Consider the following 72,089-nt stretch of genomic DNA (forward strand, 5'->3'; position numbering starts at 1 on the left):
TTGAAATATTTTTCATACAATCCAACTGCATTTTATTACCAGTACTCGGTTTCAAGGATTCAAATTCTTGAACCAATATATTGCTAACCAACGACAAATATAAGACAATGCAATATACAACATATACCTCACAAGTAATATTTGTCAAAAATAGTACTAAAACTTGTACTCATTTTTATACATAAGTTTAGTACAAACTTAACATAGAACCTGTACTTATTTTGAATAACTTTGTTACAAAAAATTTGAAATTAAGCTCAAGAAGTGCTATACTCAGCATATTTGTACACCCCTTGGGTTTCTTTTAAGAACAAAATAATTAAAGAAACGAATATAATATAAACTTGAATCTGCTTACATTATACTATTTACAGTGTCGTTCTAAACAACTCTTTCATTTTTTTGCCAATATCTATGTGAAAGAGCAACAAATTTCACTTAATCACTGCATTGTCTTTTTTTAAAGATATTTCTTGCTTGTACTTACTGTCAATCTAGTATAATAACTATATTACATGTAAGCTAAAAATATAGGTGGGATATCTGCAAAGGGTTGTTTCTCCCTGATAAGTAAATGCAAGTAAATCCCGCAGCAAACATCTAAAACAACTCCCATTTCTGCCCAAACCCAGCCAGTGTTCAAATTGCAAACGGACCCAGCCGATTTTTTTTATATTTTAGTAGCTTTTAGTAACTCTGCTAAAAAGATATTAGCAGGTAATTTATCTTTCTCACACAATCTCAGGAATTTAAAATAATTTATTTAATACATGCTCCAGGGTGAAAACATCATGAAAGGTTGTGTAAGATTTGTTTTGGCCCCTGGACATGTATAAAACATTACCAAACTATACGAAACTATACGCAACTTTAGTGTATACATGTTGAGGGGCCAAGTGGACTTACGGTCTTCTACATGAAAGAAGGATGATTTATTTACGGGCATTTTGATACCCATTAGTAATGTCGGTCAATATTAACAACACGGTAGTGCTTTTAAAGAAAAATACCCAAATTTAAAAGTTGCAGTTTACAGCGATCAATCAATGGTTATTACTCTAGCATTGTTATGATTGACACGTAACCCCCCCCCCATTTATATATCTTCGCGCTGACTTCAAGCCAATACAAATAGCTGCAGCTTTTAAATTCGGGTATTTTTCTTTAAAAACACTGCTGTATTGTTAATATTGAATGAAAATTTACAGTGACCCTGTGTGCCCCCTTCCGGTTGGTCTCCATAATTCCAGTGTTTTAAAAAACAGTGGAATTATGGAGACTTTTGGGCCTCGTTAAGGGCTGGGGTATGAACGTTTGGACAGTATTTATTTTGGGACATTAGAGCACATCAGACATATCGAATTGCATTCTGAATATGAAGAATGTCATTCCGATATCAAATAATTTTGATTTTTGAAATTCGCAATTTAATACACATTTTATGGCAAATCATTAAAATTGATATTTTGATATTTAACAGTACTTGAAGTAAATTTTATAAATCTGATGATTTATACTTAAAGTGTATGTAGGGGATGAAAAGCCGACGATCAATTGAAAATTTTGACCTTTCGTATTAAAGATATGGATTTTTTTTTTTTTTTTTCCAAAAAAAAAATTAGGTCTTTTTGGGAAAAAAATCCATATCTTCAATATGAAAGGTCAAAATTTTCAATTTACCGTCGGCTTTTCCTCCCTGCTACAAACACTTTAAGAATATATCATTAGATTTATATAATTTACTTCGAGGAATGTTATATATCAAAAATTTGAAAAATATCAAATTTTTATAATTTGTCATAAAATTTGTATTATATTGTGATTTAAAAATTATTTGATATCAGAAAAACATGCTTCGTATTCAGAATGCAATTCGATAGGTCTGAGGTGCTCTCATGTCCCACAAAAAATACTGTCGAAACGCCATAAACGCTCATTTTGGATCCCTTAAGTACTACTAAATTGTTTGACTAAAGTATGCATATTTAGAATGGAAAAGAAAAAAAACCTTTTAGAATCGAACTGTGACATCACTTGGAGAATATCATAAAAAAGTACGATTTTCAAAAATAAGATATGAAGTTCTAGGAACCGTCTTTTTAGTTTAAATTTTGACAAACTTTATGATTTTCTCTAAATATCTCGAAATTCCATGAACGTATGATCCCCTGAGTTGTGTAAAATGAAAGAGAAAAAAGCAAATATTATCATTTTATTTATTTATTTATTACGGTATAAAAATACGAGCTGTACTGGTTACCGAGTATTATACGGCAGGCGCACTTTTGAATTAAAGTTCCATGTAGTCAGCTTGTTGTTTAGTGATACTGATACTACATGCACTGTGCCACAGAGGACTGGCATATTCGAATACAGGACGCACGTACATTGTAGACCGAGGTCAGATCACTAGCAGAAGCTCTGAATCGCTTGAGAACATAGAACATTCTCTTTGAAGCCTTTGTAACCATGTAATTTTCATTTTGCAATGGGAGCTGCCTTTGGACTTCACACAAACTATTTCCCCAGGGTTAATTTGTCCACATATTTCCACCACAATGGGGCATCAATGGCAGAGTCATTTGCCACATCAGAAAAAAATTATCGGGCCAAAGTTGGTCCCTTGCAGAACACCACCCCATATGTGGAGGGATGTAGACCATGGTAGACGACTTATCTTGGATGAAAATATTTTCCCTACCGGGGGTGACACTCCTCGTAAGACCCGGGTCAATATTCATATTTTGTGTCCTTTTCATATCTCTAAATGCCACGAAGTTATAATCCGCGAATTGTATCAAAGGGGAAAAAAATATTATAAACATAGGCCTAATTTCCGCACTTGGGGTAACACTCATCATAAGACCTCGGTCAATATTTATATTTTGGGTCCTTTTCATATATCAAAATACCAAGAAGGTATGATCCCCTGAGTGGTGTCAAATGAGAGAGAAAGAGGTAAATAATATGCTAAAAATATTTAAGTCCGAAACATGTGAGAGTGGTATATCACAACTTACTGCTGAAGCCCCATGATTCAGCTATGGTGCGCAGGTGCGGTAACCGCTATAATTGTTTTTAAAGCTGTGAGCGCTAACGTGTTTGTATGTGTAGCTCATTGATTATCAAGTTGAATTGAAAAGAACAGAATAGAATATTTATATTCGTTCATAGTAGCAAAATTTAAGAGTTATGCCTACACTGTCAATGCCTATGTAAGGGTGGTTTCCAGTAACAGAGTCAGCGTTGTCACTATCCTCGTTATCCCACGTGAAGAATTCACTTGTGGCTTGCATTCCATGAACCTGCCAAGAAATAAAATAAAGTTCATATCAATCTTGAAAAAATAAAACAAGCACAAACAAAAAGCAAGCCAAAGGAAAGGAATAAAGAAACACAAGAAAAAAAATCGGCGTGCTGTTTACATTTGATCAATATGAGTTTGTTTTAAATAAAACCATGTGATTCGTGCTTGATAATTATTTTTCTAATATATAGGGCATAATGTCGTGATTGCTGGGGACTCCCTTTAATGATAACACATTCGGTCATTTCAAATATTGAGTTTTAGGTTTGGTTTTGGTCACGTGGTTTTCTATTATCCTGCCTAACCTCTTGAGTGACGTCATTATCGATATCTTTGTTTGTACCCTTTGTTAGAAACTTTGTTGCAAGGAGATTCGGTTTTCATTTCAGCTTGTTATATAATAGTGTGAAGAACATTTCAACACGTGGTTTAAAAAATCCAATCAGCATTGGCTATTCTCGCTGTGAAAAAGATATAGCCTATCGAAATATTTGCATTTGACATTACCAAAGGGGTGATTCAAGTGATATGAACAACGTCGATTCATGTCCTTATCGCATGTAGGAGGATCGATAGAAGGCTATATGATTATATAGGCTAGTGACTTTTATTGAAATAATTGAAAGAAATGAAGAAAGAGAGAGGGAGGAGGGGGGGGGCGAGAGGGAAGTGTGTGTGGGAGAGGTAAGGGAGGGAGAAAAGAAACAGATGGGAGAGAGAGCATTGGAAGTGGAAAGGGAATGATGATGGGGAGAGGAGAGCTCGAGAGTGGAGTAGAACAGGAGGTTATATATAGGTGGAGGAGAGGCCTAGGTACGAGGTATGGGTTGTGCTTACCGGGGACAATAAACTAATTCATAATCAAAGCATCTGCATCATCATGCATCATGCATCGTTTATGTTTCATACAAACAAACAAACAAGCAAACATTTTTATGACTCTTATATTTCCAGCACCCCTGCCACGCCAGTACTGTGAATATCGTCCGCGATGATTGATATCCGATTCATATTTCATTCAATATAAACACAACCAGATATGTGTCCGATATTTGCTTAACACAATCAATAAGCTATTATATACTTATGATCTTCTCTACACTAAAGTGCTTTTCCCAACGCAACAAAAATCGATCTTCCTCATTGGGTAAAAGCCAATCGCTGTCGCTCAGCTATGTAGTATAAATTTAGCATTAGATGAAAAGAGAAACCAAAACTTATAATTTGAAAAGAGGGATTGTTAACATTTTACCTGTTGACACTGACTGTTGTATTGGAAAAGCATAAAGTTGTTTTCCGTTGGCAGGTAAACAGGGTTATAAGTATACCCACTGGTTTGACAGCAAAAGTGAATCCGAGTATTGCTGTTGAAGTCGCCATCCGGTAGTACACCACTGGCACTATTCCCATTAATATCATCTTCGTCATCCCAATAAACTGTGCCTCCTGTCATGCCTGAAATAAATACGAAAAGACTCACTCTGTTTATTTATTTATTTTGCCAAAAGGTTTTTGTAAATGTTGACCTTTAACAGCATGGCAGAGGGGTACATCTTGGTGATTGATGAGTTACCCGTTACCAGGGAACGACACTAAATTCACGTTTTTATATTAGCAACGCAAACCTTTTTGATTCTGTTGTTTGCGATCTATAAAGTGAGGCAAGGTATCGAACGGTTGTGAGTAATTCACCTTACTTGGCCCTTGTATTTGAGGTCACCACATAAAGGTGCCGCAATTAAGAGAATTGTACCTGTTGAAGAGGTAAAAACACCCTCTAGCAAGGTCACAACCTTCGGAAATGGGTCAAAATATAATAACCCCATCATGGGAAATTGATTATTTTAGTACAGGCCCCATATTGCAAGGTATATATTTGTAAACGGCAAAATTAAAAATATTACAGAAAGTTGGAAATCATCATGTGGTTATTCTTTACCGGCAGGACAAATGCCTCCTTTTCGATAAATACAATACTGCCCAGCTGGCCAGCGCCGATCATCGATATCCGCTCTATCAATTGTCTTCATACAGAAATCCTGATCCATGCTACTCTCGGTGTGTGAACCACTCAAATGACAGGGAGTAGACCATGCATTGCTTGGACTTTTGTCTTCTGTGTCATGATATCGACGTCCTGTTTCCCATTGGCTTGGACATCCAGTAGTTGGCTTGAGTAGACCATATGTTCCCATTGGCCAGGTAATTGCTACATAAAGAGTTATTAATAAGACAAATAATTGCACGTTTTTTCACCAATTTATTACAAGAACCTGTAGGTTTCACACATGTTCTGACACATTACAATGATTACATTCGTGACATTATAGTCTACTTGAGGGAAATGAACTAAGTAAGAAAACAGCTTAACCAGTTATTATTAGCAGCAGTAGTAATGTATCGTTATAGTCGAGGGAAAAGGCCGTATGGCTGTGAATTTGTGTGTGTACTAATGTAATTGTTTTCCTTTAAGTAACAACCAGGGTTGTGTAAATTCAGAATTCGCCAGGAGCCACGAGCGCACACTAGAACATTTTAAATGGTTCAAATCAAGTTCTTCCTCAGGCTCTAGGGAGTAAAAAAGTCAATGTCATATATCTTTAGAATGCCTAATTAATGAGATATAATGTCAAAATGGGTCAAAGGGTAAAATAAACTTGTATATGCATGCGTAAATGCATGTATTAATCTGTGGTGTTCTGAAGCTCAGCTAATCGGAACAAATCGCAGTATACTTTAAATTGTACAATTAAAAGCTTACTATCTGAATTCGCATGTTGATGAATATTATACTCACGGCATAACTGTGCATTGCAACCCTCCGACTCACTCGAAGATCCACTGCAAGCACCACTGTCAGAACAAGTCCTTATTCTAGTTCTAGTTCCACCACCACATGATTGACTACAAGAGCTCCATGCCCTCCAAGTACTCCATTGTGCTGAAAAAGTTAATGAAAACTGTGATTGGTTACTGTGCAGTAACTTTGAAAGTAATGATGATAGGTACATAAAAGTATGCATTTTCAGAAAGAAAATGATACAAGAATCCAAATAGCACAGCAGATTTCTGAAATAAATGATCAGTTTTTGACAAAAGTGACAAATTTAATTTTCCGTGCCATTTTTTCGTCCACCATAACGACTTACTCTAAATATCAAAATCGATCAAAACTGCATTTATAAAGACACAACACTAAAAACGGCTTTCTGAATTTTTTGAATATCTTCTTTGTTTTGAAAATATGATTCAAAAATAATACTTAAAGTGCATGTATAATTAAAAGCTTACTATTGCAAGCTAATGAAATCGCATTTTGATGAATATTTTACTCACGGCATATTTGCTCATTGCAACCTTCCGGCTCACTCGAAGATCCACTGCAAGCACCACTGTCAGAACAAGTCCTTATTCTAGTTCTAGTTCCACCACCACATGAATGACTACACGAGCTCCATGCCATCCAAGTACTCCAGTGTGCTAAATAAAGTTAATGAAAACGGGAATGACATTATTAGACATCATTCTGTATAGTATCTTCAAAAGTAATGACGATAGGTACATAAAAGTATACATTTTCGGAAAGAGAGAAAATGAGAAAATGATGCAAGGAATCAATATAGCATGGCAGATTTCTGAAAGAAATGCCCAGTTTTTGAGAAGAGTGCCAAATTTGATTTTCCATGCCATTTTTTCGTGCACCATAACGACCTACCTTAAATTTCCAAATCGATGAAAATTGCATGCATAAAACACAACACTAAAAACGGTTTTCTCGATTTTTTGAATATTTTCTTTGTTTAAAATATATGGGTAAAAATAATACTTTGAAGTGTACAATTAAAGGCTTGCTATTGCAAGTTAAAGGCCCATTCAGTGATTTGCTCATCCAGACGATGGTTGTGTATATTTAATTTTGGTTTCAGTATGCTTTGTTATATAAGAATAATATTTTATATTCTGAATTTTTATATTTATTAAGGTCATATTCATTACAGCATCAATTGAGTTCAAATTTGTTTTGCCATGTATTATTGTTGTTGTTGTTCAATTGTGTTGGTGTGTGTTTTGTTCATGATTCGGCGACCCCCGAGATCTACACAGGCATCTCCATCTTTGGATGGAGATGGTTGTGTATAGTCTAATTGTTTTTTAGTGTGTTTTGTTATATGAGAATAATAGTGTTATTTATTATCATGTTTAAAACTGTTTAAAAACTGTAGCTTCATAATATTGTGGTTTTTAGTGCAATTTAAAGTGTGCAGTAGTCTCCCAGCTCAATAATGTATGTTTTCAATTTGTATGTGGGATGTATTTGATTAGAATAATGTGTAATTTAGTGTGGTTATAATATTACAATGGTGTCATATTTGTTTTTGCATTGATTATGTTCAAGGGGCATGGGAGACCCACGGATTGGCCCTTATGCTACATCGGTGTGTCGCTTATGCTTCTTACATAGGCATCCCCACCCATCCTTTAGATGGAGTTGGTTTGTTTTTGCTTGGGTTCAAATTTGTTTTGCCATGTATTATTGCTGTTGTGTATAGTTTTGTTGGTGTGTGGCATGCTCATGGATGTGTTTACATCGACGAGTCCCTTACACACTCTACACATGCATCTCCATCTTTGGATGGAGATGGCTGTATTATACCGTTTCATTTGGTTTTAGTATGCTTTTGTTATATGAGAATATAATGCCTTTTTTATCATGTAAAACTGTATTTTTATCTTGCTGTATATTTATTTATTGATGATGCCGGTGTGAGGTGCACCGACGATCCCCCTTGGGGATTTTGTCGGTGGGCCTCGCACTGGTGTTACTCTTGGCGTTTTTTCTAAAGTTGTTTGCTTGCAGCTGGTCTGCTATTTAATGCTTACTATTGTTTGTATAATTATTAAAATTCATTGTAAATTAAGTTGTAAAGCGCTATATAAATACTGTTTTATTATTATTATTATTATTATTATTATTATTATTATTATTATTATTATTATTATTATTATTATTATTATCAACATCAAAAATCACATTTTAGTACCTTTGTCATTGTCATAGATGTGCTAACATAGCGTGCAAGTGGTTCAGCCGAAAGCCATGTATTTTAAGATAAAATAAGGCTTTTACGTGAATCTGTAATTTATACACTGACATTATGTAAATTAATACATGTATTTGAATGGAGCGGTAACTTTGTCAATACTGTTGTTTTCTTCGTTTTTTGATCAATTTTTCATTTCGAAAATACTGTTATGTGCGCCCCAAAAATATTCCATAATATTCATTAAACGTTATGTATTTTGCCATCAAACATTAATTTTCACTTGTTTTGATATTTATCTCCATTGTTTGTGCATGGAATATTCTAGAAGATTAATGATTAAAGTGATCAAGAAATTCATATATCTAATAATGTGGAGAAAGTTCTAGCAACAATTAGATCATACTCTAATGGTCATGATTACTTGATTATGACAGTAGTAAAGTGCTGGCACTGTGCCAAAAATCAGTGTACAGTGTCTGATTGGTTTGTGTTGAGGTAATGTGCTATTTTTAGAACTATGTGTACAGAGTAATTGATCTGATTGGCTTGTGGTGATTTCATGCACTATTTTGGGAATTGAGGTAATGTAATATGCCATATATGGGATGATTAAATGCTGTAATTTATGCAGATTATTCTAGAATAGGTAGAATTTAGATAAAAGCCTGGAGGTTGAATGATCGAGGCAGCAGTCTTGAGGTGTAAGAGGAAACTCTGTGAAACTTATGTTAGCCAGTATTGGTACAAAGTTACCATTGAAGTCTTCAAACTTCGGTTCGCGGTTCTTGTGTGTGTGTGTGTGTGTTTGGAGAGAATTCTTTACGCCAAAGGCGGTAGTGAAAGCCAATAGTGCTTTATTGTTTGTCGACTCAAAGAAGTGACAGACTGAAGTATCTCCATCACCGAACTGTGATATTTTGCTGGACTAGCATAGAGTGTTATCTGTCTGTCAAGTGGAGCAGAAAGCTTGCTCAAGAGATCTCCGAGAGAGGAGCTTAAGGTCAACATAGAAGACCATTTGGAGAGCACTAGCAGAGTAGCTAGGGTAGTGGAAGTATAGTCATCAGGACTTTGGACTGAGATTGTGGTAGATAGGATCGCGGACATTGCCGGATCTTGGATCAAGAACTGAGACCATCAACAGAATCTCATCAGAAAGCCAGCCAATCAAGATCTACAGGCTTAGCTAAGTAACCATAGCATAAAGAAATCTTTATCATAATCTTACATAATTGTTGTAATATTGTATAAGGATTGATTGATAGCCATACTGCACTAATTAATAAATAATCATAAGTGTTTTAAGTAATAAACAGTGTGTTTGTGTGTTTGGTGTTGCGTGAACCCGAATCAGGTGATTTTGGCCTGGGTCATTTTGGTGACCATAACAATACCAAATACAGAATGTGCCTTTAATGAAATCGTACGTTGATGAATATTTTACTCACGGCATATTTGCTCATTGCAACCCTCCGGCTCACTCGAAGATCCACTGCAAGCACCATTGTCAGAACAAGTCCTTATTCTAGTTCTAGTTCCACCATCACATGATTGACTACAAGAGCTCCATGCCCTCCAAGTACTCCATTGTGCTAAATAAAGTTAATGAAAACAGAAAATGTTGTATCTATGCTTTGATGTTTTATGCGTAGATTTGTTTTCGTTGTTGTTTTCGGTAGCAAGGAATCCAAATAGCACGGTAGATTTCTGAAGGAAATGAGCAGTTTTTGAGAAAAGTGCCAAATTTGATTTTCCATTTTTCCTCCACCATAACGACTTAACTTAAATTTCAAAATTAATGAAAACTGCATGTCTAAAGAGAAAAAACTAGAAACAGTCTTCTCAAATTTTTTCATATTTGAAAAAATTATCGGTCAAAAAGAATCAGACTTTTTTTCCAATTTTGACCAAAATGTGGGGTATTAAAAACAATACCAGTTCCTAACATTGTGGGGGTAAAAATGAGCCTAATCAGCTAATCGGAACAAATCGCAGTATACTTTAAATTGTACAATTAAAAGCTTGTTATTGCAACATTAATGAAATCGCATGTTGATGAATATTATACTCACGGCATATTTGCATATTGCAACCCTCCGACTCGCTCGATGATCCTCTGCAAGCACTACTGTCAGAACAAGTCCTGGTTCTAGTTCTGGTTCCACCATCACATGATTGACTACACAAGCTCCATGCCTTCCAAATACTCCAGCGTGCTAAATAAAGTAACTGAAAACGTTTTATTTGTGCATTGATGTTTTTGCTTAAATTTTCTTTTGTTGTTGTTGTTGTTGTTGTTGTTGTTGTTGTTGTTGTTGTTGCTTTCGGTACCTGTCTCATTTTTTGACATTGTTGAGTAATGCTAGCACACTTGGTGGGCACGCAGAATTACTCTCAATGGGACATTTTAGACTTTGTTTTGTATTGTATCTCTAAAAGTAATGATGATATGTATATAAAAATATACATTTTAAAAATCGCATGGTCGTAGAATTTTTAGCCGAAAATTAATTTTGCCTATACTTTTGTACACACATGGCCAGAATTTCCTAATTTTGCGACATTATGTGTCGAATGTTTGTATTTATTTTGGTATCACTAAAGGAGACCCATAGCTATACACTAGTACCAAATATAACGGCATATGATAGAAAATTCAGGAAGAGGTTGCAACAACCGCACTCTTCGTAGTTTGTGTGCAGACCCTGGTTTGTGTTACAAAATGTGTCTTAGTAGAACGAGGGTTAAGCCATTCTTAATTCCCTACTAATATTTTTGCTACGATCATGACGATTGCGGGCACATCACTGATAGAACCTTTAAGTGGAACTCAACGGAAAACATACCAACTGTAAATTAAATCATTGTCTCATACAAAAAATATTTGCACTAGCCCAAATTTCGGCATTTTAATGCCGAAATTTGGGCTAGTGGCAGCAATGTTTGGAAGTGGCAGCAGTGGCAGCAGTGGCAGCTTGAAGAAATAAAATGAGTCATACCTATTAAATAGGACTAACAGCCTGTCTCACAAAATTGTGCAAGTAAAAAGCGCCCTCTCTGGCATTTAGAAAATACCGTTGTGACATAATGCTTACATCAACGTCACGGGTGTAGTCTTAGCTCGCAAATGCCGTTTGTTCTGTTCAATTTGCTTGTTTTAATCTCGAGATATGTTTAGTTAAAGACGAAAGGGTAAAATCACAATTGTGCCACTTTTTACTAGGAAGAGGGCTTTACATGTAACAGTGATAGCATCAAGTTTATCAAGAGTTCCTTCGTGAAATCAATTACATAATACAAAAATTTTTGACTGTTTTTACTGTTTTATCATGATGCAGAAAAGATTATTACCTTTTTCCACTTAAAAGAGATTAAAAGTTCAATAAATATTTCACATTCTGCTGTAAAACTTAAATACTTAAATGATTTTATCATGGTAAATACTTAATCCACTTAGCCACTTAAGGGATCTAAAATGAGCGTTTATTGCGTTTCGACAGTATGTTTTGTGCGACATGAGAGCACCTCAGACCTATCGAATTGCATTCTGAATACGAAGCATGTCTTTCTGATATCAAATAATTTTCATTTTTGAAAATCACAATATAATACAAATTTTATGACAAATTATAAAAATTTGATATTTTTCAAATTTTGATATATAACAGTCCTCGAAGTGAATTATATAAATCTAATGATATATTCTTAAAGTGTATGTAGCAGGGAGAAAAAACGGTCAATTGAACATTTTGACCTTTCATGTTGAAGATATGGATTTTTTTCCCAAAAAGACCTAATTTTGTTTGGTGTTTTGGGGAAAAATCCATATCTTCAATACGAAAGGTCAAAATTTTCAATTGATCGTCGGCTTTTCATCCCACCTACATACACTTTAAGTATAAATCATCAGATTTATAAAGTTCACTTCAAGTACTGTTAAATATCAAAAATATCAATTTTAATGATTTGCCATAAAATGTGTATTAAATTGCGAATTTCAAAAATCAAAATTATTTGATATCAGAATGACATTCTTCGTATTCAGAATGCAATTCGATATGTCTGATGTGCTCTAATGTCCCAAAATAAATACCGTCCAAACGTTCATACCCCAGCCCTTAAGGGTTGTGTATAGCTATATCAAGTGGGTAGGGGTAAAAGTAAGATTATTGCCATTTTGACCAAAACACGTACGCATTTATGATTTGCCAAACAGAAACTAACAGAATAACACCTAAAAGTATCATTTTTTGATCATTTTGCATAAATACGACTTTCCACGATTTACAAAATATTTGTACCGGGTGTGCCTGTTGTCAAGTCGATGACAGACACGCGTACCAACCTTGAATAATTATACTGAATTGTGATGTAACATTCCGTACAGAGGGTATTCAATACGGCGTGACAGAGCCATTATCATTCAAATAAAAGTCTGGCCTCCATAAGGTAACAATAAAACAGGTAATAGGTATGACTGGTCGTGAAATCGATCTTGAAACCTGACTCGATGTCATCTTAAGCTACAGGGTGTCACTTGCATTTATTATGGAGTGCAGAATTAACTATCCATTTGTTGCCGAAATCAGTAACATGTAATTGTGGACATAGCTAGTTCTTGCTCTGAGCCCTCGTAATACTGAAAACACATGAAAAGGTCACTTAATCCAATATCAAGAATTATACAGTGTTTTAAGCTCTACATCTGTGCCAAATTTGGTGTATCTCCTATGACAACTGTATGATGTCTACACATAATTGCAAAGTAGGCCTATGCGATAGTGATAAAGCAGCAATGTCTTGTGCTTATGAAGCCTTTGCGCTGTAAGTTACACACATGCAATTTTTACACGTGCAAAACATCCAGTTTTAAGAATATCAATATCACGCCAAAACGAATGACGTTTTTGCAATGAAAGTAACACAATAAGTAGGTGACATTTATGCCATTGTATTTCACGTACCGTACTCAAATTAAATACAATGTTGATTAATACGGTTTTCAAACATGGTGTAGATCATTCTGGAACACCCTGTATCTTAGAACCGTCCTTCAACACAGGTGACAGTATAAGTGTTATATTGTTCCGGTCCATTTACGACATAGCCTTCCTGATTTTAATACACGATGATACAATAAAACATGAGCTCGGTTTGAATGGTTGTGGAATCAAACTAGAGACCTGTTCCTTTGTCACATTAATAGCCCTAATAAATCAAGCAGAACGATTTCATTACAAATCCTTTCACAGAATTGACCGTGTTTCCAGCGCTGCAGCGTTGGTATTAACTTTGGGCTTCTTATGAATTGATTGTCAATACATTACAGGTATATACATTAAAACTCAAACGGGAGAAAGAATCGCGCATACGCACGTTAGAACATATTAAACATTGTTTTAAAATTGTATATTACAATTTATCTACATTAACATTGTATCCTAAATAACATGGACATTTGGGTGATATATTGATGTAGTTACGGGCCATATTTAGTGCCGATTTGTCCCAATTTGCTTTTGACTTGCCTGGCAACACATGGCTTGTCGTGTGAAGAAGCTTGAAGACAAAGTTGGAGACCCATAAGGAATTATATTTGTTCTCAAACGGAATCATGATAAAAATCGTAAGTAAAAGTAATTAAATAACATAGCGCTATTAGCTCGCCTATGAACCTTGGTATTCGTTAGTTAACCGGATAAATAACTTTGGCAAAACTGACAAATTTGTACCAAAATTGGCGTTAACTCGTTACTGTCGAAAATGCACAAAATATGGCTTCCGTGAATCTAAACAAATTGATATTTAAAAATTGATTAATTGTATTACCATAAATCGCACATGGACATGTAGGATGGTATCTCTAGAAGTCTTTTTGCCTAAAAAATTGGAATTTTGTTGAATTTAAAGTAACAAAATAACATGCGCCAGACAGTGGTCGACGAGAGTGTAAAATCAGGTAGTATTTTGTGTATTGACGAGCTTCGAACATGCCTTCGTTGCATTCCGAAGTCGCAAATATCTATCATAATTCTTATTTCAAGGTCCTGTAAATACCTCACCAAAAGATAGGGTCATCGTCCAACACGGACTGCTCGAAAAGAGTTCACCTATAAAAAACTGCGTGGGCTGTTATGCGTCGTTATATGTACAGGCATATTTGAAGAATTTCCTATCAACTAATAATATTAAGATTGCTAAAATATTAATCTAAAGACTTCAGTCTTTCATGTGCACCATAAATTTTGCACCTGAGATAGATATTGCTAGGCAAAATTTCACAGCAAACATGGCAGTTTTCTCCCATTTCGGAGATATTTGAGACAATACAGCTCGACCCCTTAAGACATGTTAAAAGACAAACAAATATTGCGCACTTATACATGTTATAGGTTAATTAACGCGTATTACTTGTTTGGAGAGATATTAGACAAAATAGTGCACACGTGCTGATGTTGATGCGTCTAATGCATGCGCCCCGAAAGGGGGAGTGCATTAGACGCATCAACATCAGCTATCATTGATTTACATGTACAGCTTTCTTCCCTAGTAAAACTGGCACAATTGTGATTTTACCCTTTCGTTGTTAACTAAACATATCTCGAAATTGGAACAAGCAAATTGAACAGAACAAACGGCATTTGAGAGTTAAGACTGCGCCCGTGACGTTGATGAAAGCATTATGTCACAATGGTATTTTCTAATTGCCAAAGAGGGCGCTTTTCACATTTGGTTTTTGAGACAGGCTGTATGTTTTATTTCTTAAAGACGCAGATCAGTGTACGATGATCCTCAATATACATGATAAAAGCAACAACAATTGCTTCTACATATCCTGAAAGTGGCTTTGTAGAGTGAGAGTGAGATACCTATAAGGAAATATGCAAACGAGCCACACCTGGTATACGGGCATATGTAAAGTTGCAGATCGCCATGTTTCCAGCTGAATCCATAGCTACCAGATTCACTGCTGTCAGGCCCTCTGTGAAGTTCGCAATCGTGTGTTGCCTCATGGACAACGGGATAGTTATCGTCTGTTGATCATGCCTCATATAGGATACAGTCACATCATTGGTGTCGGGGAAATTGTAAACAGCAGGACTCCCGAAAGTTACAGTACTGTCATAGCCGTGTGATTCCGAAGGACATGTTACAAATAGATCTATGGAGGAAATGAAGCAAAATTTAATAAGTAGACCACCAAAAGAAATATAACATGTCCAACCGTAACTATATTACCTGAGGTTCACTAGTGGAAAATTTAAAATGAGAATTATTTCAAAACGATGAGAATTGGACAAAAGTATGAGAATTAAAAATTTTCTCATTTATATAAAATTTTCTCATCCAAATGAATGAGAAATATTAATTACCGTGTCAACAACCTGTCACAAGTGGTTAATTTTCTCATTTAAAACAATGTGACAGGTGGTTGACACGTTAATTGGCATTTCTTATTCATTTGAATGAGAAAGTTTTATATAAATGAGAACATTTTAAATTCTCATACTTAGTGTCCAATTCTCATCGTTTTGAAAGAATTCTCATTGCAAATTGTCCACTAGTGGTTAGAGACTACAAAGCCTCAATTGTATATCATAATGAAATACCTGCATGTACTGTTTGTACTGTTTTTCTCATTCAAAAGTATAAATAATTTAATTTTGAAAGAGAAAAATGTATTTTGAACGTCCAATGTTAGGCGTATGATAATAATAATAATAATAATAATAGAGTGGTTGCGATTTCTTTTTTCACATTTCATTAATTGAAACTTCTTGGTGATATAAAGCTTTTAAAAGAAAAAGACACGCTGGCATTGCATACCTTTTTCACTCCACATGGTACGTTCTTGTTGGATCCCAAAGTACACAACAATCCCAATTATACTGCTGCTTATCATCATGAGCACAACAGCGGTACCCCAGCGCAGTTTCTTTGAAGAGCAAAAGATGTCGTGTAAATTTGCTCTACGAGCATCTGCCCCTGTATGCAATACAACGACAATTATGTAATTTAATATAATATTGGCTGAGGAGGGCGCCCTCAAAGTTGTCAAAATGCTGATTTTTATGATCGGAATCATAAGGCCCTTGACCCGATCGACCGTCTCATCCCCCGATTTACCTCACTGTTGATGACAATAATTTGATAATAGTTTTTCATTTCTATCCTGACATTTGCCGTTCGAAATCGATGTATTTCCCAAGAAAAAAACACACCGATTTGTGGTTACAACGCATGATTGAATACGGTGATATTCCTGCTACGTGCACGCTTTCTATGAGATGTAAGTAATACATAATACTGACATAAAATCACTGTTTCTTCTTAGGGGATGTATAGAGGGCTGGAACCTGGTTTGTATTCCAGAGGGAGTGTGCCTGTAAAACGTTCCATGTAAACTATGAATTTGTGAAATGGCTATCAATCGATCAATCAATCATGAATCATAGAATATTACTAATTACTTACTAATCTACCAAATAAATAAATAATTCTTAAACAAATAAATAAATATGCATAAATAAATAAATACATAATGCAGTATGCAGTTAGTATCTTAGTTACAAAATTCCAAACATTCTATTTTTATAATGTTCTGTAATGACACGCAAAGGGTCTGTGCTTTTAATATCCGCGCCTAATCAATAATGGGTTTTTCACTCCATTGTTAAACTACAGTGTTCCATGTAGGATTATACATTGACCAGGTGCTAATACATCTCAGTCGTAAACTGTGTGCTTTATAACAGATCACAATACCCAATCAGCCATACCACAAGGTTAGTCATTGGCCGGCTTGCTGAATTGCAGGGCATTATACAAAGAGATACCTCATGTAAGTGCCAATCACAGCACAAGTAACAGTTTGGTATACCCTTGGTATTTATCAAAGTAATTGTCAATAAACGTGGATGCAAGCTTTCATACGGGAAATATAAACACACTCGCTATAGTCGTGCTATAAATTTATGGGGTATTTTATGGGCCATTTTGAGGGTCATAGACTAAAATAACGCTTGCTCACCGCCTTTATTGGATTCAGAAGGTCCAAATTAGTATAGCTAGCTAGATTATCAACTTTTACTCCAAAATCCTTCAACAGTTTTATACAAGCACAATTTAAAAACAAATTCGTGATCAATTACATATCAAAATAATATGCTATAGGTGACCCCGGAGTGACGTCACAAGCCGTTGACCTCCGTTGACAACAAATCCGATTCAGAAGTCAAATGTGTAGTTTTCTGTGGTTTGTCCCTTTTCAAATCGGCCAAAATACTACCATTTCTATAACTTCTCGACATGGGGCCTCCAGCCAACAACAAAAATAAAGACTCTCCTCTACATGTTCATGTGTTCAGCTTCACATAAAATGCAATTTTCGCCAAGTATTTAACCTTTATTTTACCGAAATCGGCCCGAAATTTGCTCGATTCGAGGTCAAAACAAAATGTAAACAGACCGAATTAGCATCTGCTACAAGTCTTCAACTAGTCGCACTGCTCCACGGTCTATTGTGGGTTGAAAAGCGTAAGTGTAGGCACTGTAGCGTCATGTAAAATAAGTACCCGGATAGCCGGGGTCACCTATAGGCAACAGTTTTGCAATTGGTGCTAACAAAACGTTAAAACATTTGTGTTTCTGTTAATTTTGACATAAGTCCATAATTATCTTTATTTTCAAATACTACTGGATACAAGAAAGTTTTCTGGAGCCAATTACACTTTGCGCAATGACAGTAAAAGTGCACTTTTGACCTGCATAGGCACATTATTGTCGTTATTTTGCTTGTAGCGGTGGGACTCCATTCTTATAAAAGCTGATGACCTGCTTGTTATCATGATTATGCCGATTTTGTTTATTAACAACAGAACGTGATAAAGTGAATTCAAATATCATCCAATATTCCAAGAGCCCATAACGATAAATGAAAATTATACCTCTACCATTATTTTTGTTTTGTCCTCCAATAGCTGCAGGCTTAACTGGATGACTGCATCTGGTACCAACAGAAACACGCGAAATATCTTCATAAACATTATCTTCTTGATCATATTTCTCTGTTAAATCTAAGTAGTCCTCGCCATCTTTGCTGACATTCGTCACCATCTCATTCATATATATACCATCGCAAGCCATTGAGGTGTAAAAGTCTATAAAAAGGCACACGTCACAAAACCAAAAACAAATATAGTAGATGTGGTACATGGCGCTATCATGGGTTTGGGGTTTTCATTTGCTACATTAGTGGAACCAATGTTTTTTGGCATCCTAAACCTGAAATGATGCAAATTTGACTGGTTCCAATTTTTTCTACCCCCCCCCCCCCGCCCTCTGTCGTGCCTAAAATTTCAAAATATTTCCCCCATGTTGTTATGTATCTCAAATTGTTCCTCTTATCACAGGGAAAAAAAGTCTTGTTCATATGTTGAGGTCCGTACGCAGGCTGGGGTGTGCCGGGGTGGGGTGCGGTGCAGAGTATAAAAAAAGTCCCAAAATATCACAATTTGCGAGCGTAGCTAGGCCAAAAATCTGTTTTTACGCGTTTTTGGTGAAAAAAGGTCAAAATTTTGGGAAAAAAGTCCACTTTTCTCAAAATCGCCCCCCTCTTGTAAATGTCCACTTTTTCTCAGCACCCCCGAAACAAATCCTGCGTACGGGCCTGCATATGTTTCAAAATTTTAAAACGGTCCGATTTCATCGAAACTGGTCTCAAGTTACGCCCCTTAACATACATAATCTCAAAAATTATATTCAATTCACAATTTTGGTGCACTTTGTACAGTCATGTCCCCCCTTCAGAGTTAATGCAGCGAAGTCCAATAGAAATATGTACATGCATAACCTTAGACCCATGATTTCACCCGATTCCTTGGTCATACAATTCATACTGCAGTCACTGTTCGTTTTCCTATACACAATACACAGTGCTCTTTCCCATTGACGCGTGACCTCTACAAATAGCCCTACGTTAAAAGTATGGGGATATGACTAGTTAACGTCGCTGTGTGAAAAATAACCGGCCAATATTAAAAGTACTCTTCTAAAGTTCTAGAAAATATAGTTTTTAACATGTCCTAAATTTTAGCTAATTTAGATGTTTGGAAATATTCGTACTTTGGTGTTTTAGTTAATGTTATAAGTAATAGTACATTGCCTAGTTAACGTCGCAGTGTGAAAAATAACCGGCCAATATTAAAAGTACTCTTCTAAAATTCTAGACAATATAGTTTTGTAACATGTCCTAAATTTTTAGCCAATTTAGGTGTTTGGAGAGGGTCGCACTTTTGTGTTTTAGGAAGGATATGTAAACGACAGATAACACCAAAAATATGAAGAAATTATTTCCAAACCGTGTTAAGTCAACAATCATTATGTTGCTCATTTTCAAGAATGCTGGTTTACAAAAAGCAGGCTTTTGCCTCATTTCGTGAACAAAGGTACACATACCATTGTTTCCTTTCGTTTCCTTTATAATCGGTTACCCAACTGAAGCTATAATACCAGCTTTATTACGATATCGCACATGAAAACAGACACTTGTGCACAACCAGAGAAGATCCGATGTAATCAGTTGAGCTGTTTCAATGAGTGTTATCTTGGTTTAATAGCTTTTAATGGGGTTAAGTCCTGCAAAGGTCGAGATGAATTTTCTACTGTAGACATGACTGCATCATGTCAAAATTGATGGGTACCAATCATTTTGATACACCCTGTATGCATCATGTCTCAAACAAATCATTTTCATGAGATATTTTATATTTGAACTAATTTACTCTTATCTCCTGAACTAAGCACCCTAGTGCAATATGACAATTGACGTTGTTATTGCTAGCAATGAGGGGAACAATTTAAACCACGCAGAGTGATATTGAAATAAGGACACATATTACGAAGTCTCCATAACGTAGCCCATCCGGGGGCATATAGCGCGTTATTATCGCAATAATATTACTGGAGGGTGCTATTAGCGCTATTGTGCTATTCTTAAAATGACCTAGACCTTATAGCGTGCTATTAGCGCTATTGTGCTATTCTTCAATTGGGCACAGCACTAAATCCTTCCGTGTAACCTTGTATAGTTCCGGTTAAAACTAGCGCCTGAGCAAAATGTATCAGCCTCTCGTGGGTACTAAATTCAAGTGAATCGTGCTTGTTTTTATGGGAACAGCAGAGTAGGACCTCAACATTAAAAATCTGTTCATATTTTACGCTTCTACACTTGAAAAATGGATATTTTTTACATTTTAAGTGTATACAGCTAACAACTAATGGTCATTTTGCTTGAAAAGATTACAAGATCCAAATAGCTATGTATTGATGCCAAAATGAATAAATTATAATGAATAAACATCGAGTGATATTGAAATAAGGACACATATTACGAAGTCTCCATAACGTAGCCCATCCGGGGGCATATAGCGCGTTATTATCGCAATAATATTACTGGAGGGTGCTATTAGCGCTATTGTGCTATTCTTAAAATGACCTAGACCTTATAGCGTGCTATTAGCGCTATTGTGCTATTCTTCAATTGGGCACAGCACTAAATCCTTCCGTGTAACCTTGTATAGTTCCGGTTAAAACTAGCGCCTGAGCAAAATGTATCAGCCTCTCGTGGGTACTAAATTCAAGTGAATCGTGCTTGTTTTTATGGGAACAGCAGAGTAGGACCTCAACATTAAAAATCTGTTCATATTTTACGCTTCTACACTTGAAAAATGGATATTTTTACATTTTAAGTGTATACAGCTAACAACTAATGGTCATTTTGCTTGAAAAGATTACAAGATCCAAATAGCTATGTATTGATGCCAAAATGAATAAATTATAATGAATAAACATCGAGTTATGTTGGATTGTACGTCCCCTACCCCTTAATATTGTCATATTTTACACATTGGAAAATTAACATTTTTTCACACTTTATGTAGACCTGATGGTTTTTCTGTTAAAAATAATACTATAATGTTAAAACAATCAATTAGCTACATGTTGATACCAAAATGAATTCATTATTATGAGTAAAGGTTGAGTTATGGTGGTTTTTATTTCCCCTAACCCTTAATAATACCATATTTGACATGGTTATACATGAACAATTAACCTTTTCTCACATTTTATGTCTATCTACCTGATAAATTATGTTTGCTTTGCTTTAAAATAATATGAAAACATTTGAACAATCAATTAGCTACATATTAATTCCAAAATGAATTCATTATCATGAGTTGAAGTTGAGTTATGATGGTTTATATTTTCCCTACCCCTTAATATTGTTACACACGCTGCTACATGTGGAAAAGTAACTTTTTTTACATTTTCAGTCTATTTTCCTGACAAGCAGTGGTTGATCTCACCCCGCACATATAAATATTCAAAATATGACATGAATGGTAACTTACCAAACAAATTTTATTAATGGAACTTATAATGTATATATAGTTCAGCTGAGTGACATATTAAGACACGTAAAACACCCCAACCCCGAACCCTATACACACCCCACCCACCCCCACATACACCCCACCTACCCCAAACCTACACAACACAAACCAACATGCACGCAAACATGCACTTATGTAAATATTTGAACCAGAACATCAATGTTTGCCTAGATGTGCTTGATATTAAAAACAAAATTAAAAAATGGAGCTTAATCAATTTTGAAAATAGAAATTGGCACAATAGTAAAATTTGAAGCCAGTGCCACAAAAACACCACCCTATGCATTGTTGTGAAAAATCTGATTTTCCACTAGTGTATGGACTGGCCACTTCCAATCATGATCTAGGTTTGCTTTCAGATAATACTAGAAAGTTAGAACAATCAATTAGCTTCATATTCATACCAAAAATAAATCCATTATTATAAGTAAAAGTTGATTATAAGTGTGATTATACGTACGTAAATGACCTGTAAAAAAGTGTTACCACAATTTGAGACCACTACCTACCTAGCAGTGATCCACCTTGTATGTAGTGGGGGTGAACGAACTCCTTATTTAGGGCCCTGTGTGATCTTGCTCCTGGACTAGTCGGGCGCGCCACCGCTGTGCGCTCCCACAAAATAGGACCACCTCGGACCCCGATCGGATGGTACGAACATTTTTGCCAATAAACCGTTTTGAAAGGATCGCTCCTTGTCAATATATCTGAGAATACTGCACACGTATTTAGAAAAACTATAAGGTGACCGAGAATAGGTGTTTAGTGACCGAGAATAGGCGTTGTCGTCGACTTTGACCTTTTGACCTTGTATACAAGTTCAATAGAAGATGTCATGCAGGGTATGTTAAACGGGGTGTTGTGTGGAATGCACGTTCCCATATAGCTAACTTTTATAATCATTTACGCAAGAAATAGAGCGGGTTGTTTCTTAAGTGACGGAGAATAGGCGTATTTGCCCTACGTCATTTTAAAGAAAAGGTGAACAATGATGGCACTATGAATCTTAAATGGTGTTTTCATATTAACAAGGTTTGGACACCGGCATAATGGCGTTAAAACACCAGAAAAATTAGTAACAGATAGCTATGCAATTTTTAAAAAACTTTTTATCATGAAATGTTAGGAATAACTTTATTTGGCTAAATTGAATTTAAGATAGCGCCCTCAATTTGCACACAAAAATCTATGTTAAAGAGAGCTGGAAATGAATGTAAAAATGGTCGGTATTGTTCAGGTCTAGCATTTAACATTATATAATGTTTTCTTAGTAACTTCAATAAATGATCACATCAAACAACCGTGATATACGTGACCCGCCAGCACAAATGAGCCGTAAATTCCCTAAATTGTATTCTGAGTTACGGTGTAAAATGTGTACGAAGGTCATATTCATCGGTAACTTAAGCTGGCCCGACATCCGTCTCATTTTGATAGTCAAAAACTAATCAATAATCCTATTGTTGAAGTGGATAATAAGCTTCTACCATAGATGGCTATAGAACTTTTAATAGCTCTGGTCTTTGTTTGCTTTTGCTAAATCCTGTTCAAGTGGTGGGTTACCAGGCATTGTATTTTGTACAGGTATGTCATAGTGCACTTACGTCCACGGCAAATTCACCGTGACCTTTCCAGCCATAAACCCGCTTATTGAAGATTAAACCGATATATGCAGTACCAAACCATTATATAGTAATCTATTGTCCAATGCAAATTTATTACCACCTGATAATATTGATCCAATGAGCGACCGAATTGTCCGCTACGGACAACTAATCCAATCGATAATGACTCTGTTGACATGTACGAACGGAGCCCCGCTGACCGAGTTTTGGGATATTTTTCACTGGTTTGCACCTGTTTGCTGTCATTTACTCATCAAGGCGGAGTACCGTTATTATAAGGACTATGCCAATTATTTAAAGATTGGCATGTAGAGAATAAGCCATAATTGATTGACAGAAAGTACTAAATTTTGTAACTATGAAGGTTTTATGACGCCAATCTTCAAAATACGATCAAAAAATGGCTGCCCTGTGAAGTAAAATGTGCATTGGAATAACACGGTGAGTTTGGATAGATGGTAGGATTTCTTTTTAATAAAAAAATATGTTCCCCCGTTATTAAAGCTTGTACCGGGTTGAAGATTCAGATATTTGGAAAAGAATAAGTAATTGAAACAGAGAGAAAGTACTAAAATCATAGCTTTTATACTTTTGATATATGATACTAACTAGTTCATCCCCAATAGCTACGATACAGCGCTACCAGTAGGGTTCAATTGCCTATTGTGAGTGCCACTGTGTTGTGTGCATACATGTAGTTAACAATAACTGCATGATGCATAACCAACCATTAACAATGAGAGAACTTTCTTAAACCTCGTTGACTTGGGGATGATTTGAAATGACCAGAAAATCCAGATGGCCAGATGGCCAGTGTACGAGATCAATTAATGATGCTTACCCGCCGGCCTAATATAATCATGCAAACAAGGGAAGAGGCCTACGCATCATACACTGGAACATGGAAACATTCAAACAGTACAAACTAGCGCACGAGATCAAATTAATGACGCTTAATCGTTATTCTTAATATATCAATATACAGGGGAAAGGAGAATAACGCATCGCACACTAGCACAATTAAACATGAATTTACAAATGGAAACATAACATGCATAGACAGATATACCAGAGTAAAAACTCCGGACATACCTGTCTGTGCGGGGACTCGAACCCCAGACCTCTCGCTTGTCGGGCGAGCGCTCTACCACTGAGCTAAACAGACTGTCCCTGATAAACAGGACTCAAGTCTGGTACTTATGGATATGAGCAGTCATGCGGGGTAAACAGTACAAACAACACATTACATACCAGTGTACGAGATCAATTAATGATGCTTACCCGCCGGCCTAATATAATCATGCAAACAAGGGAAGAGGCCTACGCATCATACACTGGAACATGGAAACAATCAAACAGTACAAACTAGCGCACGATATCAAATTAATGATGCTTAATCGTATTCTTAATATATCAATATACAGGGGAAAGAAGAAAGGAAGAACGCTTCCTGCGTTTTATTCAAAATCTCGGATTTTGTCTAAACTACAGCACCTATTTTTGGAGGGTATGTTAGTTTAATAAAATAGATTATAATTATGTAAAAAAACTGAAAATATTGAGGGCGTTTTCCTCAGCAAATGTTATGATATGGCTTAAACTCTATTACAGACAACAGATAACGTTGCAGAGGATGTAATTGGATGAGAGAAGTCACAAATCAAAGACAGAGAACAGAACAGAAAGAGACGACATATGATGGAAGCCATCTGGATCACAATCGTCAGATCTCGTTTTATATTATAGTCCATATTAAAACAGCAGTCAAAACAATAATATAAAATTCCGACAGAATTTCCCTGTAATACTGGTTTAATTTAAATATGCTACCTTATTTGAAAATAAATCATATAACCTACTGTTTTTCTGTGCACGTCGAATAATACGATGTCGAAATAAAGCAGGTCAGGAAATGGCTCTATGGTTTCAAACACAGTACGATCCAGTATAATGCAATAATTTGATGTTGTCAGTATCTATCCTCCATTGACAATAAAAATAAATAGAAATTGTTTCTGTAAAAAAAAATAGTTTCAATTTCAGTATCAACTGATACAAGATATAAAAGGGAAACGGATATGACCTGAACTCTGACGCTAGTAAACCACACTAAACCATGCAGCACGAAGTAGACTACCCCGTAGTCCACTTGCCCATTGTGCATACTCTGGATATTGTATTTAAGCTTAAAACTCTGATTTAATTAAGGGATCCAAAATGAGCGTTTATTGCGTTTCGACAGTATTTTTTTGGGACATGAGAGCACCTCAGACCTATCGAATTGCATTCTGAATACGAAGCATGTCTTTCTGATATCAAGTAATTTTCAGTTTTTAAAAATCACAATATAATACAAATTTTATGACAAATTATAAAAATTTGATATTTTTCAAATTTTTGATATATAACAGTCCTCGAAGTAAATTATATAAATCTAATGATATATTCTTAAAGTGTATGTAGTAGGGAGGAAAAGCCGACGGTCAATTGAAAATTTTGACCTTTCATATTGAAGATATGGATTTTTTTCCCAAAAAGACCTTATTTTTTTTGGTGTTTTGGGAAAAAAATGCGATCATGAATTTTGAAGAAAAAAAAAGTTTCCACAGGCTTCGTTGGGATTCGAACCAGCGATTCGAAACTTCCTTCGATTACGCGCCTAGCGCTTTACCGTTCGGCCACGGTGGCAGTTGAGTGGAGGAGTGTAATGATAAATGATAAATCTCATAATGCCATCTTTAGCCTTTTGTTTACTAAAAAGACGCGTTTTGTAAAGATAGATTAGCCGTTTTATGCATAAAGAGCACGAACGTTTGGGAAAGGTTTCAAACAAATAATAAAGACACTGATGTGATGATGAAATTGCGTAAGTCGGGAAATATCTGCGTCGCAATGTTTTGTTTTGGTTTTAGGAATTTGACCTTAAAATTTACGACTTCATGACATTATCATTCGAAATCAACAAAAGATATTTCAACAGTATATGGCATCATTCTTTCTCTAGAATGTTTTATACATGTATGTGAAATAGCTTCAACAATGGTTCGCTGCATAATGGTAAAAAACAGCCTTGACCTAAAAAAGGGCGAGAGGTACCATATTTACGGATTCAGGCTAAATTTAAAATTGATATAAAACGTTTGTTTTTGATCGATTACAAAAATTAATTTTTGTCATATAAAGAAATTGAGTCTCGCGTCAATTACACTACAGTTTTTATTCTTAGGGCTCTTTGACTTCTTCAAATGATTTTTGTAATGATAGAGTGAATCCCCTGGCCCTCTATAATTACGCACAAAAGATCGAGTCCCCTTAATGGACTGAAAAACAAGTATGCTTGACAGTGTGTTTTTAGAGAGCAAAGTCCAGGGGGTAAAGTTCTGCTTACAATTCAAAGTCCATAGTCGAATTTTCGGGGTTCGCTATCAATAAACTGGTAGATTCCAAAATCAGAATTGTTCAGTATTAAAGTGAGCCATTATAATTATGCAAGATAATGTTGCATTCAATTACTTTTATTGTCACTAATCATCTGATATGTTTAACTCTTTATGACCATTTTACTATTGAATACTTTAATTTTAATAAACATCAGTATAATTTTGAGTTCAACGAAATGAGTTCATCATGACTAATAATAACATATTTTAATAAAATTCGACTATGGCATAGTCTAAGCAAAGCACGAAGCGACTGCAAGATCATATAGGCCTGTCCCACGTGATCCGATTGCGCAATAGTGCCAAACTACATTATACGTACAAATTACCGTTAGTCGGGCGACGGTCAGACGCGTGGCTTGCTACCCGTTCTGTTGGTTGGCACCCGAGGGTTCGGTGGGTCAAATCCCGGGCGGTGAAAAAAATTTTTCTCTTCATCTCCTTCCTTCCATCCTTCATTCTTTCCTTCCACTTGGGCGTTGCTTTGTGTTGCGAAGGCATTAATGGGACAAATACACCATCTTGGGGTTTAACCCCTTCCCCATTGAGTTGGTTTGTTAAATCAACCCCCTAAAAATGTCACCCCTACCCCCAAAATATATAAAATTGAAAATTGGATCAGAAAACACAAAATGTTTACCTTTATTTCGCGCTCGGGCAAAAATAGTGTAAAGTTTAAATTTGGCCTGAAAACTCACAACAATTCAGGCGCAATTATCACAGTAACACAGGACAATAAATAATGTTGTCTGCCGTGGGATCTTTTTTTGTCTTTGCTCCCACAGACAACTGACCTCAAAGTACGAATATTTCCAAACATCTAAATTAGCTAAAAATTTAGGACATGTTACAAAACTATATTTTCTAGAATTTTAGAAGAGTACTTTTAATATTGGCCGGTTATTTTTCACACAGCGACGTTAACTAGGCAAATCCCCATACTTCTAACATACGCTATTTGTAGAGGTCACGCGTCAATGGTAAGAGCACTGTGTATTGTGTATAGGAAAACGGACAGTAACTGCAGTATGGCAAGTGTAGTAATGCTATTTAGGAGTATGACTTCATTTTCGTGTTTAACCCTAACCCAATTTTTTGCTGGAAGGGAAGGAAGGAAGGAAGAAGATGAAGAGAATTTTCATTTTCTCGGATGCGTTATTGTGCTGTTGTAGCTTTTTGTGGCTTTTGGCCACGTTAGGGTTTTAATAATTATGTAAGAAAAGTATCCATTTTTGGCGCATTTGTCTATGAAAAATTACCTGCATTTATGCATATGGAAAATTCTTTTTTGGACTTGGCAAAAAGTATTCGATTTCGAACGTGAAGTAACAATCAGCCCGAACATAATATCTTTGAAGGCAAAGTTTGTAAGTTTGTAAAAATATGTAGGCCTATACATGAGAGTAGAATTCTGTGTTTTACGAAATCGAAAGAGGAACTACGAAACAAGTTTACCAAACGATTCATTACAAGGAGATGATATGCTGTAACAGTTAGTTTGTTCCACAAATCCTATTTTCCGGTCCTAGGTTGTGGATCGTTTCCATAGTTGCAAGTAATATATCCTCCCACGTTTTGATTTGTGAGGATGAAAATGTAATCATCCACCCCCAATCTCCTGATGAAGATATTCTCTTTTGTTTATTTATTTGCTTAATATTGAAATGCTTGGTTATAAACAAATCATATTTCCAAATAATATACGGTATTGTATTTAATTGTGATTAACAGTGATTAAACAGTATGGATAAACTGTATCTTAGATTTTGTAAATGCCAACAGCTTCCGGTGGCTCCCACCAGGGGCAGCAAGCGGGCTATGACGCTACGCACTTCGACCTTTATACCCCCCCCCCATTTTAAACAACAAATCTACACCCATGTAAACGATATATTTTCAACGAGATAGTATTGTATTCGTTAACGAATATTATATTTCCAGTTCCTAGTTTTGGATCGTTTTTATAATGTGAATAATTGAAAGTAATAACACTACAATGTAAAAGAAAGAGGAAACTATACTTCTTTATTCTTAATGACAAGCATATTTGCTCTTCATGTTAGTTTCGATAATATTCAATTTCATGTTTGAATATCTTAATCCATACGTTAAGAAAATACTTTTCAAGAGACGTCTGATGATAATATGGATGATAATTTTTTTTCCAATGACATATCAGGCATATCATGGGCCAGTGTTTGTGGGTGTGTGTGGGTGTGGGGTGTGGTGGGGGTATTGGATGTAAGGGCAAAAATAACAAATTTACTCAGTGGCCGTCATATTGGCCCAAAATTAAGGTGTTTTCCGTGCCAATTTCCAATGTTATACTATTCTAGACAAAATTCGAGGTGTTTACACTGAAGATTCACAGGGCAATCCTGGTAAATTTATATTGAGCTCAGCCCTATTCTGGGGCACTCTTCTCACCTGATGCGCTGCTGCTTTTATTCGCCTTCCTAACATTACTGAAATATACACAGAGGGCTGCAAATTAGAGATTGCGAAGAGGCGTTTACAGCTAATGCCGTACGGCTTACGCGCGACGCCATTCACCCGTTCCTACGTTTGATTCGCTTTGCGATATTGTATTCTATCTGTATTCAGCACAGCTTTGTACGGCGTTGAAGAGATGGATTCATACTGGCTTGGCCAATTCGCCGTAAAAAAAGTTTGTCAAAAAGTAGGAATAATTTTACAACGTCGGGTTCATGCTACTTTCCGCCCGGTTCCATCCGCTTAGAGCCGGTATATATTGTTCTAAACCATGGAACGCAGTTCAATCGCCATCAACCGTTAACCGGCGATCGAATTATGAAGCCGCCCCAATCTAAGATGACTTCATCAATGAAGATGAATTCATCATAGAACTCATGATATCACATGTTACAACAGATATGCCGCTACAAAATTGCAAGGTAATGCAGTGTTTAAATGGAAAAGGGAACATGGGATGTGGTAGATAAATGTTTGAGAGCGGAGAAACACAATTTTTGAATGATACAAGAGACTGATACAGCAGCATGCAACACATTTTCCCACTTTATTTTATTACCCACCTCCGCCAAGATATACCTAATACGGTGTCTACAAAACTACCACCTTTACTCTTTTCTAGACAGTGTCTAGAATAAATAATATATTCAGTGGGCGTTGTCGACCTCGTAAACTCAAAATCTGATTGGACAATCGCACAATTTCGGGCGTCGTCTATCAGGCCGTTCTCAGCAAACACAAAAGCGTTTACACCCTATGCACGAGCCCCGAAGCCGGGAAGTGCATTAGACGCATCAACATCAGCTATCATTGATTTTAATGATTTACATACAGCCCTCTCCCCTAGTAAAAGTGGCACAATTGTGATTTTACCATTTCGTTGTTAACTAAACATATCTCGAGATTAAAACAAGCAAATTGAACATAACAAAAGGCATTTGAGAGCTAAGACTGCGTCCGTGACGTTGATGTAACCATGATATCATAACCGTATTTTCTAATTGCCAAAGAGGGCGCTTTTCACTTGCACAATTTTGCAATTTTTATTGAGACAGGCTGTATAAAACGGGTATAAAACGCTTGAATAACATTCAGAAAGCATGTCTAAAACTTGGCGCAAACATTTTAACATAATGTTACCAGGGGCGTAGCAAACGGAGCAGTAACAGGGTGGACAAAGTCCATGGGCCCGAGGGTTTAGGGGCCCCGAGCACAAGAGCGAAAATTAAATAAGGGTTGATAATGGAGAGCAGGGCCGGATTTACCATTGCGCCAGATGGGCCCGGGTCCAGGGCCCCCAAAATTTGGGGCCCCCAAAAAAATTGCCCTATACACCTTTCTTTTACCCCCCCCCCCCAACAGCATGTTTTTTGTGGCCTAAATAAGGCAAAATTGTAAAAATTCGCGCATTCAAATAGCGAAATTCATGTTGATCTGGTGCTAAAATAGCCTGAAACTGATTTTTTTCGCGTGCTTTGTGCGCAAATGTCCTAGTAACATCGGAACAAAATATGTTAGTCCCCCTCTATATGTAAACCAAAACTTGGCCACTCACTTGAGTGCACATGTCTTCCTCGGCACGTGAGTTCGGGGTCTCCATTTTGGCCTGGCCCAGGGCCCCCATAACGTAAATCCCACCCTGGTTAAAAGGGCCCGTACTGCTACTTGTCCAAGGGCCCCTGATGCTCTATATACGCCCCTGAATGTTACCGAAAAAATATTTTGCAAAAATGTTTGTTAAAAATATTTTGTAATAACATTTTGCCAACAATTTTAAAAAACCCGACATTTAAATGTTTTTTTTAGATCTTTCACAGAGTTCTTTATAACAACATACAAGCATGTACATGCATACAAAGTAATACATCACAATACAAAATAAGAATGCAAAAAGTTGAAATGAGCACATATCACAAAAATATCCCATTATAAATTGAAATTATTCCATCTGTCACTCCATTTTTTAAGACTATTATTTTTAACAGCAATATATTTCTCAGTTTCCTTACAACATTATAATTTGGTTTACTTTTCATCTCATTTACAAGTATAAATATAATACTTAGCATGAAGTATTACAAAATTATATTTAAAATTCTCAATATCCAATATGCCCAAAATAACATTTCTCATATTAAGCTCAAAAGGAGTCTCTCAAAATAATAACCTTAACTTGATTCCAAAAAGGTGTTATTTCATTACAACCCCAAAAGAAATGTTGAATATCTTCTTTCTCTCTTCCACAAAAGGTTCATAAATCAGATCAAAAATACCAATTTGAGAGAGCAATTTATTTACAGCTATATACCTGTGTAAAATCTTAAAATTGGAAATATCTTAATTTGGTGGACAGAGTTGATATAAAAGATATGGAATAAATATCTCTCCATTGCATGTCCCACTCTTCAACCTGAGTAGCCCATTTTATCTCACAAACAGGGGTTTTAAAGACGTTTTGAATACACGTTTCATGGACTAATTTACAAACTTTCTTAGTCTTTATAAGTTCCGAGATAAATTCCTTCGGAATATTATCATTTATTTCTTCCCTGTCCACCATCTTAACATCCCTTTTCCATTTTTGTGGGATAGCATAAATCAAGGAAAAGTATTTCATAAAGTTAATATTTAAATTGAATTTTTCTTTAAATTTGGAAAAATTTAAAATAACACTATTCTCAGACAACATATCACCAAAGTATTTGACACCTTCATCATACCAATCTCTCCAAAACACCACACAATTAGCAACCCTAATACTAGAGTTGTCCCAAGCTAGGATTTGCTGACTATTACTCATTACCATTTGCTCATTACTTCAAAACAATAAGCAGATGTCTTCAAAAAAAGTTTGTCTTACAAAAATACAAATCATTAATATTAGATGATAATAATAAAAATTTCTAATTATTGTATTTCATTCATATTAATTTTTAATTATTAGTATTTATGAATGTGTGTTTAAGACAACAGTTCAATGCAATAAGTCACACATTATAATGTATAATATATTTAGCATAGCTAAAGTTATTGAAAGCCGCCAGAAATCAGATACACGGTAATAGTATAGGTTTCCATCTCAAATGCTGATGGAGTTTGGAATGTGTGCTGGATCCAAGACATCGTAGACCTCCAAAAACTTGCCATCATGTTTAAGGGCCTTGTTACGTTCATCAATCTTGAGTGACAGCTCGTAGAGATTATTCTGGAACCTAGATATTTAGACAAGAACATAATACAAATGAAAATACCAGGTTTATCTTTTTGTAAGGTTAGTGTACTGGTTTTAAACAACAAGAAATATAATCGGGAAGTAAAATTCACTTTTTTTATGCAACCTGATTTTTTATGATGGTCATACTAGTACATACGTTTTGACGTTCTCAGGTACTCCGCCATCTGCAGTAAATTGATACTGGATGGGAAAATTGCCCAGGTTGTTTTTGTCATCCTTGTCCACGGTGGCCTTGTTGCTCAATATCTTGGTGATATTCATAGTACCAAGTGTCTGCTGCTTAGTAGGTAAAGCCTGGAGAATGTCTCCTGCAGTCCTCTGAACCTATAAAAATGTAAAAAGAGAAGAAGACTACGAGCTGTCAGTTGTCTGATATATATATATATATATGCATATATATATATATACATATATATTGATAGTGTTTTGAATGTCTTTCTGATGTTATAGCCCCATGCATGTAGGAGAGGAGGGGATGTACTCAAGTAAATGTCAAAATTTACTGGCGATCTGGAAGCAGCATGTGGACAAAGATATTGATCATTGTCAATATAGTTCTTGTGCTTAGTGACTAATTCTAGGTTACTGGGCTTCGGACCAGGCTTTGGTGGATTCAACTACTTCTGCGTGGCCATAAACCGTCTCACTTCCCTCTGGGTTGTTTGTTGGTCTTTGTACTACTGAGGACATCTTCTGAAAAACTTTGGAGTTTCTGCTGAACCAGATTGCATAGCTTTCTCTTGGGGCTGCCTTTGCTGCATGGTCCACCATCTTGTTCCAGGTGGCATTCTTTCTGTTCTGGTTCTCTCACACCAGTTCAAGCTTCTATGATCTTTCCATACAGATTCTGGGTGGTTCCATCTTAGGAGTACTTAAGATAAGTTGTTTTTATCAGCTGCATGCATTTTACTGATGTGGTCAGTAAACTTTATTAAAGTATACAGTCACTGAAATAAGTTTGGAATATAATTTTTAGCCAAGGCCTTCCCGTAAGTGTGGTTTTATTAGTCTTTCAATGTCAAACAGTCGTGCAAATCGAATTACAATGTTTGTATCGAGATGTATTGTACCACACCATCCATATATTTTGTTATTTGGACTAACGGGGGATTATGACTGACTATGCTAATGGACCACCACCTCTTGTTTCGACAGGGTTCCTTGCCATTTTAGTTATGGGAATATACCATATAGGCCTACAGCCTTTTTGAAGAAGTCAAAAACGCCCATTTCAATCATGAGCTATAAGAGCAGTAGGCCTAGTGATTAATACAACCGTAGAATACGGGATAAAAAATGTGGGTGCTGCATACTGGAATATGATTTAATTTTCTTTACATATTAATTTCATGATTTCTCTCCTGTTCTTTCGTCCAGTCTGCCCCACCTGCATGCCACCTTCAAGTTTGCCCGTAATTAATTTTTATACCTTCTTGTTGTCTGGACCGAATCCAGCCTTGCTTCGTGGCGGATCTCCAAGGAGCAGAGCTGGGTAGTTGAGTGGGAACCCATAATTCGCATACTGAAGGAAGTTAACGGCAGCATGTGCAGCACTGCATGTGAATATGGTGCTTGTGATGGTGTCTATCAGTTGATCTAGCGTCTGGAAGTAAACCATCTGCCCATCAATCTCCTTGGGGTGCTCAAAAGCTAAACCCTAGACAAGTTAAAGGTAAAGAAAAGCAATGTTCATTATCAGACAAATTAACCCATGCAATATTTGAAATTGAAGACAAACAAAATGAGCAAGTGATGGCACAAACCTTAGATGATATATAAAACCAAAGTGAATGCGAACACAATGCTTAGGACGTCCAAAGATTGGACCTTACGGAAGCATGGGTAGTGTGTCTGTGGGTGGTGTGCGCACGCGTCAACCATACATAACATTTGTTCTCACGAACAGTTCAAATCGGATCGCAACCAAGTGTGTCCCCCGTTTAAACAAAAAACTACATGAATTGTCAAAGGTCATGTGAGGTAAACTGGTAAAACATGGTCGGACATCAACATTCAAATCATCCAACTATGACCAAGTTGTATAGTGTTCACAACCCATATCTTCGGACGCCTTATTTGGTATCACTGCCCTATATTTGTGATGACCATTATGACCTCAATTATTTTTAACGAAAGTTCAACAAACAAGAAAAATACACTCTACCTTTATCCCGCATCCACTGTTTGCAGGATCAGCTGGAGTGGAAGGATCGTACAACATTTTACCCCATGCTTGTATTTCGTAGTCATATCTAAGATTTGCTGGATCTTTGTAAGTGAAGGAAAAATGACAAGAAAGATTAATGAGCTCACAGTCACAGCTCCATCAAGTTGTAAAGATTGAGACATACATTTGCAGCCATGACTTTCATCATGGAGTACGTAATTTACCCAACAAACCGCGGGGGGGGGCACTCAACTTTGGAAGTGACAGTATGTGCCTCGCCTGTCAATAGGCCCCCTCTTTTGAAGTCGACTATACCCGATGACCCCCTTTTTTGAAAAGCCATACCCGATGACCACCCCCCCCCCTTTTTATTTAGTTGCGGCTACCCAATGACCACCTTTTTTTGGTTGTGGCTACCCAATGACCCCCTATTTTTCTAGATTTTCTAGAATAGCATCATTTTCAAATTTCAAATTTTGCTCAATTTTTTCAAAATTATGCCGAAATTTTGCTCCATTTTTTCAAAAATTTCTACCCGATGACCCTTTTTTTTGAAATCTTATACTCAATGACCCCCTTTTTTCAAAATATTATACCCAATGACCCTCTTTTTTTATTTTGTTTGTACCCAATGACCCCCTTTTTTAAAATAACGCTTTGTACCCGATAGGCCCTTACTTCGCGACGCCGGTAGGCAACATACCCGTCACTTCTAAAGTTGAGTGCCCCCGGGCAACAAACACAAAAATGTTTTGAAAACATTTTAAACATGTTAAATTTTGTGTTTTGGTTGTGATAAAAATGTTTCAATAACATTAAATAGCAGGTTATATAAAGGTCATGGAAACGTTTTAAATCGTTTTGTATGAAAACACTATCCTACAACAACATTTTAAAATGTTGTCGAAATGTTATTGTAAAATATTTCTTGCAAACATTTTTTACCAAATATTTTGTTAACACTTTTTAAAAGTAACATTATGTTAGAATGCAGCCTGTCTCAAAACAAAAATTGTGCAAGTGAAAGGTGCCCTCTTTGGCAATTAGAAAATACCTTTGTGACATGATGCTTAAATAAACGTCAAGGGCACAGTCTTAGCTCTCAAATGCCGTTTGTTCTGTTCAATTTGCTTGTATCAATCTCGAGATATGTTTATTTAACAACGAAAGGGTAAAATCACAATTGTGCCACTTTTACTAGGGAAGAGATCTGTACATGCAAATCAATGATAGCTGATGTCGATACGTCTAATGCACTCCCACTTCGGGGCTCGTGCATTAGACGCATCAACATCAGCGCGCATGTATTATTTTGTCTAATTTCTCTCCCAACAAGTAATACGCGTTCATTAACCTATAAGTGTGCAATATTTGTTTGTCTTTTAACATGTCTCGAGTGACAAAGAGAACAGTATTTACCATGATAAAATCATTGACATGCACATGTATTTAATTTTACAGCACATTTGCACAATGTTTTTTGAGACAGGCTGTATTTGCAGTAGGTTATGAACAATTGTTTTTTAATGTTATGAAAACGTTTTATACCCTTTATATGCCCTTCATATAACCCGACATTTATATGTTTTCTGGCAACCTTTTCTAACCTTTTGCCAATGATGTCGAAAACGTTTTGTGTTAGCTGGGTAGCATATTATCCCGGGGGGGGGGGGGGGCATTCAACTTTGGAAGTGACGGGTATATGCCTACCGGAGTCGCGAAGTAGCTATCGGGTACAAAGCGTTATTTTTAAAAAAGGGGGTCATTGGGTACAAACAAAATAAAAAAGGGGGTCATTGGGTACAATATTTTGAAAAAAGGGGTCATCGAGTATAAGATTTAAAAAAGGGCCATCGGGTAGAAAATTTTGAAAAAATGGAGCAAAATTTTGAAAATTTCGGCATAATTTTGAAAAATGGAGCAAAATTTGACAGTTTCGGCATTTTTTTTGTTGCATTTTGATGATGCTATTCTAGAAAAAAGGGGGTCATTGGGTAGCCGCAACCAAAAAAACTGTCCACCCAACCGCCTTTGTTCAGCAGCAAGTCCCACGCAATACTGAAATGAATATAAATAAGACCAATAATAAATAAGACACATTAGGACAGTTGATTTGATCTTAGGAGTAACTAGGTGACGTAGGGGTATAGCAACAACTCCTCAAAATAGAAAAATGACCACTTTCGGACTATATGTTAAAGGAAGGTGACCTGATATATTTGGAAAATCAAATTCTTTAAAACTTATGTATAACATAAAATGTCATCCCTTTCAAGCACTCATGCAAAAAGAAAATGTAAATGTTTTTTGTAAATGTGACTAATTCCTAATGGAATTACCGACATTTATACAGTGTGATATTGGTAGTCTACAGTGTTTTTATTAATGATAATCACCATGATCATGTAATATATTGATTTCAAGTGAAAGGCCCTATTTTTCTCATAAACATACTGAAATTAGAAGTTCCAACTCAATGTATTTCCGAAGATATCATCAAAAAACTTGCCTAATTAGTCTCAACTATGGTATACCATAGTTGAGACTAATTCGGCAAGTTTTTTGATGATATCTTCGGAAATACACCGATTTGGAACGCCAAATTTCAATATGTTTATGAAAAAAATATGGGCTTTCATCTGATACCAAAATCAGCATTTTGATGAGGTAAAGTGGGGGATGAGATTTTCAATCAGGTTACCCACCTTTAAGTATCCATCTTTTTGTTACATCTTTTTGTTAACTTTGGTGATGTTACAAATGTTCACAGTGTGACAACAAAAAGGGGGCATGGTCACGGCGGTCGAAATTGATTCCATTCCAATAGGGCATTAAATAACCTGATCCAATTTTTATACATTTAGCTAATCATGTGACCGTGCACCATAATCCAACCGTAAAGTCGGCAAATTGTATTCTGAATTACAGTGGAAAATGTGCAAGGTCGTATTCATAGGTATATCAAGTTGGTGCTACATGTATCTCATTTTGCTAGTGCCAGTCAAACATCTTTTAAACCAATCAATATTCCTATTGTTGAAGAAGATAATAAGCTTCTAATCATGTCTATAGAATTCTTAAATAGCTCTAGTCTTTGTTTGCTTTGGCTAAATCCTGTTTAAGTGGTGGGTTACAAAGAATTATATTTTGTCTAGGTATGTATAACCAACAATTAACAATGAGAGGACATTCCTGAAATATGATGGAATGCTTAATATAATGGAATAAAAAATATTGTGTTCAGTTTTCTGATTCTGATATTATGAGTTGGATAAAAAACGACTTATATTTCTTTGGATCTTAGCATAGTTTTGGGACATACGGTATTATGATTTTAATATTTTCCCAATTATAACTTGCCTGTTTACATTCATCAGATATCGGAAGTGTGGAGCCATGAGCCGATAGAGTGGATGAGAAAGAGACACTGTGCGTTGTAAGGCAAGGTATACGGTCTCCATAATGAGATGAGTGAAGCCCAGATGAGATGAAGACTCGTGAAATGAGGCATCGGCATTGTTGAACCACATCTTGGCGAGAAGCCAAGTGTAGGAGTCATCATCCTCATCATCTGGGGTAAAGATCTAAAATAAAGACCGAAATAGCCTGTAAGTTAGAGTGAGTGGGGCACTTCAAAACGGATTTTAAAATTAATCACTTCAACATGTAACATTATCACATTATGTAGCATTCTCACATATTTGTGTGGACATTTAAAAAGCAGGCTATATCTACATGGAAGAAGAATATAGAGCACGAAGTGCGATGGAATTGCAACTCCGATCGTCGATGTGAGGTCAGCGACGTCAACACTTGGAACATGTGGACGTAGGTGGCAGCAGCATTTTTCTATAATTAGCATATTCGTGACGTCATGTTAACGTAAGTCTCCACAGCACTACGCATATTTTTTAGGTAGCTTTTAGTAGTATACTGTCGTGATGGCAGCAGCATTTTTCTTCACTTTTCTAAAATGGCGACGCCCAGGGTTTAATTACAAATTCTTCAATTTATCAATATTTCATGACAATTTACCAAACAAACGGATACAGTCATGACAGTTAATATTTAAAGTACATGTATAAATGGTCATAGTTATAAAAGAAAGAATATAAGAAACATAAACAAATGAATTAATGGCAGCGGCCGTGACTTATCAATGGCGCTGGCGGGTAATACACGGGGGAAGCTGACTGTGTCGCCACCTTTTTGCATTGCGCTGGTATATGAGTTGCAACGGCCTGATATCTACCTCCAGTCAGCGGCACAAGCATTGAAGTTCTGAGTGTTCTACGTTAGCTTAGCGTTACTTGGTGCGTGTACATACATTTTTGCTCTCGATCAAAGTGGCGCATATATGTACACGCAAGAAACAACGCTAAGCCAACGCAGCACACACTGAACTTCAAAAGCAAGTGCCGCTGACTGGAGGTAGATATATATATAGACTATAGGTGACCGTACAACACGAATAAGCCGTAAATGTCCTAAATTGTATTCTGGGTTGCAGTGTAAAATGTGCATGAAGGTCGTATTCATCGGTACCTCAAGTTGGTTCGACATGTATCTCATTTTGATAGTCAAACACCATTTAAACCAATCAATAATCCTATTGTTGAAGAGGATAATAAGCATCTACTTTAAATGTCTTAAGAATTCTTAATAGCTCCGGTCTTTGTTTCCTTTGGCTAAATCCTGTTCAAGTGGTGGGTTACAAAGCATTGTATTTTGGTATTGTATTCTAGGTATGTATAACCAACAATTAACAATGAGAGGACATTCCTGAACCTCGTTGACTTGGGGATGATTTGAAATGACCGCCAATTATGACTGTTTGATATTTATTACCAACAATGTGGAAAAAGAGACACCCGTAGAAACGAAAAAAAAGGGTACCATTTTGTTGAAGGAGCAAAGTTCAACAAACCATAACCCCGCTTTTGGATATCTTTTGAAGTCAAATGATATACCATTTTAAAGCTTATGATATATATATTTTTAAACACGAAATAAAACAACATTGACCGGAAAGGAATTTACGGCGCATTCGTCGACCACCATTGGTGGTACTTCACAATTTTGCCCACGTGCCTAGTATGCCATACCGGTCGCTGGATCCCATACTTTGGATCCCATCCCAAATGTCTACACCACACTCCTCTACCAATTAGTCAAATATTAATTTTTCTTACCGGATTGTCTCGTCCCATTGAATGTGGGTGCTCCTTCCTAAAGAGTTGAATTGCAACAGGCATCAGATCCTGGTCTTTATCCACATAGAAAAGAGCTATGGGTGCTGCAATCTGAAAAGGGATCAAATGCATCGTTATTGAAATGCATAACATGTATACAATTATGTCAGCCATTAGATTTAATAATATAATCTGACATACTCTCAATAATTCCACGGGATAATTCGCTAAATCTGAAAATCCCGCCTCCTTTACCTAGCAAAGTCCAAAAGTTAAACTACAGCCATCTAAATACCAAAAAGTTCCCCAGCTCCGTTGGACGAATCTCCATAGCTAGACCAGGCCTTAAGTTTAGGTTTGTGCAGAGGGACCCCTTAATTAGCTAGACAATATTAATCTCCCACACCACGCAATAAACATCGAGACTGACTCCTAGGTGTATTAACTACGGGGGCTTTCATCATGTTCATGAGAAAATGAACTTTTGATTTTAATGGTTTTGCATTCACTTTGGAGATTTATCAATAAAAAATACAAGTCGGTCATGTCGTCTTCAAAAGCTTGTCTGCCACCGTCTTGCAAAGTTGAGGAAGGAGAAAAGAACGGGTCAAAAGAAGGAAAAACAGGAAAGAAAAGGCTCAAATCTCTTAAATAAATGAGCAAAGCACATGAAATTATCAAATGCAATGCTGAGATGCGCAAACTCGCGTTAATTTTGGTCTAATACAGGCCATCGCATAATTATGTTGTCAATTTTTGACTGGTTTAAAAGGGCCCGGTTATTCCTGGTTTATTCAAGGGAGCCTTAGAGAACACAGTAGGGCCGGGTAAACATTATAACTCAGAAGAAATTACAATTACAATTACAATTACATTTCAAGAAACGGGCCGTGAGCGTAAAAATGTTGGGATCTTTAGGGGCTTTTAACATAATTCTTAACTCTCTCCACGCCGGTGTCGACAGCAGACGACAAGTTTCCAATTTTATTTAAATTTTTCAAAAATTTCAGAATTGTAAATTTTCATGACCATATTTGAAATCAGCATGAAAAATGCATTAAAATGAGTACAAACAAGCCTAGTATTGGTTCAATGGTTCTTAAGATAGCTTTTGATATTTTGAGAAAATTTCTCAAAACTTGGTCTTTTTATGTTGAAGCTTATGACTAGCACGAAGAGCATTAATGATGATTAATTTGTTCATTTAACTTACAAATCCAGTTTTGCATGGGACATCTGCTAAGGTGTTTGTGTAGTCCACCTTGTACAACAGCTCTTTCTCCACAGCTTCTTCCAATGTATTCCCCTCCATGTGAGGTTTGAGCAGGTCATCTAAACTTCCCTCTACTCCATCAGGCCGCTTCATTCTGATTAATAAGGAAACAAGAAATGTCTTTAAAAAAGACAATGCAAAAAATCGTTCTCTCATTGAGTATTGGGTAAAAGTACATTTATTTCAACAATCTTACTTGGGAGTTCCAGTTCATAGGGGGCTACTCAACACAAATGATCATACGGGGACATGCTGCAAGCATTATGGGTTACAGCTTCCTGCCTTCTGGATCAATGACCTCCTTTTTGTAGGTCAATGAAATATAGATGGTTAATTTATCAAAATTTTGCCTCATTTGAGTCACAAATTTTGAAAGCTGTTTTGGGATGCAGTAATGTTATGGTAACGGCAGGATACCTTGGTCTGGGGCGGACATTTTACACATGAATTTAGAAGAGCAGCAACGACATCCCTTGCATTACATTTCAGATGTTAAATCTACATCATACGCAAAATTTGAGGGAAAATGAATGAGGCGTTTTTATTTTAGGGCCATTTTTCTATAACTGGTCTTTACATGTAGCCCTATGGAGAGGGTGTCCGTTGAGGGCGCTATAACCCCAATTTTAGTAAAAAAAATGTAATATAAAAAAATGAACCATGCTAATTTTTCTAAAAGTAGTTGCCCTACCTGCTCTTCTCCGAAAAAATTAAAAGTCCTATACCTCAATGATAATGAAACCTAGATGGGGCCAAATACATGTACAGACTTGACATTTAGTATGGAATATTTTTTCGCAAAATTCCAAGACTGGTCTGGAAGGGGTCTGCATAAACCACACGGGATAAATATTAATTGGGGTGTGTCGGAAGATGGTGTTAAGTATTTTTTTGACAGAAAATGTGCTTTCCATTAGATTAAAGTATGGTTCTCATGATGTAGTGAATTAGCCTAAAATGGCGGATTTATGTAGACTGAATTTGAATTTTGTGGGGGTTAAAATTTTTGAATTTGAGCAGCATTATTCTGATATTATCAAATTTTTTGAGGTTTGAGGTGATATTTACTGAACATAAATACCAATAAGTATTCGTCAGAACTGAAATGCACTTGTAATCTACCAGTTTTGAAAGTGGGAGGAGCTTTAAAAATATGGCTCTGAAAAGTGGTACGCACTCAGAAATTTTAAATGCCCCCCTGGGGCCAAATGTTATAAACTTACTGGGCACAAAGAAAGAGCGAGAGTTCATTCTCCAACCAAGAATCCGCGCAGTTGATTTGTACCTTAAGTTTATAACATTTGACCTCAGTGAGGCCATTCAAACTTTCAGAGTACGTACCACTTTTAAAAGCCATATTTTAAGCTCCTCCCATGTTCAAAAAATTGATACATTGCAAGTGTATTTCAGCTGTGATGAATGCCAATTGCTGACGAAGTTTAGGAAATATCACCTCAAACCCTATAAATTTGATAATAACAGAACAATGTTGCATAAAGTCCGAAATTGTGTCCCCCACAAAGCTCTAATTCAGCTTCACTAAATCCGCCATTTTAGGCAGATTTGCTACATTATGAGAACCATAATGTAAACTCAGGGAAAGCACATTTTCTATCAAACAATTATTTTACACTATCTCCCGGCGCACCCCAATTAATATTTAGCCCGTGCGGTTTATGCAAACCCCTTCCAGACCAGTCTTGATATTTTTAGAAAAAATATTCCATACTAAATGTCAAGTCTGTACATAGATATGGTTGAGGTTGGTGTTGGGGATGGATTAGGTTGGAAGTGAGGTTCGAGGATGATGGTATTACATTGAGAATGTACCTATTGACAATAAAGTATCCAAATAAGGACTTCATACCAGTTTCAAAATGTAATACGATCTGTTTCAATCATGCCATAGGGGGACATCGGGAATTTGAGATACATGAAGGCAATGAAAAATAGGGAGCAAACAACAATAATATAGGCCTACACAAGGTGAATTTGCAAAATAGACTCCTTCGCTGTGGCTAAACTAAATAGTGTCACAAATGATAAAGTCACACTTACACTTGTTCAATGTCTTTAACTGTCTTACTACGTCACTATGACAACAGGATTGGTACAATTAAAGGCCCATTCAGTGATTTGCTCATCCGGACGATCGTAAAAATCATCAAAATTCAGATTTTGGTACCTTTGTAATTGGCATAGATGTGGTAACATAGCCTACCAGTGGTGCGGGCGAGAGCCGTGTATTTTAGACACAATAAAGCATTTGCATGATTCTGGACTTTTGATACTGACAGTACAAAAAGTCCGACTCGAGATCGAAAGAAGCTCACTCTCCACGTACCAACACGCGTTGCGTATTGTTTCTACTACTTATTACATCAGTACCCAGCAAACACAAAAACGTTTTAAAAACGTTTTTAATAAGTTATATTTTGGCTTTTGGTTTAGATAAAAACGTTTTAATAACATTAAAATGTCGGGTTATATAAAGGTCATGAAATCGTTTTAAAACGTTTTGTATGAAAACACACTACAACAATATTCTTAAAATGTTTTTAAAAATGTTATTGTAAACTATTTTTGCAAACATTTTTGCCAAATATTTTGTCAACACTTAAATAACATTATTTTAAAATATTTGCACCCTGCAAGCACAGAAATGTTCTTAAAATATTTTTTTCAAAACGTTTTAATAACATTTAAATGTCGGGTTATATAAAGGTCATGAAAATGTTTTTAAAACGTTATTGCAAATATTTTGGGCAAACATTTTTCGCAAAATATTTTTTCAACCCCAAAATAACATTCTGTTTAGAATGTTTTGTATCAAGTTTTCAAAAATGTTTTTGGAATGTTATTAAAACGTTTTTATACGCTTTATATAACCCGACATTTAAACGTTTTCTGTAAAACATTTTTTGTTTGCTGAGCAGTAGATTATCAAAAAATGATTTGTAATGTTATGAAAACGTTTTATACCCTTAATATACCCTTTATATAACCCGACATTTAAACGTTTTCTGACAACCTTTTATAACCTTTTGCGAATGATGTCGAAAACGTTTTGTGTTTGCTGGGTAGCTACTATTTTAAACAAAATACACAATTTTAACTGTTTTTCATATTTGAATTGACCGTTAGTTTGCCTCGGTGACCTTTAATTGCTTATTTTGTTTTCTACTACAAAAATTAAGCGTCTGTTTTAAATCAATTTTAGACTCTACTTCCCCCGTGTTAGAAACACTGGACTAGGAAGTTTTTCCAGTCGATTGGTGGCGCACTGTTTTCTCGAGTCGATCTGAGTTGAAGTAGAAAACCTTTCTAAAACTTCTGTTTTTTTGACTAATTTGTCGATGTATTCAGGGAAAAGTGGTTTAATGAAATTCTGTAGACTTATTCTTTATTTCTAAGCAACTCTGACAAATTTCCATTTTTTTTAATGTTCCTGTGAAATCACTGAAAGGGCCTTTAAGACGCAGGGCACCAAATTTCGTACGCCTACGCTTGTTTAATACATGTATTTAACTTATTCAACACGTCTTATGACATCAGGATTAGTAAGAAGCTGAGCACCTAATAGCTGGTCAAACTTGCCATCTACTTTATATACCGTTGTTCTATATCTTTAGCTGACTCAACGCGTCTTTTGACAACAGAATTTGTACCAATAAAGCTCAATAAGACGCTGGGCACCAAATTTCTTGTGTGATTCGGTCTACTGTTCATCAAACTTAACATTGTTCAATATCTTGGCTTTGGAAGATTTTTAACATGGGGGTGGGACTGACAATTTTAAAAATATTTTGTGGGGCATTCTGGGGGTGCCCGAGTGGGGTTCTCCCCCCCCCCCCCTTGGAGTCAGAAAATTTTGCAAAATATAGGTCACAAACACCCATTTTCACTCTATTTTGTAACAATTTTTAAATTTCAATATTGTTGTAGTGTGTTTTCATACAAAACGTTTTAAAACGATTTCATGACCTTTATATAACCCGACATTTTAATGTTATTAAAACGTTTTTATCTAAACCAAAAGCCAAAATATAACTTATTAAAAACGTTTTTAAAACGTTTTTGTGTTTGCTGGGTACTGATGTAATAAGTAGTAGAAACAATACGCAACGCGTGTTGGTACGTGGAGAGTGAGCTTCTTTCGATCTCGAGTCGGACTTTTTGTACTGTCAGTATCAAAAGTCCAGAATCATGCAAATGCTTTATTGTGTCTAAAATACACGGCTTTCGACCGAACCACTAGCAGGCTATGTTAGCACATCTATGCCAATTACAAAGGTACCAAAATCTGAATTTTGATGATTTTTACGATCGTCCGGATGAGCAAATCACTGAATGGGCCTTTAATTGTACCAATCCTGTTGTCATAGTGACGTAGTAAGACAGTTAAAGACATTGAACAAGTGTAAGTGTGACTTTATCATTTGTGACACTATTTAGTTTAGCCACAGCGAAGGAGTCTATTTTGCAAATTCACCTTGTGTAGGCCTATATTATTGTTGTTTGCTCCCTATTTTTCATTGCCTTCATGTATCTCAAATTCCCGATGTCCCCTATGGCATGATTGAAACAGATCGTATTACATTTTGAAACTGGTATGAAGTCCTTATTTGGATACTTTATTGTCAATAGGTACATTCTCAATGTAATACCATCATCCTCGAACCTCACTTCCAACCTAATCCATCCCCAACACCAACCTCAACCATATCTATGTACAGACTTGACATTTAGTATGGAATATTTTCTAAAAATATCAAGACTGGTCTGGAAGGGGTTTGCATAAACCGCACGGGCTAAATATTAATTGGGGTGCGCCGGGAGATAGTGTAAAATAATTGTTTGATAGAAAATGTGCTTTCCCTGAGTTTACATTATGGTTCTCATAATGTAGCGAATCTGCCTAAAATGGCGGATTTAGTGAAGCTGAATTAGAGCTTTGTGGGGGACACAATTTCGGACTTTATGCAACATTGTTCTGTTATTATCAAATTTATAGGGGTTTGAGGTGATATTTCCTAAACTTCGTCAGCAATTGGCATTCATCACAGCTGAAATACACTTGCAATGTATCAATTTTTTGAACATGGGAGGAGCTTAAAATATGGCTTTTAAAAGTGGTACGTACTCTGAAAGTTTGAATGGCCTCACTGAGGTTTTGACTCAAATACACTGTTTACGACAGCTGAGTGAGTACCAGTAAGACGATGTTCTCCAAATATTTTGTCTAACTCAGTCTGGTTAACCTTGCCTATTATGTACTTCACCGTAGTTCGCTTGGACTTAGAAGAGTGTGCATTTGCAGAAGGCATTATATAATCGGGATTTTGTAGTCACTAAACTGGTAGATTACAAAGTCAGAATGTCCAAAGCAGTGGGCCCTATATCTGTATAATTACTTTTGGCATCATACGAAAGCATTATGATTAATACGTTCGATATCGTAACTGTTTATTTTATGCTTTGTAGTAAATCGGCATTATTTTGAATTTAACTGCATGTATTAACATTTTGTTTCATTTTTCAAATATCGACTATGGCATAGCTTAACTTGCTATCTACTTACGCTTGTTCAATATCTATAGCTGATTCGACACGTCTTATGACAACTGGGTTGGTACCATTAAGACGCTGGGCTCCAAAAATCTTGTCTAACTCTGTCTGGTCAAACTTGCCATCTTTTGCACTTTTCAAAACTCTCATGTACGTAGCAACAGTCTGCGTAATGTATACAAGAAAATTAGATGAATTCATTGTAGTAGTGGCACCAAAGGTCTTTATGCCCACATAAGTGATATTTAATCTGACTGGGGCTGAAAGGGAGGGGGCAAAGCGCACATGTTTCTTGATACCATTGCAATGACTTTCACCGCGATTTAATGTCCTATTCGCCAGCGAAGTGGTTACATAACTCCTTGGTAACTGGATCACGCACCTTTTGATATTGGTAGTACATGCCATAAGTCGTGTTCACACAGTCGGATATAAGTGAGTTATTACCGGTAATAAGCGACTTACAACCGGTATTAGTGACTTATTACCGGTATTAAGTGACTTAAATCCGACTGTGTGAACACGACTATAGACTTTGTATTGCGATCGTTTCAATCGTGATGCAGAACTCAAAAGCGTGATCCAGTTGATAATCGGATTAACGTAACACTTTCCTGGTGAATTATAAGCCCTAGGACTTCCTAAGATTTACAACCAACAGTTTTTTTACATCGTTTGCGTTTAACATAAGAGTTGCTTTTACAAGGCTCAAGTGATAAGTAGTACTTAATGAAGAGTCCTGCTTTTCTTCTATTAAAAAAAATAGTCCCGCCTTATACCCACACTAGCATGGAAACCTGTTCAATCCCCGTGATACCTCTTCTGGCTCCGAGTATGGAGAGGGATATCTTCAATTTTTGGCCTTACTTACCGGTGGTTTTTCAAAGGCAAGACAGCAGCTGCCGTAGATATTGTCAAGGTCCGTCAGACGCCGCCACTTAAGTGTAAATATAGGCAGCAGAAATTGTTTGATCTTGTTCACTACTCCTTGCTGTAAAAACACATTCTACAAAATATAAAAAATGATAAAAGCATCACATAGATGAATTGTTTCAACTGTACATAATATGTTACACGATCTGGTCCATGGAAGCCAAGGGCGGCAAATTTGAAATTGAGATATAGGCAAAAAAAAGAGTAAAAAACAATAAAATGCATAAGAAAATATAGACATCGCAAAACTTCATAAGACCATATATGCTACACCTTTGGCGTTTTCCGTACATGATAGCTTAATGTTTGTATAAGGTAATAATTCTAGTAACTCAATTTTCAAAAATGTTTTCTATGGCCTCCATGGACCAGATCGTGTCACATATTATAAATATATGGCCTGATTATTCTACACATTTATAAATAATTAACTAGGCCAAAATGGTTCTTTTCAGTTTGGGCCTTACGAATATGCAAAAAAATAGGCTTTAAACAAATTACCCAATTTCATAATAATAAGATCGTATATTATGGCTTTAATGTACAGCTAATATGGCTGAATTAAAACGAAACTTACATCGAAGTATTTCTTGCTGAACCTTTGGGAAGTTATTAACACATCAGTCTGAAAGAAATTGTAAAAACAATATGAGAACCACTATAATAACAACCCAGCAAACACAAAACGTTTTCGACATCATTCGCAAAAGGTTATACAAGGTTGTCAGAAAACGTTTAAATGTCGGGTTATTTAAAGGTAAACCTCATTGAAAATAAAGTTATATATCAATGGAAAGCTTATGATGTCAGGATATTAAAAATTATTTTTTCCGATTTTTTTGATGGCTAATAAAGCTGAAAAATTAAAAAAATGATTGAATTTTTGGTCTTTTTTAAGGCGCCCAAAAAGCACCCAAATCAATCGTCTATGACCTTGGGAATGCTCGTGACGTAAGCTCAGGGTTCGCAGTCACGTGATCCTACTCGGAAACATGTAAACAAGACTTGCTTCCTGTACTTTGCAAGCTGCCCGGCAAGTCTGATTTTCACAATAAAGCTTGAAATTAGAGGAATCTTCAAATTGCTGGTTCCTTCTATATATATTAGAAATAATAGAATTATTGTCAACACATAAATTTTCCGTACATTTTGACAAAATCAGTCATAACTGGCTGGCTATAACTGGGTAATTGAGTTTGAATTTCGCGCTGGGACCAATCCCATGCGCAAATGCTGCTACCGTTCATGTCATGGACTGAATAAACATGATCGAATAACAAATTAAATAGTTGTTTGTGACATTCCCTATATATTCTTGATTCACTTTAAAATGTCTGATTAAAAAAAATATCGTCTTGCAGTAATCAAAAAATTAATAACAAACCGCCGATTTCATCAAATCCAGCCCATAAAAGGTTTTCATATTTAGCGTATTGCGGCGGTAATACATTCTTTCCACACAATCGCGATTGAAAGAAACAGATACTCGGCAGATACTTTATTATAAAATAAATACAATTTAGGCTTAGTATGCCGTTATTTGATGGAATTCTGAAATCTGAATAAAATTAAAATATTGTCACTTGTGTCATGATTCTTTAATGATAGTACAATCAGTGTACGGTACTGAAAAAGTGAAACATTCATGTTTTATGGATTACCGAACACGATGCGTAAATTGCTGCTGAATTGCAGGGACGGATATGCACAAACACAGCGACTCGCTTCGGGGCTTCGTCCTCCGTGTTTCATGGGGTGTTTCAGCAGATTTGATCAATCGTTCCCTTATATTTGGAACATTTACAGGAATAAATTTTGCTGATGAAGCAATAAGTTGGAAATATCAGAATGTGAATATCAAATCGGTCATTTTGTCTGCAAGTTCAGTACAGTCGCGGATACTGAACACTCGGCGTAGTGAGACTCAGTCAGTCACTGAGCTCATCCCGTATGTATCTATACGAGTTCGCCTATCATACGTGACCGGCCATGACTGGTGGTAAAGCTAAGAAATAATTAAAAAATCCTGTACATGTACCTTATTCTATTCCTTCATTTTCTCATTGTGATAAGTTCATCTCAACTTGGTGTGACGATCTGTACTGGTAGCACTAGCAGTTATTTTTTTGTAATCTGTTTTCATTCCGGTTCTTCGGCGAATCTTCGCTCTTCGTGCTTTACTGTAATATTCCCTATGCATATCGTGGATGGCTTGGCCTATCCCAAATCACCCCGGCCAGCACTTTTCCCATTTTTAAATCCACACACTTTATTCAGGAACTTCATTCTTAATTTGATCATGATATTTCCTTCATGTTATTCTTATTTTATTGAAGATATTTTTCATGTAAAGTAAGTTGACAATGACTGAATTCGTGCATTGGCCCGATGCATGCCACAGTAATACACGGACATTGTGTTTACAATCAAACCCGGAAGTAACTGTGTGTCCCTGGGCTGACGTCATCAACGAAAGCGCCCAATTTGAACGATTTCGTTTTGTAATTTAGGGGGTGCCAATATCCAATCTTTGCATGGAGATTATGTCTAGCCTGGTACGCTATGCAAATAAAAAATATTCTGTTCTGCTTCCTGACATCATAAGCTTTCCATTGATACATAACTTTATTTTCAATGAGGTTCACCTTTAAAGGGTATATTAAGTGTATAAAACGTTTTCATAACCTTAAAAATCATTTTTGATAATCAGATACACAGAAAACAAAAATGTTTTACAGAAAACGTTTAAATGTCGGGTTATATAAAGGGTATAAAAACGTTTTAATAACATTCCAAAAACATTCTTGAAAACTTGATACAAAACATTCTAAACAAAATGTTATTTTGGGTTTGAAAAAATATTTTGCGAAAAATGTTTGCCCAAAATATTTTCAATAACGTTTTAAAAACGTTTTCATGACCTTTATATAACCCGACATTTAAATGTTATTAAAAGGTTTTGAAAAAAAAATACATTTTGAGAACATTTCTGTGTTTGCTGGGTTCAAATATTTTAACATAATGTTATTTAAGTATTGACACAATATTTGGCAAAAAAATTGTTTACAATAACTAATTAAAACGTTATCATGACCTTTATATAACCCGACATTTTAATGTTATTAAAACGTTTTGACCTAAACCAAAAGCCAAAAGATAACTTATTTAAAACGTTTTGAAACGTTTTTGTGTTTGCTGGGAAACAATCTTTCACGCAACTCGTTTTAATACAATTTCCACATATCGTTAGATAACTTTTAATAGGAACAACGTCTTCAACGAAAAGTGTTTGTGTATGTCATAAGGTGATGTGGGGGTGGATTTGCCACTCGTGATTTTGTATTACATTGCCAATATTTTGCCATAATATGAAAAGTTTAATATCGCCAGCATTATAAAATTGTCTGTTGTGAGCCATACTGTTCAGTTTTGTCAAGTACAGCGTCCGCAGACGAGGAGAAAATTTTGACCAATATTTGACCCATTTTAAAAAGCGCAGTGATTTACCCATTGTCGATTATAGTGTGACCCTACAATCGATATAATACACTTAGAATCCGGAGGTAGTGTGAAATTCAACATGGTAATTCAGGATAAATCATTAATTTTACCTGATTGGGCTGACATTTTAATGTTTATAATATAGACATATATGTTGAAAACCACTGACGACAAGTTTAATAATATGGCTATCTAAGTGCCAGCTTTCTTGAAGCACATCAGTTGTTGTAGCTAATACTTGTTAATTTGTTTTCTCGACGTCAACAATACACTCAGAAACAGCTGATTCAGGGTGACACCGCATGCAAACCTCAATATTGAGTTACCACAGTGCCCACTCCCAACCCTTGTACATTTTCACGCATTCCTACACCTCAATGGCAGCCATAGCTGGGTCCCCCTTTAGGTCTATCCCACCTAAAATGTGAAATGATGTGGTCTTGGCGGGGATATTAAACTGCATTCCATCACCCTTGTTACACGCAGAGAAAAGAATGATGAAAGTTTACAACACAATACAATTCAGCATCGATTTTTAAGCGGATTTAATCCACCCAATTGGGCAGTCACAACACCAGTTTGGTGCAGAGCATCACTCGGCTCGTTGGATTCTTTAGTATTTTAACAATATATTATTACCATTGTTGGAATGCCCCCTGCAAAGTGAGAAAAGTAGAACCAGTCTCTGTCCATAAATATTGCTTCATGTCGTCTTTCCGCGTTCCTATCAAACTGTGGAAGACATGAATCTACTGCTGTGATGATCTGAAAGAAAATGGATGTCAACATTAGAGGCATACAACGAGCCTTAAAACAATATTATTATAATTATTGTGATCCGTGCACATCAAGCAGTCTGGAGGAGGGGCAAAATCGCAGTCCTTGCCCATTTGCGCCATGCAATCTAGTTGGAGAGGAAACAAAAACGGCAAACGCCTGATTTAAATCTTCCCTTGTTGATTCTACCACAAAGTTCAGAGGAGAACCCAGGTTACCCAACCCCTCCCCTTGTGATTGCATGCAGCACATGTGTATAATGAAAGACAGAGATAAAAAGACTAAATTGCGTCTGACGTCAGGGCAAAGGCGCGCCGTGATTGGTTGCCAACCTGCGCAGTACGGCATTTTCTGTCCAGTTGTCAGAATTTCAGAGGCGAACTAGTCTGTTTATTATTGTCTTTCATTATATGGTTTTGAATGACATATACCTGAGATCTCATTGTTATCCATCGTGTAATCGGAAACAGCGTCTTATGTTTGGTCCGTCCCTCCGTACATGTAATCGTATCCACAAACCACTTCAGGTCTGTAAAGTTGCCAACACGATGGATCCATATCTCAATCTGGTCGATTTTTTCAAAGGGTGCAGAGACGTAAAAATGATTCCTGGAGCCTTTGCAGAAATATCTTCCACTATACTTGAAGATGTCAGATACATAGTTGGTGGTGCCATCTACATTCCAAAATCGGATACAAACATCCCCTTGCCGATTATATCTTGGTCCATGTATTGTCCAGTTACAATGGATATCCGGAACTGGTAATGTCCATCTGCAAAAAAGTGTTATCAAGAGTTGCAAAGACAATCACGATATGGGTCAAGTGAAATACATAAATGAGCAATGTTAAATGAAGGTCCATAAACATTACCCTAGGCCTTAATGGTGATGAGCGTTGTTCCAAAAACACACCATTCATGTCAAAACAGTGCAAAATTTACCCCTTATTCCCAAAACGACGTCCGATGGCGAAAATCCGATCCTTTTTTCACGTGTTTATTATTACAGCGTATGCGTAGCCCATATATATCGGAGTGGGTCCCCCGCACAAAATAATACTTAAAACAATGTTGTGACATCACCACCTCTATAAAATGTTCCAAAAACAGGCCCTCAAACTCATAATAAGGGTCCAATACAAGAATGAACTACAGAAATTCATGATAATCTATCTTCATGTATAACCACTTATTTTGGATAATGGCTAGACGTTCGCTTTTCGTATCTCTTTCCTTGTTGGAAAGGTTAACGTTGAGGAGATAGGAACATGTACCGTCATCCGGGACCTACTCTGCCATGTTTGGCTGAGTAACGCTACATGAACACGGTCTTTTGTGCCTATGTAAATTAGTCATTGTGTAAAGCTGTGTTTATACCCATGGGTTCCTCATCATCAGACTGAATCCTTGACCGACAGAGGGTGTCAATATAGGCCTACGTGTCGCTTTTGAAAAACAGCGATTCATGCGCATGTTCAGCAGGCAAATACGACGGCGATTTAGTACACTGATCATGCGTGCGATTCAGATTTCTGCAAAAGCGATTGAGTATAAATGCGTCTTTAGAAATGACTGGCGATTGTGTGTTCTCAAGTGGGTTTTATCATGTTAATTAGTGACCTGACACACAATTGTATTGGTTCGATCAAGCATTGATTTTTTGTACTGGATCGTTCAAGCATCTCCAACAAATTTTTCAATGTAAGTGCCTCTGGCCCTAGTGGAAGTAAAAACGGATACTATGGCCAGAGTTCTAGGGCTAATAATGGCCGTCCCGTTATCTTTCTATTTGATGACAAAAGCAGCCGGTGAATCTGTCTTACCAAGGCCGAAATATTTCAAAGGATCCCCGTGTTTTCTTTTCGCTTGCTAGCGCGTATTGGCCGTTGGCGGCGGGGTGTTAGCGCACGGTTGTTTGATGGGATCATTTATTAGTTTTTCAAACAAAACATCATGTACAACCAAATTTTAGGCCTGCACAGCTAATGTGATATCATGCTAATGTATACAGATGCTTTTGAGTCATTCTCAACTTTAATTTTCCCTCTTTTGCAAAATTATTCATTTTTATAACATCTTTATAGCTTTTTCGGATACAAAATGTATCTATGAATGACAAAAATGGTGGCGCTATTTAGTTACTGGAAATTGATCTTTCAAGCTTTTAATACAAACAACTCCTTTTATTGTTTGATAAAATATGTTTATAAAATTTCCTTGTTGCTTGTTTCACCTATTCCAGCTGTTTTAATGGCAGTATTAATCACCTACCCCTTGCAAATAAAGAAATATGATTTAGGATAAATAGCGCCATCTATAGTTTGCATTTAGTTAATAATGAAGCCAATTCTATATACATCAAACAGCCGTGAGCGTCAAGGATACAGCAGGGTGGGATACAGGGTCTAGGAACAAAGTCGTCGACGTTTTATACAAATAGAAGCATTTAAAAACACGATAAACAAACTAAACCCTCATACAATATACCTATCCTTTGACCTTCAATTTCCACTTTAATTGAAAATATAGAAGACAATTTATTTCCGCCACACTCGGTAACTCCCGGGTGGTGACTGCCGAATCATACTTTTTCCCCGCTACACTGTTTTTTTTCCTTTGGCACTTTACAATGTTGAATAGTGTGTAGCAGGGGCATATGATAGTACGGGGGTGGTTTGGGAAAGGGGTGACCGCCCCTCTTTCGGACTGGTTTTCGTCTAAAACACTGTTGATTGATGGCATGTGTAGAACTGAGTATTATATGTCATTTTAAAAAATAAAAGGAAGGAAAGGAAAGAGCGGCAACATGCAAGTAAACAATTTACTGTTAACCTGTGCATGGGATGGGACACAAAATAAGAGTTCTAGTCACTCTTCCCCTCGTCCCGGGGCACAGTGTCATCGCCCCGATATCTTCATGGCAGAAAATGCCATGGTAGGTTGAATCCACAGCCATACATGGCCATTGTGTTCCCACCTGTTTAATAGTAGGGATGACCAATGAACCATCAACTTGATTAGAACACTCCCATAGACATGCAGGAAGCTCAACTGTGCACTGCTTGCACAGACATTTCTAAATTGAGCTCATTCTTTTATTTTTCATAATTTTTCTGTAAAAATTGGAGATATTAATGCCAATTATGTTTTGTAACTATCCTGCAAATTACAGCAACATAATTTATTTGGTTTTTCTGTAAGTGTGAGTCAAAATTGGTCCATCGCCACAGTGCGCTTAATTGCCAGTGGCCAAGTGCAGCACTGCTCAGAATGGCACACAATATTCAGATGAATAAGAACAGGTGAAAACCTGTTACTGAGCTGTAATATGGCAGAGTTGTCGTTATTACCTCTATCATACCCTCTGTAAAAAGGTTGAAACAATGGACAAGTAGATCTCGAGTTAAAAATTAAATCACCAGCTTCCCTTTGGAATTTCCATACACCTTTCGAATCATGTTAAATAGACACCTTTCTGAACATAAATGTGAAGTTTCGTGCTCATTTGTTGTATTTTTCACCTGATCTCAACCCTAAACATATTCTATACCATCTGCACTGACATGACTTGCTGCTATACACGCACGGCACATGAGCTGTACTTTTAAAATACGCGCCTAATCAATAATGAGTCTTTCACTCCATTGTTAAAGTACTGTGCTCCCTGTAGCATTATGGAGTGACCAGGTCCTAGAGTGTGATGGTTTTGTAGCAGATGACAGTATTCATTCAAGCCTATCGAGGTCAGTTATTAGCCACTTGCTGAATGGCTGGGCATTATCAGCTATCAAAGAGATACCTTATGCTGCTGCCAATCACAATAGAGTTTAAACATTTTGTTAAAACCCCAGAGGTGATATCAGGACAAAGCAATGCATGTTGGTACTTGATTGTTTAGATTTCTATGTTGAAAATCCCTTGTAGTACATTAGTTTTTTCTTAAGGCCGACATACACGAGGCAAATTTCCAAGCAATTGCCTGTTGCACAGACCTTGGAAAAAGATTGCTCCGTGTATTTTGGATTTGCAAGGAATTAATCCCCCAAGCATCAGGCAAATTAATCCCCCGAGCAACAGGCAAAAAGGTAGAGACATGCTCTACTTTCAAGGTTGTTGCATGCAATCTAACCTCCTTCAGCCAATCAGCTGAGTGAACACGAGCTGGTCGCTGCATTCATTTGGGAAATGTAGGGACCAACTTGATTCACCATCCACAACATGATAAATGTGTGCACATGCTCCCGGGCACATGCTACTGTTATAGTACACCTGTAGGCCTATGTTGTTGGCGGTGGTGGTGTTTAGCCCTTTTGATCTTAGTTTTCCTTAGCCTTTTCTTTATGGAAAATTGTATAGATACAGGAGAGGATGGCAATCTTTTGCTTTCAGGACAAGACATGAGCCATTTGGATATGATTACGAAAATCATTAGCCACTACTTATGTTTTGAGTATATCCCCAAACCTGTGAGCACGATGCAAGGCCACCCATTGCTTCGTGTATTTTGATCAATTGCTGAGCTTCATGGTCCGTGAGCACATAATCTCACCCACTAAGTAATGGGCCTTGCAATTGAAATTTACTCGTGTATGCCCACCTTTATGTGTAGTGTATATTGTTGTGGAAAAAAAGTTCACCTGGACTTTTGATTTTGTGCCACTTCGGCCATTATGGATGATTTTTGGCAAATGTTTTCTAAAAGCATGATTTCAGTGCCTCGGTTTTATTTGAAGAAATACTTAAAGCTATTGACTAGTAAAGTGCCATTTCATAAGAAACCCCTTTGATACTTTCACAATATGCTTGTTTCATGTTTGCATAGATATTAAAATAAAGAAATATAAAAAGGTAAATATATGCTAAGTTATACCAATTTTGCTCACATTGCTATTTTTAGACTTTGTCAATTTATTTCGTTCATAATTCATAATTCGAAAAGTTTTTGACCGATTTTGACCATTTAACCACCGAAATACTTCTGTTGATGAGTTCTTTCAGAAATCAATCTTATGTAGCAGTAGGGGCAACATGAAATTATGATGGTCATCCCTATTAATAGTTTTTAAATGCATGGTGGGCTGAAGGACATCCGACTAAGGCTATTGACAATACCTGTGACTGACCTCTGTACGGTCAGCGAGCATACATTAGCCATTGTCATCTGCTTATAGACATAATAGACTGCCTCTACGATAGTCTCCTACACAGTCAGTTTGTGTCAGTCGGTCTGACCCTCGTCGATCCTGAAGTCTGGCCCGAGACTACCTCCACGAGGGTCTACGCTGCGCTATTTAAAATCTTGAATTGTGGTCACTTTTTCAGCTCAAGACGCAAGCTACTCTCTCAAGCCGCAAACTAACGACTATCATATCTGTTCAAAATATATATTCAAGTGCAAGGAACCACATCTGGTTTCTTTATACCAAATCATTTACGGGAGATATTCATCATTTTCCACCCCGGTATCCAAAGATTTATCGTCTGAATATCAATCGTGCATAGCACATTTACATGTGTATCGATCTCGTGTATTCATTTCAGTGTCTCTGGTTGTATAATGTAATTATTAACCGGGCGATGTCGGTGTGCGGGGTGCGTTAAAAGTCCTACGGGTGTGTGTGTGTGGGGGGGTAGATTCGTTACGAGAATGGGACTTCTTTTTAAAAGTCAGTATTACTTTTCTACAGATGATTACCTAACTTTCAGAAATACGTACCATTTTATTGTTCTATGTTGTACAGAAGCTGAGATATAGGAATAATGAGAAATGGTGACTGAATACGTCATTAAAAAATGGCACCTAATGTTTTTGAAATCAGCACCCCAAAATTGACAAAGATTAAAATCCATTTTGGCACGCAAATCTAGCGGGATGCAAATATCTGACACAGGAAACAGTATCTGTAGCTGTTGCCTAGATGATAACTTTCATGGATAAACAAGAAATATAAACATTAATATATAACTAAGTAACAAAATAGATAACAAAATAAATAAATAAATAAATAAATAAATAAATAAATAAATAAATAAATAAATAAATAAATAAATAAATAAATAAATAAATAAATATAATGGATTTTGATGAATTTAGGATCAGTAGGTAGATGTCAACCATTCCTAAAGATCCATTTCCTCATAGAAATAACATGGCACGAATTTAGCCCGTTCATTGTGCTGATTCCAAGAAATCAGGACCCATATAGTCCAATACAATGACATGACATTTTGACAATTCACTTTGTTGTTACGCCTCATCGCTCTTCGCTCTTTGACATTTAACTTTGCCATTTCCTGTTGTGATATTCCTTCAAGGATCTAAATACGTACTAGTAATAGTAACTAAAACATTATGGCCCAACAAAATTGAACTCTCTTCATGCGGGTGTCGACTGCAGACGACAAGTTTAAAAAAAAAAGAAATCAAAATTCAAAAATGTGTACATCCATATCAAAAGGATGCACTTGTCGGCTGCTACATGTGTCTCATTTCACATAATGACTGATAATAAATACCAGACTCATTTCAAGTGGGGGTCACTTTATATCATCCCCAAAGGCATATGGCTGATTTTACAGAGAACATTCCATAACCATGTCACTTGGGGATGATTTGAAGTGACCTCCACTTGAGATGAGTCTGGTATTTATTCCTAGCTATTATGTGAAATGAGGCACATGTAGCAGCCGACAAGTGCATCATTTTGATGTGGATGTACACAAATGTAAATTTTCATGACCATATTTGGAATCAGCATGACAAATGCATTAAAATGAGTACAAACAAGCATAGTAGGCCTATTATTTCAGTAGTTCTTAAGATAGCTCTTGATATTTTGAGAAAATATTTCAAAACTTGAAATTTTTCTATTGGAGCGCATGGCTAGCACGTAGAGCATTACATTAAGGATCATACTCATTTATTACTATTTTTCAAAACACCAATTCGCCGTAGAAGTGATGATGTAACAGCTAGGGTTAACTACCAAAGCAATAAGTTAAAAAGCAATGTTTGAATATATCGCACTGCACTATAGAATATTCATATCACGCTGATCACTCGCACCTGTAAGATTCATATCTTTGAAAAGAACGGTATTGTATTATTGCAGACATACACAGGTGATGAGTGCAACCTGCTTATAGTGCAGGGCGATATATTCAAAAATTGTTTTAACCTATTGTTATGGTCGTTATGGTAGTCAATCCTGTTACATCTCGTCATGCAGTTATTGTTAACTACATGTATGCACACAACACAGGGGCACTCACAATAGGCAATTGAACCCTACTGGTAGCGCTGTGTTGTAGCTATTTGGGATGAACTAGTTAGTATCATATATCAAAAAGTATAAAAGCTATGATTTTAGTACTTTCTCTATATGTTTCAATTACTTACTCTTTTCCAAATATCTGAATCTTCAACCCGGTACAAGCTTTAATAACGGGGGAACATACATTTTTATTAAAAAGAAATCCTACCATCTATCCAAACTCGCCGTGTTATTCCAATGCACATTTTACTTCACCAGGCAGCCATTTTTTGATCGTATTTTGAAGATTGGTGTCATAAAACCATCATAGGTACAAATCTAGTACTTTCTGTCAATCAATTATGGCTTATTCTCTACATGTCAATCTTTAAATAATTGGCATAGTCCTTATAATAACGGTGGTCCGCCTTGATGAGTAAATGACAGCAAACAGCTGCAAACCAGTGAAAAATATCCCAAAACTCGGTCACTGGAGCTCCGCTCGTACATGTCAATTCAGTATCGAAGTTACGTAATGTTACTATGTCAACGGGATCACGCGCTAGAGTAATGAACCACGATCGAAATGATCACCACATAAAGTATATGGCACTCGAAGGCATACCAAAGTAGCGTGATCCGGTAACCAAGAGAATTACGTAACCACTTCGATGCTGAATAGAGTCATTATCGATTGGATTAGTCGGCCGTAGCGGACAATTCGGTCGCTCATTGGATCAATATTATCAGGTGGTAATAAATTTGCATTGGACAATAGATTACTATATAATGGTTTAGTACTGCATAATATCGGTTTAATCTTCAATAAGCGGGTTTATGGCTGGAAAGGTCACGGTGAATTAGCCGTGGACGTAAGTGCACTATGTACGGCGAATAACAAATCAGTTGAGTGTCATTTGTCGTACTGTTCAGGCAACGCAAAGTCTCCTGACACTGATAAACACATTGGTTAGCACCATTTTAGCATAATGGGCTATTCCAGGTAAAGTATGCACACCCCCCATAGAGGATATGGAAACTTGATGCTCTAAAAATCTGGAAATCCTCACACTAAGAGCAAAAAAAGTCTGGAAATCCAGATAGCAAGTGTGTTCAAGGTGGTTGAGGAAAAAGATTTTGATCAGGAAAAAAACTGGATTTCCATTAGCCATCCAAAAAAATTCTGGAATTCTAGCAGTGAGGAGCAAAAAAGTCTGGAAATCCAGTTAACAATATTGTGTTCAAGGGGGTTGAGGAATAAGATTTTGATCGAAAAAAACTGGATTTCCATTAGCCACCCCCAAAAATTTCTGGAAATCCAGAAGTGAAGAGCAAAAATATCTGGAATTCCGGATTTCTACCAAAAACTTATAAAAGTGTTGCAAAATGCAAAAAAAAATTGAAATTCCAATTAGCCATAGAGGAATTGTGTTTAAGATGACCAAAAAAACATTGAAAGCATTATAAAATGGGGGAGGAACCTGTAATTCCAATAGGGCATAGCTGAAAAACTGTTAAAAACAGCCCTGATTTCAGTTTGCGTATGAATGTGTATCCGATCGTCTATAAAGTGACCCAAAAATAAAACAAATTAACGAAACAGCCACCAAAATATATGAATTTCCTGGATTTTTAAGCAATTTTTTGTTTGGACTAAAATTTAGCTTATTTGGTATCAAAAAATGTTCCAAGTTTTTATTAGCCTATAAAAATTGAGCCAATATTCCCAATTTTGAGCAAAGTCTGAAATGCCTCCCCCCTGTTTGTAAATGAAAACAAGTCTGTTCACTTGTTATGAGCAGAGAGAAGATCTCTGGTAGGAGTGATGAGTTGCAAGTTCACTGACCTTTTAGGGGCAATTTAGGGCCTACATTTAACAAGTTCAACAAAAGTCAATACTATTACGTAATTGTTCATGGTACATGGCACACACACACAAAGGGAAAATCAATATTGTATTTCTTGGTCATAAACCTTGCCTCCTGCAGTAGCCCGGGGGTTTATGTTTCCTATCATCAGTTAGCAGCCTGGACAACCGATTCTTTTGTTCTGCAAGGCTCACTCAGTCATTTAATGAGGCAATACAAACGATCGAATTTGGTGTTGAAATGAGCTAAATTTTGCGTTACACCTTTTCATTGTAAAATTAATTTTCTCGGCCAAATGAAAAGCAATCCTTTTCATTGTTTCAGTAAATGTCAGAAAAAACTGTAGTGCTTGATACTGTATTTTTTTTCAAATCCTAGTGTTAAACTTAGGCGTGAAATTTAGTCATTTAGTGTAAGATTTTCGATTTTGATAGGCTTAAACTCTGCCCGCGAGCCTTTTTTGGATCAACCTTTTAGCTTTTCAAAGTAAGATAGTTCGCTAATGAAGGATTTTTCCCAACTTTCTAACGCACATCACCGTGAGCGATATATCATAGTTTTGTCAGAATTTCCGTTTTGATTTCAAAATCAACACGTGAAAATTTCAAAATTTCAAAATCAACACGTGAAATCTAAGGCTAGTACTAGCATTGTGGATCGATATCCCTGGGTTTAATAGGAATACCGGCATGGCTATAGTGTTGCCAGAACTTCAATATAGCAAAGAAATTCACAGACCTATAGCGCTCCTACTGATCATGTTTAACCAGAACACCCAATTGGGGATTTAATCGGTGGTCGGGCAATTTGCTTTCAATGAAAAATTGACCTGGATAACAACAAAGGAAATATCGACTATTTTTGCTGGTTGCTCTCGAGATAAAAGTACTCACCATTACCTACTTTTACTTTGTTTGACATTTTCGGAGCATGATTGGAAAAAGGGTAAAACAAAAACGGAAATTCTGACAAAACTATAACATATAGACCACACGATGTGCTTTACAGAGGTGGGAAATATCTTTCTTTAGCAAACTATATTAGTTTGAGACGCTAAAACATGAATTCCGTAAAAAGCTCGCAGGCGAATTCAAGGCCTATAAAAATCAAAAATATCACACTAAAAGACACAATTTGATGCTTAATTTTAACACCAGGATTTAAAAAAAATGTATATCCAAGCACCAAGTTTTTAACTGACATTACTGAAGAAAAAAAAAAATATTGCTTTATATTTGACCGAGAAAATAAATTTCATAGCAAAAAGGTGTATCTCTGAATTGTGCTGATTTTTACATGTATCGATCGACTTTTAGCGCTACTAAGCATTTCTAAAGAATTGGTTGTCCAGGCGGCTGACTGATCATCTGTTTTAAAATTTACTGGTGCGCTTTTAGAATATTTTAGGATAGCTGAGAGAACTGTGTATTAAAAAAATACAAATCTACCTATCGTGGCTTGGGGTTTTAATAACAGGCTTGATTTCCGGAGTTGATTGGTTTTCAATGATGGATACAAATTTTAAGTTTAGCATCAGTTTTTGTTATTTAGTTAGGTTTTATAAAATGTTAACAAAAAAATAATAATAATTGTATTAAAGGCTACGAAAAACCCCTTCTATACGGGCCCAACAGTGACAGCTCGTGACCTGAATTTGTGTTTTTGAGAATTGTTTTAAAACATTTATTTTGCTTAAAGGAGGATTTCGTGATTCTAGCATCCTCTTTTTATGACATTTTTCAGTGGATATCCACGTAAAAAGCTTATTCCCAAAATGTCATTTGATTCCGATTTTGCGTTTGCGAGATATGCATGATGTATTACAATGCTCCATAAGATCAGTGTTGTAATTTCGTTCTGGTATACCAGAACGAAATTCAAATTTGACGATATTTTTGCTAAAAACGAATTAATCAGCAATTTTTGGTACATAAACATTAGCCAGAGGTTTCCAGTTTTGAAAAAAGTGGGGGGATGTGGCTTCAGATTTTGATGATATTTTAGGGTAATTTTAGCCTCCCCCCTCAAAAAAAAAAAAAAAAGCACACAAAACAAACCACCCGACCCTACTTGAACTTTCATCCGCCCATACAATATGGTGTGGTTTCTTCGTCGCCTAAAATACTTTTAGATTAATAAATAACATGACACAAAAACTGAAATTTTGACAATAATAGTTTTTTCTGATCATTTTAATGTAAATTTTGACCAAGTATCAGCAAATTCATATAGCGATGAAATACAAAGATTACACATAACTATATAACATTTGAAAGAGGGACTCTAAAATTTAATATACATTTAAAAATCCAAAAGCAAAAATCAAGAAGTGCATATTAAAATTAATTTATATTAAATGAAAAATCCGGACATTGATTTTGGTTTTTTTTTTCATTTTTTGTATCTGTACAATGCCACATTACAAACCAAATGTCAGACGAATCCGTCTCTTTGATAGCATTTAAAAAAGGGATTATGAATCCAATATCATATTAAAATTCTCATCAATATTAACTGTATACTAGCTAAAAGTAAAACTACTGTTCTTTGAATGGTACAAAATGCAGATGTTCAATCGAAAGATAGACCTGTCCGGAATTTTTAGGTTGGTAAGGGAGTGTTCATAAATACTTTGGTGGGGGGTTGGAAAATATTGGGGGGGATCAAAAAAATTTGGGTCCTCAAAAGGGGGGATCAATAAAAAAATCAGTCCTTAATAGAGGGGTCAAAAATATTTGAGGGTAAAATTCCGGGGTAAAATGTATGAGAAGGCATGTACATTCCAAAAATTTTGCGCGCTCCACGCGCATGAATGTTAAATATTCAATTTTGTAATTCCAAGCTACAAATCAACAAAATGTGCGCACTTTACAATTTGTGTGTAAGACTATGACTCCAATGAGTAATAACTCCAAACGGTAATTTTAGCTCGAGTTAATGACCATAGGGGTAGATCCCGGGGTGGGGATAAATCTCCCCAATATTTTGTTAGGGGCAATGGTCCATACAATCATCCCCCAATGTTGACGCCTGTATATGGATTTCTAACCAAAATTAACCCCATATTTGGTTATTTTAAAATAAAAAGTGCCAATTTTTTTGCGCTTCGTGCAAATTAATTCCAGTTTTGTACTATATTTTACCAGTTTAGCTTCAATATGGCAAATTTTTTTGCGCGCTTTGTGCGCATTTGTACCATAAACTTATTTTGTCAGCAAAAGGTGCTGGATTCACTGGACTTCAAGAAATTTTCACCAACCCATATGTCAAAAAGAAATCTATGCCACTGTTATTAATGATGTATATTTTTGGTTTCTTTTTTAAGACATGAAGGGGGGATCAAAAAATTTTAGACCATAAAAGGGGGGGGTAAAAAATCCACCCTTTTTTAGGGAGGATCTAAAAACTTTTCCAACCCCCCACCAAAGTATTTATGAACACTCCCTAATGTATATGAAACAAATAAATATCCACATCATTACCATTTGTTTCCCAATTTCAAAACAAGTTATGTTTTAGAAAAGGAAAACAAAACATGTATACAAGAAAAAAATAAATCACAATTTAGACCAAAAACTATGTTTTTGACATTCGTTCATGATCTTTTCATTTTACCTGGCTGACATTTCTGAAAAGTGACGTGGGCTGAGATACTCATACTTGAGTTGAAAAATGCATTTTTTTGTGATTCAGTTATTTTGTGTATTACGAAACCCAACAATATGATGGGTTGGAGGGAAATGGTGATTTTTGCTGACAAGGTTGCTGAATTAAGATTAATTACGGGATATTTTTATGCTGTTACTTGTGAAAAATATTATGGAGCCTGACACATATACACAAAATAATATTTATATAATTATTGATCAAGTTTCAGCTTGTATGGATTTTGGCGATTTTGTCCTAAAATTTCAGAATTCTGCACACATGACTGCAGAAATAAAATCCACAAAACTTTTCAGTTCAGTTTACTATTTGATGCATATTAACCCAATAACATTTAAATTTTGTTGTGAAAAAAAATTACCTGGACTGTTGATCTTGTGCCATGTCGGCCATGTTTTTTGGCAAATTCTAAAAGCATGATGATTTCAGTGCCTCGATTTGAAAAAAAATAATTGATATGTTATTGACCTATAAAGTGCCATTTCAAAAAAAAAAAAAACTTTGACACTTTCACAATATGCATATGTATGAAAAGGTAAATATATACTTATGTCAATAAAAATAACAATTTAAAAAAAGTCATACATTAAAATGCGTAAAAGACAGTCCCAATTTGCAACAAAATTTCACAGAAAGTCCTAATGTCTACTGCAGTGGGGCTCATATGGATCACTAAATGTATAAATTATGACAAACACTCATTGGCTTTGGAAGATTTTTAACATGGGGGTGGGACTGACAATTTTAAAAATATTTTGTGGGGCATTCTGGGGGTGCCCGAGTGGGGTTCTCCCCCCCCCCCCCCTTGGAGTCAGAAAATTTTGCAAAATATAGGTCACAAACACCCATTTTCACTCTATTTTGTAACAATTTTTAAATTTCACCTAGGATTATTTTGGGGGGGGGGGGCTGAAAGGTATTCCAGAGACCCCCCATCCCCTGGTTCCTAAGCCTATGACACTGCTTTTATAAAAACTTGGAAAATAACAAAGCCATTTGGAGCAATTTGGAACTAGTAATTCAAGACTGGAGGTTTCATATATGTGGCATGTATACGGGCATTGAAACTTTAAAAAGTAACAGTCCCCAAAGAATTTAATAAGCTTTTTGACAGGCCCCAATCAGGGAATTCCCTTTTAACAAAGGAGCACCTGCGTAGTACCAAGGTAAGCACCATCGGCGTGACATGATCCCACTCCAAAAAACCTTTAAAAAGTAACAGTCCCCAAAGAGTTTATATAATAAACTTTTTGACAGTCCCCAATCAGGGAATTCCCTTTTAACAAAGGAGCACCTGCGTAGTACCAAGGTAAGCACCATCGGCGTGACATGATCGGACTCGTTCTACTTGCTGTGGCTTCATGTATTTATCATGTAGCCTGTATATAATATATTTATTTCATTCCAATACAGGTATATTTAATATAAAAACGACATTTAAGGCTTTAGGTATTTTAGTCTCCGCTCAAACCAAAGTAAGAAAGTTTGAATTCTTACGTACATCCATTGACAATAGGTTACAACAAATCAACAATATTCGAGTTGAAAGGTAGAAAAAACAGATCTAGGCCTCAAGAAAGAAAGAACAGGATTAAATAAAGAATAATTAAGGTCATAAAGATAGAACTTTGCCCTAATGAATTTTTAGCAAAAACTGAAGCAAGAAGCTGAGTTTCACAATCCTTTCATGTTCGAAATGTGTGCTGCCGACAGAGTATGCTTCCCTTTGCGTGGTTCAGTTCATGGACCTAAAACTCGGTTTAACAAAATATTGCTATGCATTGAGAAAGCAACATGATTACCTCGTTCCCTTCATGTATAAGGCCTAAAAAAATTGTTTGATTGGCGTAACATGAAAAAATAGGTTAGGTCGGTCGGCAATTAAAAAAAAATGTACATACATTTAAAGCTGTAAATTGCGTAAATTGGAACTTTTAAACATTTTTTTTAATTTCAATTTTTTTAAATATAAGAAAAAAAGTCTAGGTCGGGCCTATTTTTAAGGTGGGTCGGGTTACACCAATCAAACAATTTTTTAGGCCTAAGTAACTATTGCAAAATGGGGCCGTAAAATAAACATCGACATAAAATTAATCTTGATGTGACAACATTATTTTAATAAATTGTGACCAGTTTTCCTAAATGAATATGGTTTAATATAAGTTATCAGAACAATGGGAAACAGTCATGGCAATTTGAAGCAGAAAAGACCTTAGGAAATAACATGGAATTTCCGACTTTTTTGGTGGTCAACTGATAAAATTCAAACTTTTATTTTATTTTATTTTTATTTGTGTAATTTTAGAAACCCTCTATGGAGTTACAGATTTTTTGGTAGTCAACTGAAAAATTCCAACTTTTTTATTTTATTTTATTTTTATTTGTGTAATTTTAGAAACCCTCTATACCCTCTATGGAATTCCAGACTTTTTGGTAGTCAATTTAACAATTCCATCTTTTTACTGGTGTAATTTTAGCAACCCTCTATACCCATCCATGTAATTCCAGACTTTTATTGCTATCCCAACTTTTTATTTGGGCATTTTTAAAAAACCCACTATACCTCTGTGGAATTCCAGATTTTTTTGGTTAGCCAATTGAAAAATGTTTCTTCCTCAAGTATGTTTTGGAATACATTTTATTTGCCCTCTAGGGGTGCATCTTTTATCTGGAATAGCCCCCCCCCCCCCAGCTTGCCAAAAAATATCAGCCCCAGCAATCGCGGGTCATATCATCAAAAAGTCACCTAATTATTTCCTTAGCTATTTGTTTCTGTGGGATACTATACCTACTGAAGATCGCGTGCACCAATGTTGAAAAGTCGCCCTTTCCCCCGTATGGAATGTTCAGGAAAATGTGGAAACTGACAATGCAATGAAAATCTCCAAATTTCGACCAATTGGGCTGCTATTGAATCGAGGGTTTAGCAACCCCCTTTGAACCAAACGATAAAATCCAGTAGGCCTACAACTCTTTTCTAAAACTTTTCTTGGCATAGGGACTACGATGAATGAACATAGGCCTATCGATTTACGCACGAAATCTGGGCTATAAATAATGATAGACTTTTTTTAAAAACATGTTAAAAGCCAGTGGCTCGGGATGGAACCGGAAGAATTTTGGTAGGCCCCAAGCTGAGACGAATTCGTCTCAGCCCACAAGTAGCCTACCAATAGGGCCCAAATAGGCCCTAATTTCAGGTAAATTAATTTTAGGGTAAATTTCACAGTTTAAGGTAAAATATATAATTCGTAAAATTCATCATAAGAAGTACATGCCGATTTCAAAACCCATGTGCCCCTCCCGCACCCACCACCTTAGCGTTTCGTGCCTTGGCCAGCTGCTAGTAATCCAAAGTACATAAAAGTGTTTTGAAAATTAAATGAGTCAAAGAATCCTATATTGGTAACATCAGATTCAGTTTTTGAGAGAATAAAATGTCAAAATTTTTTTTTTTTGGGTGACGACATTAACCTACAAAAAAAAGCCATTTCGGAGTGAACTCTAAGAAAATTGATGTTTTAATTAGTACTGAAAAACGTATTGTGTAAAAATCTGAATTTTATGACGTCAAAGGTCAAAGCTGGAAGTCCTGTCGGGGGGGGGGGCTGGATTTCTTACTCCTCTATGGGTCTCGTTTTTAAGGAGCTCAATTGCTCCAGAGCGCTTACAGCTCTCCTTAACAGCATCACAGGAGTGTGATTTGTAGAGCCCCCTAGAAATAAAGATCTGCTTAATATTACTTGAAAAGCATGTTGTACAGTAGGGGAAAAAACTGGAATTCCAGTCCATAATTATGTAAAAAAAAACCCGGATTTCCGATATCCTCTATGGGTCCCACATTTGTTTATTGCGTGTTGACATAAAATTAGCTGGAAATCCTGGTTCAGTAGGGGAAAAGACTGGAATTCCTGTCCATAATTTTGTAAAAAAAACCTGGAAATCCGATATCCTCTATGGGTCCCACGGTTGGTAAATTGTGTAATGACTTAAAATTACCTGGAAATCCTGTGTACAGTAGGGAAAAAAACTGGAATTCCAGTCCATAATCATGTAAAAAAAACCTGGAAATCCGAGTTCCTCTATGGGGGGTGGGCATGATTTATCTGGAATAGCCCAATAGAAAAGAGAGCAAATCAATATTATCAGTTACTGCTCCTTTATGCAGAACTGACACCTTCTAATAAAGGTTTGACGATCACGTGACAAATCGAATCTGTGACGTCAATATTGATATCGATATCAATTTAGGGGCCGTCCATAATTTTCGCCATTTTCACTTACGTACAAAGCGTACGTAACTTTTTATCCCCCTCCCTCCCTCGAGTTACGTACAAATAAAATGGCGAAGGATTTGCAAGAGTAGGCCTACTAGGCCTACTAATAGCAAAATTGAGATGGATTGGGGTTGTGGTTAAAGTCTAAGTTAAAGGTTTAGGTTTAGGGTTAGGGTTATATTAGTGTTCCATGATGACAGTTGGTTTTGGATTTATGTTTTTACAGATAAGTTGAGAAATGCTGAAAAAACTTCCCTTTTAAACCATATTTTCTTGAAACGAAAGCCATCAATAATTAAAATATAGCTTAATATGCAGCCCGAATCTAAACTTAGGCCTAATTACTAATGCACTCCAAAATCTGCTGAACATCTTATACTCTCTTTTCCACTAAGAACCACCGGGATCACATCATAATAGGGGGATGGGGCAGGGGACATCCCTTTGACATGTTTGGTGTATGTTCTTGCAATTAAACTATGGGTTTCATGTCTTTTGTCGCAACAGTAACAATCCGCACTAGAGCCTTTGCTGCCATATTGATAGCGCATATACAAAATACTATTTTTGTGAGTTTTTTGATATGAAGTAAATGAAATAAATGAAGCATAATGTAAAATAGGACAACTGTGCATATTAGACTCAAAATTAGAGAGAAAATTATTGTTTGCATGGCATGTTATTAATTATAGAAATTGTTAAAACGAATTGAACAATTTTAGGTCAATTAGTTATAAATTATGAATAAAATATTTGAAAATGCCATAATTTTTGCTCAAATAAATCGCCATTTTTCTTACGTACACATGCCCAGGATTTTTACCCCCTCCCTCCCTCTTACGTACGCTTTGTACGTAAGTGAAAATGGCGAAAATTATGGACGGCCCCTTAAGGCTGTTCCAGTTAAGGAGGCTGTGTACTCTCAGACATGCACATAGTAAAAGTGCCATAACTTTGCAATTGAATACATGAATTCAAAACCCACCCAAGTCCATGGGAAGTGATTTTGAGAAAAAATCTTGTGTATCATTTTAATTCCTTCAGTTTATAGATTTACCTTGTTAATATGGTAAGTTTTACGTGCAAATGAGTGGGTTAAACTGTAGGCCTATTAGGTATGACGATTAGCATTTCAGGGACTTCGTGGGGTTCATTTTAAATGTTGGACTTGGGTGGTTTTTTGAATCATATACAAAGACAACAATGTTGGAACGAGATTACCACTAGTAAGATAATACAAAATAAAGCACACAGGTATGCAGCATAATGTTGATAAGCATTCCACCATGTAATATAAACCACACACACTGTCCTTTATTAAACCCTTTTTTTTCAAAAGTCACTCTCCAGCAATGAATGTGTTACAAGTGGACTTTTATACATACTGGATTTCAATCAATGTGTTACAAGACTCAAATCATGGACTCAGGTCGTTCTTTCATACATGCTATTTTTCACATGCTCAATAGAACACAGAGAATGAATTTGAGTTGTTCTTTCATGCATATGACAGGCCTATGTATAGCAACAATTTCCCATGCTTAACTCAATTTGGCCAAAGTATGGACTTGGGTGGGTTTTGTATTCATATATTCAATTATTCACGCACGACATATAAAAGTATACATTTTTATAAAGACAAGACATCAATGAATCTCAATATAAATACAGATTTGGTATAAAAACAACAGTTATGAAGAAAATCACAAAAAAGTGAATTTTTTTTCAATAATATCATAACAAAAAAACACTCTTTCCAAAAATTTTTGTTTTGCTTTTTTCTTAGTCTTGAGGCACCATTCCAAAAACGGTTTTTTATTTTTTGATATTGGCCTTATTTTTTGAGATATTGACCATAAGGCATCAAAATGAACTTTTTAAAATTCACAAACGCTTATTTGCACAAAATGATGCCTAAAATCGGAAATAGACCAAAATATAAAAAATGAAAAAACCGTTTCTTAAGTCGATCATGCTTTTTATAATGAGCATAATTGCTTACCTATAGATGCTGTATTTATTGAGTTATCGTGTACCTAAATAGTCATTTTACCAAGAAAATGAACATTGAAATAAAGGCCTTTGAAGTTTAAAGTGGTCACATTTTGCACTTTGATCGAAGCTCACAGGAGAATGCGGCATTTCCTTACATTACGTGAACATCGGGTAAATCCACAGCCCCTTGAGAAGTTTGGGCGAAATCTATTCATATCTTGATGTTTAAATTTTTGGTTACTCATTTAATGTTGTAATTACTACCGGTAGTATTTCCAGATAAAGTACAAGAAAAAGTATAAACATTTAAGTTCAGTTGAAAATCCCTAAGGTTAAATAAGAAATTAAATAAAAGACATGAATGCAAACCAGCCCTTCAATACAAATTCTGCAATACATGTATTTCCATTAAAAGTATGCGCAATTGAATACTAATAATAACCGTGTCCGATTGAACGGAATGAACAAAGGGAAAATCAGAAGTTACTGAATCGGTAAAAATGCAAATTATCCGAACCATCAAATGTAGCTAAAACAGATTTGGAGAACATAATCAGATATTCAAAATCAAAATCAAAATGGTCTCCAAATGTTCCTTTGACAATCAATATAAGATTGATTTGTTTGTTTTGGATGCAATGTTACGTTAGGAAACAATAAAAATAGATCAAGGTCAATAAGATTCAATGGGCTTTGACTTCGTTGCAATGTGTTATTCCGTTAAAGTGAAATCTTACTTGTGCCTGCATGGGTTACTCTCTATAGTTAAAGCCATATTACAACATTTGCTGAGGAGAACGCCTTCAAAAAAATTTAAATTCTGGTTTTTACACGATTGTAATGTACTTTAGTCAATAAAGATACTCTGCAAAAATCAAGACTTTAGGTGGTGTAGTTTTGTCAAAATCAGAGATTTTGAATAAAACGATCGGCGTTTTTGAAGCAGCGCCTGCAGGCGATGCTTCCCTATTTAATTTCACTGAAATGGCTTGCATACGATTAGGTGATATTCCTCAACT

General features: G+C 36.1%; 3 protein-coding genes across 3 annotated transcripts; all 3 read right to left on the bottom strand.

The window, feature by feature from the left end:
• Positions 1-2,987: 2,987 nt before the first annotated feature.
• LOC140144753 (uncharacterized) lies at positions 2,988-15,510 on the bottom strand. Its single transcript, XM_072166558.1, has 6 exons — positions 15,251-15,510; positions 6,644-6,787; positions 6,105-6,248; positions 5,247-5,516; positions 4,560-4,762; positions 2,988-3,305 (listed from the first exon to the last, which is right to left on the bottom strand). The coding sequence occupies exons 1-6, from the start codon at positions 15,402-15,404 to the stop codon at positions 3,159-3,161; spliced, it is 1,062 nt and encodes a 353-aa protein (XP_072022659.1). The 5' UTR covers positions 15,405-15,510; the 3' UTR covers positions 2,988-3,158.
• A 14,401-nt stretch (positions 15,511-29,911) lies between these two features.
• Positions 29,912-34,863, bottom strand: LOC140144738 (allene oxide synthase-lipoxygenase protein-like). The gene is made up of 4 exons (XM_072166548.1): positions 34,764-34,863; positions 34,029-34,256; positions 32,736-32,923; positions 29,912-32,576 (listed from the first exon to the last, which is right to left on the bottom strand). The coding sequence occupies exons 1-4, from the start codon at positions 34,818-34,820 to the stop codon at positions 32,444-32,446; spliced, it is 606 nt and encodes a 201-aa protein (XP_072022649.1). The 5' UTR covers positions 34,821-34,863; the 3' UTR covers positions 29,912-32,443.
• Positions 34,864-38,491: 3,628 nt separating this feature from the next.
• LOC140144747 (polyunsaturated fatty acid 5-lipoxygenase-like) lies at positions 38,492-52,453 on the bottom strand. Its single transcript, XM_072166554.1, has 8 exons — positions 52,442-52,453; positions 51,873-51,998; positions 48,310-48,357; positions 47,671-47,805; positions 46,813-46,964; positions 41,172-41,325; positions 39,959-40,069; positions 38,492-38,497 (listed from the first exon to the last, which is right to left on the bottom strand). The coding sequence occupies exons 1-8, from the start codon at positions 52,451-52,453 to the stop codon at positions 38,492-38,494; spliced, it is 744 nt and encodes a 247-aa protein (XP_072022655.1).
• Between the last annotated feature and the right edge of the window lie 19,636 nt (positions 52,454-72,089).

The sequence above is a fragment of the Amphiura filiformis genome, unplaced genomic scaffold (assembly GCF_039555335.1).
Source record: "Amphiura filiformis unplaced genomic scaffold, Afil_fr2py scaffold_77, whole genome shotgun sequence".
Classification (NCBI taxonomy): Eukaryota; Metazoa; Echinodermata; class Ophiuroidea; order Amphilepidida; family Amphiuridae; genus Amphiura; species Amphiura filiformis.

Bases quoted from the DNA above. Each gene is read 5' to 3' on its own strand.
- LOC140144753 (XM_072166558.1), bottom strand. From the start codon at position 15,404: ATGAGGCATGATCAACAGACGATAACTATCCCGTTGTCCATGAGGCAA. The intron at 4,763-5,246 runs GTAAAGAATAAC...TATTTATTTCAG, and splicing joins AGGAGGCATTTGTCCTGCCG to GCATGACAGGAGGCACAGTT. The intron at 3,306-4,559 runs GTAAAATGTTAA...ATTTCTTGGCAG, and splicing joins ACAACAGTCAGTGTCAACAG to GTTCATGGAATGCAAGCCAC.
- LOC140144738 (XM_072166548.1), bottom strand. From the start codon at position 34,820: ATGTTGTACGATCCTTCCACTCCAGCTGATCCTGCAAACAGTGGATGC. The intron at 34,257-34,763 runs GTAGAGTGTATT...TAACTTGTCTAG, and splicing joins ACAGTGGATGCGGGATAAAG to GGTTTAGCTTTTGAGCACCC. The intron at 32,924-34,028 runs GTATAAAAATTA...ACATTTTTATAG, and splicing joins TCGGTCCAGACAACAAGAAG to GTTCAGAGGACTGCAGGAGA.
- LOC140144747 (XM_072166554.1), bottom strand. The intron at 47,806-48,309 runs GTAAGTTTCGTT...TATATTTTGTAG, and splicing joins TCAGCAAGAAATACTTCGAT to AATGTGTTTTTACAGCAAGG. The intron at 40,070-41,171 runs GTAAGTTAAATG...ATCCCTTTTCAG, and splicing joins TCCCATGCAAAACTGGATTT to ATTGCAGCACCCATAGCTCT.